Source organism: Solanum dulcamara, chromosome 1 (genome assembly GCF_947179165.1).
Source record: "Solanum dulcamara chromosome 1, daSolDulc1.2, whole genome shotgun sequence".
In the NCBI taxonomy this organism is placed as follows: Eukaryota; Viridiplantae; Streptophyta; class Magnoliopsida; order Solanales; family Solanaceae; genus Solanum; species Solanum dulcamara.
This window is the reverse complement of record NC_077237.1, coordinates 7802244-7874332: the sequence shown is the minus strand read 5'-3', so window position 1 is coordinate 7874332 and position 72089 is coordinate 7802244. Positions and strand designations below refer to the sequence as shown.

Here is a 72089-nt window from a genome sequence, read left to right as displayed (position 1 = left end):
GCATCTTGGAGGTGTTTTTTTGAACAATTCAGAGATGTATTTGGTCAAAGATCAGAGATGTGTATCGTTTTGGATAGGCATGCAAGCATTATTAAGGCAACTTCAATAGTCTATGATGAAATACCTCATTTTGCGTGCATATGACACTTCTTGTTGCAAAACATAATGAAAAACTTCAGAAAGAGTCAGCAAAAAGTAACAAAATTATTCTACTCTACGACAAAAACATACACCATGGTAGAGTTTAATCAACATATGACAATTGTTGAGAAGATAGGCAGGAGGATTAAAGATTACTTGCTGAACATTGGATACAACAAATGGTCACGTGTTCATACTCAAGTAAATAGGACTTAGATGATGACATCCAACATTGCAGAATCAGTCAATTCAAGAACAAGACTTGTCAAAGTTCTTACAGTCTTGCACCTCCGAGAATTAATGAGACAACTTGTTCAAAAATGGAATAACAATAACAGGTCAAAGGCAATATTTTCAGGATTTTACCTTGGGAAAAGTTTGAAAAAATTCTACAACATAACAAAACTGCATCGGAGAAATTAAGAGTATGATATTTGTAAATTTCTTTTTGCTAATATTTTTTCTTCTCATTCACAACTAACATCTCTCTTGCTTATATTTCTTCTTATTTATCATAGGTTAGGGAGGTAAATGAATATGTGTTGTAACAACCCCTAAAATGTTGTATGTCGGTATTTCAATTCTCGACAAACATAATACAGCCTCTGTATTTTGGGCATAACTTTTCATAGGTTGGTCCAAATTAGGTGATTCAAATTTTTGGGTAATCACAACATCCTTACCTACAACTTTTGTGAAGAACATAACTTCAAATTCGGAGTATAAGTAGGTCAAATAAATTAATCTTTGCAAGATATAGTGCTGTGACGGAATTGAGTGTTGATAGAAGAAAATTCATATCTCACTGTAGGTTGCTCCAAATTGGTTGATTCTTGAACGATATAAAACTAGACTTCCATATCTACAATTCTTATGAAGAAACCAAATCCTAATAAGGAATTTATCTTATTCAAACGTAGCTTCGAAAATGAGTATTCTGTTAAAAAGAACTCATCTTACCTACCATGGAAACATCTAGATGCATTTGACATCATGCATGACATAAATTGTCCTCCATTTAACATCATCCATGACATCAATATATTCCATTAAATTTTCAGATTTTTCTTTATAATTATTTTATTTATTGTTAGGTCCCTCTTTCCCACCTATAAATACCCACCTTATTTCCTCATTTTATTCATCAAGCTTTCCTAAGCATTTCTTCTCTCTATATACTTCTTCTCAAATATAGTTTTAGTTTTAGTAGTATAAAAATACTACTCCGGTTATTCTTATACTCCGGGTAGTACACAAAACGCTCCGGCGAGGAGAAAAGGCTAGGGATCCAAGAGTATTCCAATTCGGAGTAAACCTTCGGATTTAAGGTATGTAAGGCTTTCATAGCATTGGATTGAGTTCGTCCATGCGCCCAATATTTAAATTTATTATAATTGAGTTATAGTTGAGTTTTATTCAAATCTTGAATTCTAGATGAATTAATTCTTCTTCTATTGAGTTTGATATATTTATGCATTAATATTATTATTATTGTTATCTCTCATATTATTGGAATTATTGTTCATGGCTACTTTCCCATGAATTCTAATTGATTTGATGTTCATGAATATTTTTACATATGTTTTGAGTAAAGATGTTGGCTTTTTATTATTTTTATTGATAAAAAGAGAGTTATATGAATTAATACTATATATGTATTTTATTGAGTTTTGAAAGAGTAAAAGAGTTGAATTTGAATGAATTTGAGAAAAATGATATTTTGAGCAAGATGTTTTGATGAGATGTAAATGATGTTTTTGGAAGTATAATGATTGATGAACATGAAATGAGATGAGTTTGATGATTTAAATTAAAGTCCAATGAGACTAGATGATGAGTTTAATATGAGCACATATTTTGGGAGTAGTATTGAGCACCGAGTTGGGTAAGAGTTTAATTGACTCAAACCCCAGAACTACGTAGCCAGCGTAGGATGGAGGCTATGCCTCTTAAGTCCCAAAAAGAGGACTTTGATGAATGGATCCAAGATGGTGATGTCCTTTACCCTGGCAAGGTATTGGATGGATGTGGCAACGACATCGCTTCGTTGTATCATCGCTAGCTCATAAGTGATGGTTGTCGGTTAGAGAAACTCCCAACTGAGTAAGCATTGCTTATTACTATTATTTTTATTATTATATTTTAAACTTGCATTACATATTCATGTTGAGATGATGTTGAGTTCTGAGCTGAGTTTTATTGAGAGGAGTATCTTGATATCTATTCTTACCTTCCTGCCATTTTACATACTCGTATATTCCACGTACTGACGTCATTCGACCTGCATCGTTTTATGATGCAGATACAGGTGTTAGAGATCCTCAACAGGCGCATCGTTGAAGATCATTTTTTTTCAGCTATTTGGTGAGTCCTTCTTGTATTCGAAGGAACTCCTTATCCTTTTATTATTGTTGAGTGTGATGTTTCTTTTGAGGTAGCCATGGACATGTCATTGGCACCATCTAAGAGTATTAGAGGCTTCATAGACAGAGTCTGATGATGTAATCGGAGTAGTTCTCCTTAGAAACTACTTCTTCTAATAATTATCTATTTTTCCTTTGATTATGACAAGCCCACATTAGTATTCTTAAGTCTTCCGCTCATGAATAAATAATAAATGAGACCAAGTGGTTCTCTCAGAAGTCAGAAATGGTTTCTGAGTGCCGGCCACGCCTAGGGTACCCTCTCGGGGCGTGACAAACTTGGTATCAGAGCCCAGAGTTCAAGAGTCCTAGGGTGTCTATGAAGCCGTGTCTAGTAGAGTCTTGTTTATAGGTGTGTCGTGCACCACACTTATAATCAGGAAGCTATAGGACATTAGGAATTATTTCACTTCTTTCATAATCTGAGTTCGTGCGATAGAGTTTAACTCTATAAAAGCTTTCTTTCTAATTCGTGCGTTTACACATTTCAGACATGCCTCCTAAACGTTCAGCTAGTCAGAGGAACGCTCCCAGCACTGAGGTTCCACAGTCAGTGATGCCTCCACGGAGAACTAGGGGCCGACCTACAAGGTCTACTGAGGTACCCCAAGTACCTACTGTTCAGACCACTCCTACTTCTGAGGATGATTTTCGAGGAGCGATTGCTATGCTCACCCAGTTGGTGGCTGCTCGAAATAGTAGCCAGAGTTCACCAACTCCTAGCTCTAGTTATCAAGAGTCGTCTGCTGCCACGAGGATCAGAGATTTTCTGAGAATGAATCCACCGGTCTTCACGGGTTCTAACGTTGATGAAGACCCCCAAAATTTCATTAATGAGATGTGGAAGATACTAAAAGCGATGCATGCTACAGAGATTGAGGGTGTTGAGTTGGTGTCTTATCAACTCAAGGATGTTGCAAATATCTGGTATAACCAGTGGGAAGAAAGTAGAGGTGAAGATGTAGAGCCTGCTCTTTGGGATGAGTTTGAAAGAGCATTTCTTGATAACTTTTTTCCCCAAGAGCTACGTGAAGCAAAAATTGAGGAGTTTGTGAACCTCAAGCAAGAGAGTATGACTGTGAAAGAATATAGTTTGAAGTTTATTCAATTGTCCAAATATGCCCCAGAAATAATTCCCCATATGAGGTCTAAGATGAGGAAGTTTGTCTCTGGCCTAGGCAAACATGTAAAGAAAGAATGTAAGGCAATGCTAATGATTTCTGACATGGATTTTTCTAGATTGATGATGTATGCTCAGCAGGTTGAGGATGATAAGAAAAAGGACCGAGAAGAACACCTAAGCAAGAAGGCTAAGTCTGCTGGGCATGAGAATGAGCAGAAGCAAGGGAAGGGTAACAAGTCTTTCTTTCAGAAAAGGTCTTCCAATTATGCACCTTCCCCAACAAATACTTTTACACCTAATACCAGGTATGATCAAAGATCTCTAAGTCACCAAAACTTCCGATCTCAAGGTTCTCAGTCCCAATTAAGTATGGCTCAAGGTTCTAGAGGGAAACCACCATGTGCTAGATGTGGAAGGCTCCATTTGGGAGAGTGTCGTGTGGGCACCAATGCTTGCTACGGATGTGGAAAGATAGGTCACTTCCAGAATGAGTGTCCTTCAAAAAGGCAGGGAGATGGAAGTAGTAGAGCTCCGTTTTCTTCTGCAGCTCCACAGAATAGAGGTAATCATAGAGGTGCAGCTTCAAGTGCAGGTGGGGGAACCAACCGTCTGTATGCTATGGGTAGTAGCCAAGACCAAGAAAACGCACCCGATGTTGTTACTGGTATGCTTCGAGTCCTTTCTTTTGATGTGTATGCATTACTTGATCCGGGTGCTACATTATCTTTTGTGACTCCTTACTTGGCTAGTAAATTTGAGATCCTTCCTGAGTGTCTTCTTGAGCCTTTCAGTGTGTCTACTCCTGTTGGTGATTCTATCTTAGCTGACATGGTCTATAGAAATTGTACTGTGTCAATCTATCATAAGGATACCATGGCTGACTTAGTTGAGTTGGACATGGTTGATTTTGATGTGATTCTTGGTATGGACTGGCTTTATTCTTGTTATGCTTCGGTTGATTGTAGGACCCGAATTGTCAAGTTTCAATTTCCAAACGAGCCTATCTTAGAGTGGAAGGGGAATTCTGTAGTGCCTAGGGGTAAATTTAATTCCTACCTTAAGGCCAGAAAATTAATCTCTAAGGGATGTATATATCATATAGTTCGAGTCAAAAATATTAATGATCAGACTCCATCTCTTGAGTCAGTTCCCATTGTGAATGAGTTTCCTGAAGTCTTTCCTGAGGATCTACCCAGAATTCCTCCTGATAGAGAGATAAACTTTGGTATTGATATCCTTCCTGATACACAACCTATCTCTATTCCTCCTTATAGGATGGCTCCTGCTGAGTTGAAAGAGTTGAAAGAACAACTGAAAGACCTCCTAGATAAGGGGTTTATTAGGCCAAGTGTCTCACCCTGGGGCGCTCCTGTCCTATTCGTGCGAAAGAAAGATGGGTCCCTTAGAATGTGCATTGATTACCGACAACTAAACAAGGTCACCATTAAAAACAAGTACCCTCTCCCCAGAATAGATGATTTATTTGACCAACTTCAGGGTGCCACATGTTTCTCTAAGATAGACCTCAGATCAGGCTATCACCAGTTGAAAGTGAGAGAATGTGACATCCCGAAGACGGCTTTTCGAACCCGCTATGGTCATTTTGAGTTTCTTGTTATGTCCTTTGGATTGACAAATGCTCCAGCAGCTTTTATGGACCTCATGAACCGAGTATTCAAGCCATACCTAGATACGTTTGTAATTGTCTTCATCAATGATATTTTGGTCTACTCTAGAAGTAAGAGTGAGCATGCTAATCACCTTAGGAGTGTCCTTCAAACTCTTAAGGAGAAGGAGTTGTATGCTAAGTTTTCAAAGTGTGAGTTTTGGCTTAAGTCTGTAGCATTCCTAGGTCATATTATATCTGGGGATGGAATCCAAGTTGATACTCAAAAGATTGAGGCAGTTAAGAACTGGCCCCGACCCACCTCTCCAACCGACATAAGGAGTTTCTTAGGTTTGGCTGGTTACTACAGGAGGTTTGTTGAGGGATTTTCATCCATATCCTCACCATTGACTAAGCTGACTCAGAAGAAGGCTAAGTTTCAATGGTCTGATGCTTGTGAGAAAAGTTTTCAAGAGTTGAAAGCTAGATTGACTACTGCTCCAGTACTATCCCTACCCGAAGGAATGGATGGTTTTGTAATCTATTGTGATGCTTCAAGAGTTGGGTTGGGATGTGTATTGATGCAGAAAGGTAAGGTCATTGCCTATGCCTCCAGGCAGCTTAAGACTCATGAGAGGAACTACCCCACTCATGACCTTGAGTTGGCAGCTGTGGTATTTGCTCTTAAGATTTGGCGTCACTATCTTTATGGTGTACATGTGGATGTGTTCACAGACCATAAGAGCTTACAGTATGTATTCAGCCAGAAGGAGCTGAATTTGAGGCAAAGGAGATGGCTAGAGTTGCTCAAGGATTATGACATGAGCATTCTCTACCACCCAGGTAAAGCAAATGTAGTTGCTGATGCTCTTAGCAGGTTATCTATGGGGAGTACAACTCATGTGGAAGAGGAAAAGAAGGAGTTGGCAAAGGAAGTGCATAGACTTGCGCGTTTGGGAGTTCAACTTATTGACTCTAGTGAGGGTGGTACAATACTACGAAATGGAGCCGAATCATCTCTAGTTGCAGAGGTGAAAGAAAAGCAAGATCAGGACCCTATTCTTCTTCAACTGAAGGATGAGGTTCACAAGCAGAAGGTAATGGCTTTTACCAAAGGGGGAGATGGAGTGTTGAGATATCAAGAAAGATTATGTGTTCCAAGTGTTGATAGTATTAGGGAGAGAATCATGAAAGAAGCCCATAATTCTAAGTATTCCATCCATCCAGGTTCAACAAAGATGTATCATGACTTGAGAGAAGTATACTGGTGGAGTGGAATGAAGAGAGATATAGCAGAGTTTGTGTCCAAGTGCCCAAATTGCCAACAAGTTAAAGTTGAGCACCAAAGGCCTTGTGGAGTGGCTCAGAATATAGAGATACCGGAATGGAAGTGGGAAATGATCAATATGGACTTCATTACCGGTTTACCACGAACCCGCAAACAACATGACTCTATTTGGGTGATTGTGGATAGGATGACCAAATCGGCCCATTTCTTGCCGGTTAAGACTACGAACACTGCAGAGGATTATGCCAAACTATATCTTAGAGAGATTGTTAGACTGCATGGAGTTCCTTTGTCTATCATCTCTGATAGGGGAGCTCAATTTACTGCTCAGTTTTGGAAGTCATTTCAGAAGGGTTTGGGTTCAAGAGTGAACCTTAGTACTGCTTTTCATCCGCAAACAGATGGCCAGGCAGAGCGTACGATACAGACTTTGGAGGATATGTTAAGAGCCTGTGTCATTGACTTCAAAGGTAATTGGGATGATCATTTACCTCTTATTGAGTTTGCATACAATAATAGTTTCCATTCGAGTATTCAAATGGCTCCTTATGAAGCTCTATATGGGAGGAGATGTAGATCACCAATTGGTTGGTTTGAAGTTGGTGAAGCTGAGTTGATTGGACCAGACTTGGTTCACCAAGCTATGGAGAAGGTGAAAACCATACAAGAGAGGTTGAGGACTGCTCAAAGTCGCCAAAAATCCTACACTGATGTTAGAAGAAGAGATTTAGAGTTCGAAGTGTACGATTGGGTATACTTGAAAGTTTCACCCATGAAGGGTGTGATGAGATTTGGAAAGAAAGGGAAGCTTAGTCCCCGCTACATTGGTCCTTATCAGATTATGAGGAGGGTAGGTAACGTAGCCTATGAATTAGAGTTGCCTCCAGAATTAGCTGTTATTCATCCCGTGTTTCACATCTCTATGCTTAAGAAATGTTTGGGAGATCCTTCACTTGTTGTCCCAGCTGAGAGCATTGGGGTGAAAGAGAGTTTGAGTTATGAAGAGATTCCAGTTCAAATTCTTGATCGTCAGGTTCGCAAATTAAGAACTAAGGAAGTGGCATCTGTCAAAGTCCTATGGCGAAATCAATTTGTTGAAGAGGCTACATGGGAAGCTGAAGAAGATATGAAGGCTAACTTGTTACATTCCGTATTTTTGCATTTTGGATTATTCGTACGCTAACGATTATAAATTCAAGGACTTTTAATTTTGAATTTTAAAAGGACATAATTTGTTGTATATGCCAAGTTATATGAATAATTTATGTGTAGTAAAATACATCTCAAGAAGGACCCTTAAGCCAAATCAAAATAGAAGCCATCAAATATGTTTTTCTTAAAGTTACGTTTCGGGTAAGCTGACTTCGGGAGGCCATAACCTCTTTATAATTTGAGAATTTGGGAAAACTCTCAACATGAAAGTTGTAGATAATTGAAATATCTTTCCAACCATAGGTCGTGGGACGAAATGTGATATCGGAGTAATAAGATATAGACGTTTTAAGTCTGACAGGCCAAACTAAATAGTGAATTCGGCCCAACCCAATTTTAATTCGGGTCAGGCCCAATACCCACGAAATTAATCAAAATTCTATGTCTTCCTTCATAGTTTAGACCAAGAAATATCTGGAAATTTCCAGAGAGAGTAAGATAAGGGAAAGCTAGAGAGAAACACCAACATCCACCACAATTAAAGCCCCGAATCTCAAAGCTCTTGAAGAGAAAATTGTTGTACGTCTCGTTGGCTTCAATTTGAGCTAGAAATCAGCCAATAAGGAGAAGATTTTATGTGGTGCTGCAAATTTAAGGTAATATTAAAGTCTCCTTTTCATTGTTAATAAGTTTAGTTAGAGTTTTAACGGATTAGAACGGAGAAAATAGTGTTATAAACTAGTTTGGTGATTTGTTGAGAGTTATGGGTTAAAGGGTTGATTTAGGTAGATTAAATAGATGGAATTATCTTAGTGATGATTTATAATAATGTTTGATATTGTTTTGATGTTGTTGATGAGTTGTTGTTCTTGAATTTGGAGGAAAAAGGTGTATGAAGATTGTGAATGTTCAAACCCGTTTTTGGAATTGAGTAGCTGGTAGTAATTTTGGAATATCTCATTGTGTAGACCTTCGATTTTAGATATTAAACATGTTTTGGAAAGCTAATACACGTACCTACAACTCTTATGTTTATGTCTTAGTCTATATCTGCTGTTATTATGTCAAAAACTGAGCATGAATCATAAGACAAATTCTGTCCAGATTCTGGATTGAAAATTCCTTCATGTATAGCTGTTCGTATTTTGATGATATCTCTTTGTAGAAAATGAATTTTGAGTTGATTTCTTTTGCATTGGAAACTTAAGACATAGATCTAAATGTTTCATGAAGGTTATAAAGTCCAGTTTTGCCGTTTTCATTTTCAAATTTTAGATACAACGTGAGGTACTTGACTTTCCGAATTTACTGCTTTGGTAACATGAATAATAAATCTTATTTTGTGTCAATATTTTGGATTGTTGATGTTGGTTGATGATTATATGGCTGGTTTGAAAGTGGGAAAAGTGAGTGGTATAGGGGAGGTGCTGTCCAATTTTTTTAGAAATAACCTACTAACGATAGACTACGTTTTATTCTTGTCCATAGCTTAATCATAGTGCTTAACGTTTTAATATAGGTTGAGACAATATTGGACAACATATACGTATAAACGCTAAAGGTATGTAAAGTTAACATCTTCTTCTTTTGGCATGATCCATATGAAACGAACGAATGACGTATGCTTAAATTCCAAAGAAACTCGTATTCGTAGATATACTCGGATGGCTACCGTTCTTGATTTTCAAAATTTATATTGTTATGTCTTGACTCATGTGTATGATTCCAGCCATCCTAGTTGGTATAACTCATGTTGTGGTATAATTCATATTTTAGTATAATCCATAATTGATGTGATTCATAATGACTATTGTCTTGGTTTTCAAATGATGAACTATTTTGCTTATTCTATTAAGTCTCCGATAATGATCAAATTTCGCAAGGTTGCTAATGATACCTTATTCGTGCATATTGTTATGGTATTATTCACCGAGTCCTACGATAGGCCGGGTATGTTATCATGTATGGATTCCACTACATTATTCACCGAGTCCCTTACTAGAGGGCCGGGTACGTGATATGATAATATGATATTATGATGATATGACGATATGATTATGGCACCGAGTCCCATAATGGGCCGGGTACGGTATCAGTGTACACTACTCTATTCACCGAGTCCCTTGCTAGAGGGCCGGGTATGGTATATATATACATATGACGATATATTGATATAATTGTGACACCGAGTCCCATAACGGGCTAGGTACGATATATGATGATATGCATGTCTTCATTTTATAAGACACAGGTACAGTGATTTATTGATTATGATACTTAACTCCTGAATCTTTATTTCAGATGTGATCTCCTTTACGGTATTTTATGCTTTATATACTCAGTACATAGTTCGTACTGACCCCCTTTTGTTCGGGGGGCTGCATTTCATGCCTGCAGGTACAAATACTCATTTTGGAGAGCCGCCAACTTAGGATTCTACTCAATGAGTTTGAAGTGCTCCATTGTCTCGGAGCCCAAACTTTGGGTACTAATCCTTATAATGTATATATTTGTGTATTTAGGGGTACGACGGGGCCCTGTCCCGTCATATGCTATTGTTAATTCTCTTAGAGGTCTGTAGACATATGAGTGGGTTGTATATAGATGTTGTCCGGTGTACTAGTATGACTTATGTTTTTGGACGTTTACATTCAGAATGGAAGCCTTGTCGGCTTACATATTATGTTATCTTATTTTTGACAATTTAGACTCCCCAAGAAATAGGTGATTTTAGTATATATATAAGTAACAGTTTGAGACAACGTGCTATCCATATAATCCTTTATCATGCTTAATTGCCGATTGACTATAGATAATATGTGTGTATACGAGGGTCCAATTTGGACACTAGTCACGGGGCTAGGTCGTGACAAAAGTGGTATCAGAGCAGTTCATCCTCGGAGTGTCTACAGATCGTGTCTAGTAGAGTCTTGTTTATCGGTGTGTTGTGCACCACATCTATAAACAGGAGGCTACAGGACATTTAGGACGTTGCCTTTCTTTCATATCTAAGATCGTGCGATAGAGCCCAGCCATAGGACATGAAATTCTTTTTTTCTATCTTTTGATTTCAGCTGAAGAACGACATCGATAGAAGAAAACGATTGATGATATTGGAAGCTACACAATAAACGGGTAAGTAATGATGCGAAAGAGGTATGGTGGATAAGGTAAGCATATTGAAGTATGATTGAAATGTAAAGTTGAAAATTGAAAGAAAAAGTAGACATGAAAGTGTAACAGGTGCAGTTCGAGTCGGACATAAGAGGTAAGTCCATCATTTTCATACTGTTATTGATATTGGGTGCCCTGTGTGGCTGCGATATGATATGAATATATATATGTTGAACCTGTGAGGCATTATTGGTATTTCTACGTGCAGATTTTGGGATAGTAAGAAATACAGAGGAAACTCTGCCCAATTTTTTATTTTTTTCAGAAAAAAAAAATAGAAAAAAAAAAAAAGTGGGACATAAGTTCATAATATATTTTGAAGGTTGATACCCATGAGGTAAATTTATTGTGTTGTAGTAAAGAGTTAAGAAATACCCCCATGTCATCATTAAGGGACACCATTTTTATTTGGGAAATTTTATTTCGGAAAAAACCTATTTAGAATTGATTTAAACGAACCAAGATAACTTCCAATCGCATGTTTTCCTTAAAAGAAGCTTTTGTTGAAGGAAAAAAAAATACGTCTCATAATTAAGTTTTACTTCCATTGAGAAGTACAAGGCACTCAACAATTAGTTTGTGAATTAAATAATTCATTCAAAATTTAAGAATAACCTTGGAGGTAAACCAGGTGCATCAAGCATTAAGAGGTCCGGTGGTGCTCGTTGGATTCTAGCTTCCTTTTGGTGGTGGTTGAAGAATGCCTTATGATAACATTTTATTAGTCCTTAACCAATTAATTGGAGATGGAACTGGTGAATGGAAAACATAAACTTGTGGAATATTCAGGATCATGTATTTCATGTGTTGTTCATGAAATGCTAGGATGATTCGAAAGGGATTTTGATACTAAGGGATAATTTACAAAAAGGTTAAGTACGCTTAGTCCACCGAGTATAATTGACCCTTAGTAAGAATCGTGAATAAGGTTAAAAAGTGTTACACTATGGGATTGAGTAAGAACAGAATATAATGTGAGTATGATGAGAATCGTTATGAAAATAAGTAAAGTCTAGCGGAAAAGTGGCTAATGGATATGATTTTGAGTAAGATTAAAAGTTAGTATTGGGTACACGACAAGGGTGAAAGCGTATAAGGCATAAAGGAGTATTGTGTATATGTGACTTCACCTCGAAAAATAGTGAAATCCTTAGATGATAGGAAATGTAGATTTGCAAAAATAACGGATGTATTGTGAGTTTACTAGAGGAACATGTGATATCTATTGAGATAAAGATAGCGTTATAAGAAAGCTTGGAACACTGATCACTAGAATATAAGTGCTACCGAATAGAGAATTTAAAACGATTATAAACACTAGCTAATTACTGATTAGAATGAATGGAATATGGCTTTGAATGAATGGCTACATTAATTATATCATTTGAGTACCATTTATCAGACGAGATTTTGTACTATATATCGGGAATTCTCATCACCTTCTGATTGTGTTGAGGTTTCGTACATGGGTAATCTAAGTTATTGATGATATAAAGAAAGACAGAGATAATGTATTGGAAAAGAATCGCATGAATTTGAAAATTTGAAATGGGGACATAGAGTAGAATATAAATAGATAATGTTATGGGTACACCCTAAAGGGGGGAAGTGGATGAGAAAAATATAACTGTAAAATGAAATTAACTGACACTGCAACACGTTAAGGTGAACACCTAAACTTCATATGAGATCCCATGCTGGAACAAGTTAGAAAAATTTGAAAGTCAGCAATAAATGGAAAAATAAAACCAAGATGATATTTGAGATGGTGCTCAGAATTATTGGTAAAGATCTTGGATAGTGTGACATCAAAAGATGGATGCTTATAAAAAGGACGAATACAACATGAGAATAGTAACAAGTAGCTCGAAGATATTATAAATGATAGCAAGGTTATACTGGATTAGAGGTTGAGATGTTGGCAACGTAATTATCGGCTAATAAGATTGGGATATACAAGTAGCAAAGGAGAGAAATCTCTCATATGGTAGAATATGAGAAAACTTAATAGTAAGTAAAGGAAGGAATGCAAGTATGACAAAATAGACAGCAAGTGAGTGTTAGTACAATAAGAAATTTATAGCAGAATAAGCCAAGAGAAGGAAAGACTATGATTAGAAGTGAATACACGTTGTACAAATTCTACAAGATTGGTTATGCAGCCTATGAATATTGGTATGCTAAGGGTGATATCAAGTGATTACTTGATAAGTAGAATAAGAATTTAGTAACCACAATGCGATTGCAATATTCCGGATACATCAAAGAAAAGTATAAGATGGTTTGAGGAAAAAAACTATAGAGATATAATTAGTATTGGGGGCAAAAGCCATAGGTGAGTCCTGATATCAACTGAAAGAGGTAAGAGAAAATATAGGGACTGCATAAAGACTAACGTGGAGACATTTAGGTATTTTCTGGGCTGATTTAAGCACCTACACATATTCGTATAAAGATTGCAATAGTATGTGTGGTAAGAGAAGTAAGAGAAAATTAGAGTAAAGGGGCAATAGAAAAGTTTGAGTCAAAAATAGAGAAATGACTCAAGATATTATGCCTAAAATATTGCCAGTTAGGGTAAAGGAAATTATGAAATGACTTAACCGAGACAATCAGAATAGGCGGGTTACTGGTTACTGGATGACGGTAAGGTTATAAGATGAAGGAACCTTAACACTAATTGATAACCAACCCAAAAGATCAAGATCAAGAGGTAAAAACAAATGATAGTTAAAGACCTTCAAGTCAAAGTCAGAAAGTTACACATGATGCCGAGGATTCCAGAATACGGATTGTCATAGTAGGGTAAAGAAAGAATATTGGAGTACCAAAATATTACCCTGGTGAAATTTCGATTTACTAGTAGAACTTGGAGTGCGTTATAATGAACTAAAGCGAGTCGACAAACGGAGGAGGTCTATGAACGGCATAATTAACTAAGAGAACACTTGAGAAAATATTGGGAAGCAATTAATATGAATTTTTTTTTACAGGCTTACCTAGCACTCCACAGAAGTATGATTCCATATGGGTGATTGTAGATAGGCTGACAAAATCAACCCACTTTCTTTCAGTTAGAACTACATATTCAATAGAGGACTATGCGAGGTTATTTATCAAAGAGATAGTAAGACTTCATGGGATTCCCATATCTATTATCTTAGACAGAGGGGCTTAATTTATAGCTAGCTTCTGGAGATCATTTCAGAAGGGATTGGGAACACAAATAAATCTTAGTACAACATTTCACCCTCAGACTAATGGGCAAGCTGAACGCATTATTCAGACGCTAGAAAATATGTTACGGGCCTGTATTATTGACTTTAGAGGTACTTGGGATGACCATTTGCCACTTATTGAGTTTGCCTATAATAACAGCTACCATTCTAGCATTCAGATGGCACCGTATGAGGCTTTATATGGCAGGAAGTGCAGGTCACCTATTGGTTGGTTTGATGTTGGTAAGGCTAAGTTAATCGGACCTGATATGATTCAACAAGCTGTTGATAAAGTCAAGCTTATTCGGGAAAGGTTATTAGCAGCCCAGAGTTGACAGAAATCATATGCAGATAATCGACGTCGACCCTTAGAGTTTCAGGTTAGTGATTGGGTATTTTTGAAGGTGTCACCCATGAAGGGGGTAATGAGATTCGGTAAGAAAGGAAAGCTTAGCCCGCGCTACATTGGCCCTTATCAGGTTACTCGTAGAATAGGCAAGGTTGCATATGAGTTGGACCTACCATCTGATTTGGAAGCAGTGCACCCTTTTTTTTCATGTGTCGATGCTTCGCAAATGCATTGGTGATCCTTCTAAAGTATTCTCCATGGATGATATCCAGGTGACGGAGGAGCTTTCTTACGAGGAAAACCCTATAGCTATACTTGATCGCCAAGTCAGAAGGTTACGTACTAAGGATGTGGCTTCCGTCAAAGTATTGTGGCGAAATAACAATAGAGAAGAGATGACCTGGGAAGCCGAGGAAGAGATGAAGGATAAGTATCCTCACTTGTTTTCTACGCCTACAGGTAATCTAAACCTCTCGATTAATTATATTGATTGACATATGAAACTATTTGTTGTTGCAAAAAAAAAGACTATTCCCCCAAATTTCTTATAAGACTTTATGAGGCGGGTTTAACATTCGAGGACGAATGTTCTAAAGGGGGGAAGAATGTTACATTCCGTATTTTTGCATTTTGGATTATTCGTACGCTAACGATTATAAATTCAAGGACTTTTAATTTTGAATTTTAAAAGGACATAATTTGTTGTAGATGCCAAGTTATATGAATAATTTATGTGTAGTAAAATACATCTCAAGAAGGACCCTTAAGCCAAATCAAAATAGAAGCCATCAAATATGTTTTTCTTAAAGTTACGTTTCGGGTAAGCTGACTTCGGGAGGCCATAACCTCTTTATAATTTGAGAATTTGGGAAAACTCTCAACATGAAAGTTGTAGATAATTGAAATATCTTTCCAACCATAGGTCGTGGGACGAAATGTGATATCGGAGTAATAAGATATAGACGTTTTAAGTCTGACAGGCCAAACTAAATAGTGAATTCGGCCCAACCCAATTTTAATTCGGGTCAGGCCCAATACCCACGAAATTAATCAAAATTCTATGTCTTCCTTCATAGTTTAGACCAAGAAATATCTGGAAATTTCCAGAGAGAGTAAGATAAGGGAAAGCTAGAGAGAAACACCAACATCCACCACAATTAAAGCCCCGAATCTCAAAGCTCTTGAAGAGAAAATTGTTGTACGTCTCGTTGGCTTCAATTTGAGCTAGAAATCAGCCAATAAGGAGAAGATTTTATGTGGTGCTGCAAATTTAAGGTAATATTAAAGTCTCCTTTTCATTGTTAATAAGTTTAGTTAGAGTTTTAACGGATTAGAACGGAGAAAATAGTGTTATAAACTAGTTTGGTGATTTGTTGAGAGTTATGGGTTAAAGGGTTGATTTAGGTAGATTAAATAGATGGAATTATCTTAGTGATGATGTATAATAATGTTTGATATTGTTTTGATGTTGTTGATGAGTTGTTGTTCTTGAATTTGGAGGAAAAAGGTGTATGAAGATTGTGAATGTTCAAACCCGTTTTTGGAATTGAGTAGCTGGTAGTAATTTTGGAATATCTCATTGTGTAGACCTTCGATTTTAGATATTAAACATGTTTTGGAAAGCTAATACACGTACCTACAACTCTTATGTTTATGTCTTAGTCTATATCTGCTGTTATTATGTCAAAAACTGAGCATGAATCATAAGACAAATTCTGTCCAGATTCTGGATTGAAAATTCCTTCATGTATAGCTGTTCGTATTTTGATGATATCTCTTTGTAGAAAATGAATTTTGAGTTGATTTCTTTTGCATTGGAAACTTAAGACATAGATCTAAATGTTTCATGAAGGTTATAAAGTCCAGTTTTGCCGTTTTCATTTTCAAATTTTAGATACAACGTGAGGTACTTGACTTTCCGAATTTACTGCTTTGGTAACATGAATAATAAATCTTATTTTGTGTCAATATTTTGGATTGTTGATGTTGGTTGATGATTATATGGCTGGTTTGAAAGTGGGAAAAGTGAGTGGTATAGGGGAGGTGCTGTCCAATTTTTTTAGAAATAACCTACTAACGATAGACTACGTTTTATTCTTGTCCATAGCTTAATCATAGTGCTTAACGTTTTAATATAGGTTGAGACAATATTGGACAACATATACGTATAAACGCTAAAGGTATGTAAAGTTAACATCTTCTTCTTTTGGCATGATCCATATGAAACGAACGAATGACGTATGCTTAAATTCCAAAGAAACTCGTATTCGTAGATATACTCGGATGGCTACCGTTCTTGATTTTCAAAATTTATATTGTTATGTCTTGACTCATGTGTATGATTCCAGCCATCCTAGTTGGTATAACTCATGTTGTGGTATAATTCATATTTTAGTATAATCCATAATTGATGTGATTCATAATGACTATTGTCTTGGTTTTCAAATGATGAACTATTTTGCTTATTCTATTAAGTCTCCGATAATGATCAAATTTCGCAAGGTTGCTAATGATACCTTATTCGTGCATATTGTTATGGTATTATTCACCGAGTCCTACGATAGGCCGGGTATGTTATCATGTATGGATTCCACTACATTATTCACCGAGTCCCTTACTAGAGGGCCGGGTACGTGATATGATAATATGATATTATGATGATATGACGATATGATTATGGCACCGAGTCCCATAATGGGCCGGGTACGGTATCAGTGTACACTACTCTATTCACCGAGTCCCTTGCTAGAGGGCCGGGTATGGTATATATATACATATGACGATATATTGATATAATTGTGACACCGAGTCCCATAACGGGCTAGGTACGATATATGATGATATGCATGTCTTCATTTTATAAGACACAGGTACAGTGATTTATTGATTATGATACTTAACTCCTGAATCTTTATTTCAGATGTGATCTCCTTTACGGTATTTTATGCTTTATATACTCAGTACATAGTTCGTACTGACCCCCTTTTGTTCGGGGGGCTGCATTTCATGCCTGCAGGTACAAATACTCATTTTGGAGAGCCGCCAACTTAGGATTCTACTCAATGAGTTTGAAGTGCTCCATTGTCTCGGAGCCCAAACTTTGGGTACTAATCCTTATAATGTATATATTTGTGTATTTAGGGGTACGACGGGGCCCTGTCCCGTCATATGCTATTGTTAATTCTCTTAGAGGTCTGTAGACATATGAGTGGGTTGTATATAGATGTTGTCCGGTGTACTAGTATGACTTATGTTTTTGGACGTTTACATTCAGAATGGAAGCCTTGTCGGCTTACATATTATGTTATCTTATTTTTGACAATTTAGACTCCCCAAGAAATAGGTGATTTTAGTATATATATAAGTAACAGTTTGAGACAACGTGCTACCCATATAATCCTTTATCATGCTTAATTGCCGATTGCTTAATTACCCATATCATGCTTAATTGACTATCCTCATCTATTTATGCCTTCTGATGACGATATTCAAGGTAATATTCCTTACTTCTACCTTTGAGTCGATGTTTATTCTTGAGTTTGAGTCATTAACCATTTGAGTATCGGAGTTGATGTATTGATGATATTCATTCTTTATGTCTCCTATTTTCATATTCATTCGAGGACGAATGATCCCAAGGGGGAGATATTGTAACAACCCCTAAAATATTGTATGTCGGTATTTCAATTCTCGACAAACATAATACAGCCTCTGTATTTTGGGCATAACTTTTCATAGGTTGGTCCAAATTACGTGATTCAAATTTTTGGGTAATCACAACATCCTTACCTACAACTTTTGTGAAGAACATAACTTCAAATTCGGAGTATAAGTAGGTCAAATAAATTAATCTTTGCAAGATATAGTGCTGTGACGGAATTGAGTGTTGATAGAAGAAAATTCATATCTCACTGTAGGTTGCTCCAAATTGGTTGATTATTGAACGATATGAAACTAGACTTCCATATCTACAATTCTTATGAAGAAACCAAATCCTAATAAGGAATTTATCTTATTCAAACGTAGCTTCGAAAATGAGTATTCTGTTAAAAAGAACTCATCTTACCTACCATGGAAACATCTAGATGCATTTGACATCATGCATGACATAAATTGTCCTCCATTTAACATCATCCATGACATCAATATATTCCATTAAATTTTCAGATTTTTCTTTATAATTATTTTATTTATTGTTAGGTCCCTCTTTCCCACCTATAAATACCCACCTTATTTCCTCATTTTATTCATCAAGCTTTCCTAAGCATTTCTTCTCTCTATATACTTCTTCTCAAATATAGTTTTAGTTTTAGTAGTATAAAAATACTACTCCGGTTATTCTTATACTCCGGGTAGTACACAAAACGCTCCGGCGAGGAGAAAAGGCTAGGGATCCAAGAGTATTCCAATTCGGAGTAAACCTTCGGATTTAAGGTATGTAAGGCTTTCATAGCATTGGATTGAGTTCGTCCATGCGCCCAATATTTAAATTTATTATAATTGAGTTATAGTTGAGTTTTATTCAAATCTTGAATTCTAGATGAATTAATTCTTCTTCTATTGAGTTTGATATATTTATGCATTAATATTATTATTATTGTTATCTCTCATATTATTGGAATTATTGTTCATGGCTACTTTCCCATGAATTCTAATTGATTTGATGTTCATGAATATTTTTACATATGTTTTGAGTAAAGATGTTGGCTTTTTATTATTTTTATTGATAAAAAGAGAGTTATATGAATTAATACTATATATGTATTTTATTGAGTTTTGAAAGAGTAAAAGAGTTGAATTTGAATGAATTTGAGAAAAATGATATTTTGAGCAAGATGTTTTGATGAGATGTAAATGATGTTTTTGGAAGTATAATGATTGATGAACATGAAATGAGATGAGTTTGATGATTTAAATTAAAGTCCAATGAGACTAGATGATGAGTTTAATATGAGCACATATTTTGGGAGTAGTATTGAGCACCGAGTTGGGTAAGAGTTTAATTGACTCAAACCCCAGAACTACGTAGCCAGCGTAGGATGGAGGCTATGCCTCTTAAGTCCCAAAAAGAGGACTTTGATGAATGGATCCAAGATGGTGATGTCCTTTACCCTGGCAAGGTATTGGATGGATGTGGCAACGACATCGCTTCGTTGTATCATCGCTAGCTCATAAGTGATGGTTGTCGGTTAGAGAAACTCCCAACTGAGTAAGCATTGCTTATTACTATTATTTTTATTATTATATTTTAAACTTGCATTACATATTCATGTTGAGATGATGTTGAGTTCTGAGCTGAGTTTTATTGAGAGGAGTATCTTGATATCTATTCTTACCTTCCTGCCATTTTACATACTCGTATATTCCACGTACTGACGTCATTCGACCTGCATCGTTTTATGATGCAGATACAGGTGTTAGAGATCCTCAACAGGCGCATCGTTGAAGATCATTTTTTTCAGCTATTTGGTGAGTCCTTCTTGTATTCGAAGGAACTTCTTATCCTTTTATTATTGTTGAGTGTGATGTTTCTTTTGAGGTAGACATGGACATGTCATTGGCACCATCTAAGAGTATTAGAGGCTTCATAGACAGAGTCTGATGATGTAATCGGAGTAGTTCTCCTTAGAAACTACTTCTTCTAATAATTATCTATTTTTCCTTTGATTATGACAAGCCCACATTAGTATTCTTAAGTCTTCCGCTCATGAATAAATAAGAAATGAGACCAAGTGGTTCTCTCAGAAGTCAGAAATGGTTTCTGAGTGCCGGCCACGCCTAGGGTACCCTCTCGGGGCGTGACAGATTGTCCATGTTCATATAAGTAAACTATTAGTCCATTCTTCAATCAATGTGAGATTGTAATCTACTTTTACACTCCATTCACTTCTAGACCTGATTGAAACATGGATCGGGAACTCAAACGAGAAAGAATCTAGCTCTGATACTATGTAACTTAGGTCTTGTGCCTAATTCACCTTCCAAAAGCTAGTTCAAATGAGAAGACTCATTACACTGACAACTGATATTGAACTTTTTTTTTATTCCTTAACAAGATGTTGCCTTTTTCTCTTTTTAAAAATAAGGTTTATTAATTACTAATTATAATGAAATGTATTGATTTTGTGAATCTTTTTTTTTTTAATAAAACTATATATCAAACTTTTCTCGCTATTTTTCTTTGATGTTTTCTAATTGCCATTTTTACAAGTACCTAGCTACTAAAATGACATATATATATATATAATGAAGGAAATTAGTCTAGCTTCAATATTCACGATTGAAATTATTATTGTTCCATGCTCCACGAGGGAAAAAAGTATATATATTAATGGAAATACACTGCAAATATCACATGGACAAAGTTTCAATCTTTGACCATTATATATGATACAGGAATTCCTTTCTAGGCAATAACGTGGCTTGAAACCAACAATTTTCATACACACAAACTTATACAGTATATATTCGACCAACTAATTTACCAACATAATTAACAGTAGTGTATATGTTATATTATATATATAAATATATATGTATATTTAGTATAAAAGTATACATATACTACATATCTTGTAAATTAAATAACAAAATGGTTCAAACCCATAATTATTCATTAGTATTTTTTTTTTTGCAAAAGCAAATTCCCAGAAATAGCCTTCCTTTTTGGCTTGGTCTTAAGTCTTAGACTTATTCAACCTTTCCATGTCAATATAGTACAATAAGCAAAAACAGACGACCTATTCCTCTTCCTTATAATATTTGTATGATTATTAGACTTTTCAAATTTATAATATTAAACATGTCATAATTTTTATGTGACTATAATAGTTTCAAACTTTTTTTAAAAAAAATAATATAAAAATATATTAATCTCATCATAAATATAATATAACTCTTGCATAACTAATTTTTATCTTACTTATAATATGATAATTATTTATATAATTAACTTGTCTCCAAATCAAACGATTCCTTAGACTTTCAAATATTTTGATCGAAGAAATTTAAAAAAAAAATCAAGGGCTCGTGTAGTATGCAGGATGAGATAAACAAGAACATTAGTAAAGGTCAAACTGAGATATGAAAATGGTTTGGAGTATTGAAGTCAAATACTAAAGAAGTCAAGAACATGACAAACACAATAACCTTTGACCATAAAAAACAACACTAAAGAGTTGTATTTTTTATTTTCAATTCAAGTTGTTAACCTAAAAAGGCCATATTCACACAGTTGATTCAAATTGTGATAGGTGTATCCTTTTTATTTAATTTTTAATTTATTTTAAAAAGATTTTTTTTTTAACTTTTTAATTGTAATTTTTCACATGATATGTTTAAGATCATAAAATTAAAAAATATTTTACATATTTTTAATTTAAGACTGCAAGATTTAAGAGTCTTTTTTTGCTTTCTTAAATTTAATGTCAAATTAAAACCAGACAAATAAATTAGTATGATTCGAACTAAAAATCAACTTGAACCAAAATCTTTTATAGTCAACGACCATGTATATACACATATATCACCTCATTTGGTTACTGTTATACCTTGGACTTATTATTTATGATGATATTATACACATATTCATTCGTCAATTTTTATTTTTATTTTTACGAAAATTAACAGACATATGTCGATCTATAAAATGCAAAATTGTGAAGAGCATAAATAAAAATATAAAAAAAAATGATAAAATTAGTATTTTTTATTTAGATGATACATAGAAAAGGGATTGAAGGATTAAAATGAAACAAGGTTAACATAGAATACCGAAATGAAAAAAATGAAGAAAAGTTAAAGAGGTTATATATGTGTTTGACCTTTTCTTTTTCAACCCTTTTTATGCTTTGACGGTATACAATTAGGTCATAAATGAGGTAAGTGAAATTTAATTAAAAATCTAATCGAAGGTGCAACTTAGTGATCAAGAGTCATAATTCAAGAATAGTCATTAATTTGAATCTTCTTTAAAACTTCTTTGGATGGTTATAGTATTATATTGTGTTGTTAGTTTAAATATAATACTTGTTTTAATTGTTATTTAAATTTTATCGTATTATATCATTAAAATCTTCATTATATAATGATCAAAAGTCTTATTTTATGTAACAATTGTACATTGTGGCTTATGTTTGACATCAATTAGTGGTGGTGTTGCTCCTCACCTTTAAAATTATCAATGTGACAATAAGCTTGCTTGGCATGATGGAGCTTATATTTTCAATAAGAAGTGAGAAAAGTGAAAATCAATTTTCAATCATTTTCATTTATATTGTCCTAATAATATTGGTGATGAGCCGTTTTTCAACACATTTCAGCTCAAGTAATTTTTGAACGAGTTATTTACTAATTCGGATTATTTTGATTCTTCCAAATTCAACCAAACCGACCCATTTAATATCTCTAGCGGGATATTCCACATTTAAGATTATAGAAAATTTTGCATGACATTGCAAAGAAGAAGAAAAACAATGGTTAAATTATAAATAATATTAAAAGGAGGATTATATTTTAAACAGTGTAGTATCATAAGCAATTATTTGGTGGCCTTCCTACCTTTGTAAAGTTACAAAGCCCAAATAGTAAAACGAGGCTTACATTTCATATACGGCCCAGCCAATTGAATGAGCCCTTTCCTCCGTTCCTCGGCCCAAAGGATTCCATTTTCCTGAAAGAAGTTTCTAGCAGGATTGGTGTTCCAATCGAAAACAAATCAGCGGGGCATATCGATACGACTGATTATGCTTTAGAAAGGTTAATTCTTCTGTACGACAAAAAAAAAATTGGCCGAACTTCTAAACTGTCCGCTTCTATAGAACAATCGTGGCAACGTGGATCTCAATTATTATATTGGATAGAATTATCATAAATACGGCTGATCTATATATTTTAACGAAAATATCGCATCGTACTTGCAACTGATGATGAGAAAAGTTTAAATTAGTCTTTTAACTTTGGATCTAGACTCAAAATCATCCTAATGTTTTTACATGCAGCGTTAATAGTCCTTCGTGTTTATGATATTTATGCATTTTTGATCCACTCTAAAAGTCCAGTCATTTTTTTGACATTGAAAAGTTCATCATGTCATATTTGGGATGTAATATTATAAATTTTTCCTTTTCTTGCAATGTTAATTATATACAATAAATTGATATAGTTTGAAAAATAAAGACTGATTTTTGATTTTGATGTAAAGATATTTGAATTGAACAAAACAAAAACACTATTCTTCTCATCTTCTCCCACATAGAGTTATTGTTTCTATTGCGGATAAAAAATTAAAAGTGAAGTAGACAACTGACATATCTTGAATCTATCCTGCAATCCTTTCGCGGCGATTGAATATTTCATACATCAAATTATGAACAAAATCAATATTAAAAAATAGTCAAAACATTACACCAATACTATAAACATGGAGATTATCAGTATTCTATAATGAAAAAAGAGAGGATAAATTTGAGTACTAGCTTGAAGATAAAAGGTTCATTTTGAGCGTTTTTTCGCTGATACTTTCTCCGTTTCATATTATTTAGTCATATTATATAAAATAGTTATCCTAAATTACTTGTCAATTTACAAATTAAAATAAACTCAATTTTTTTTATCTTTTCAATTGGTTCCTTCTTATAATATAAACAAGTTTATAAAATTTCAAAAATATTTTAAAGGACCTAATAATACACGTAGGGGTGAACAAAATTGGACAAAAAATTGATCCAAACCGCTAATCAAGTCAAATCGAAAAAAGAATCGGACTAGTGATTTGATTTGATTTGGTTTGATATTGAAAAAAATTCGACTATACTTGGGTAGATTTGGTTTTAACTAAAAGTTAATCCGAGGCCAAACCAACCTGACATTATGTATATATAATTTTTAAAATTTTGGTTGTTTGATATAATTTATAAATATTTTTTTTTATACTTTTCATAGTTTTTATCTCTAAACATATTATTTAAAATTTGAGACCTATAATATTTAATAGTCCAATAAAAATTATAGTCCATAAATATTAGTAACTCTAATACAGCTCAAATCAAAATCAAATCGATACTAATACTAACAAAAAAACAAATCAATTCTACATTAATAATGATGATAATGCTTAATATTTGTTCTTTATTTTACATTGGTTTAGACAACTAAAATACATAACCTAATTTTAGATTTTTTTTAAAAATATTTAGTCATGTAATTAATATTTAGTAGACTTATTTTAACATGATTTAGTACTTTTTAAATTATGATCATTTTTATCATAATTTATTAATTTACAATATTTACTTTGTGTGATTTCATTATTATTTTTTTTGTTGAATATTTAAGTGTTCTTACTCATTTCATATTTTGTGTTTTTTTCTTAAAAAAATCTTAGATAGTTATATTTTAGTAGGACTAAATTAATATTTATAGCATAAATTAATTATGTATTTCTATGAATACTTTACGGAAAAACACGAAAAAACTCAAAAATTTGAAAAACCAAAAAAAGTCCGGAAAAACTTGAAATTAAAAAAATCAAGTTTTATTAATTTAATTTGACTTATAATTTAAAAATCCAACATGATAAATTAGTTTGATATTTGAAAAATACTAACCAACTGTTTACACCCTAAATACACAGGCAAAAAAAAACACAGCTAAATCATACCAACAGGCAACAGTGCTCAAAATTTCTGGGGGAGCACAGTCATCGTCTCCGGCGAAATCAAGCATTTTAGGTACAGGAATCCTAACCCCTTTTTTTCCGATGATATTTTGTGGAATTATTTGAATTTAGTAAACTGGGGTTGTAATCTTTTTGCCTTTTTATCATCAAGAAACTCTCAATTTCGATTTTTTTTTCTTTCTAAAAGAATGATGAAATGTGTCAAAGTAAGCGTCTTTATACATGCTATTCGTTCTTATAAAAGATTTTATCACTTTGAATCCAAATCCCATTTGGGTTTTGGTTCTTTAGACTCACCAGTTAGAGCTAGTGTTGGAATTTTCTGGGATTTGGATAACAAACCACCTAAGTCAATTCCACCATTTGATGCTGCCACCAAGTTAAAGAAGGCAGCTGGGGAATTTGGGGTTGTGAGATTTACAGTAGCTTATGCTAATCGTCATGCCTTTAGTTATGTTCCTCCTTTAGTTAGACAGCAAAGGAAAGAGCGAAAAACATTGAATTCGTTGGAGAAAAGTGGAGTTGTTAAGGTTGAGGATCCTTATATATGTAGGGTGTGTGGGAGGAGATTTTATACTAATGAGAAGCTGGTAAATCATTTTAAGCAAATTCACGAACGTGAGCATACGAAAAGGTTGAATCAGATAGAGTCTGCTAGAGGGAAAATGAGGGTGAAATTGGTGGCTAAGTATGCAATGAAGATGGATAAGTATAAGGGTGCTGTTAAGGATGTTTTGACCCCGAAAGTTGGGTATGGTTTGGCGGATGATTTAAAACGAGCAGGTTTTTGGGTTAGGACTGTCTCGGATAAGCCACAGGCTGCTGATATCGCGTTGAGGAATCATTTGGTTGATGTAATGGATAAGAGGATAGTAGATTATGTGGTTCTTGTGTCTGATGATTCAGATTTTGTGGAGGTCTTGAAGGAGGCAAGGTTGAGGTGTTTGAAGACAGTGGTTGTTGGTGACAGCAATGATGGTGCTCTTAAGAGGACAGCGGATGCTGCTTTCTCGTGGCAAGAGATCATGATGGGAAAGGCCAAGAAAGAAGCTGTCTCTGTTGTTCGCCGTTGGAAGGATCGAGATGTTCTGAAAAGATTGGAGTGGACATATGATGCAGAGGTAGAGAAAAAACTGTATTATTCTGAAGTTGAGAGTGATGATTCCGATGGAATCTTTTCTGGGCAAGATGATAAAGAGGATGTTAGTGCTTCCATCTTGAAGGAAGATGCTGGTGCGTGGTGGAAGCTGGACTCTCGTTCAGGTACTTTTGAATTTTTGTTACTTTATGATGCAAAGTTAATTCTCTGACGATGAAGTTCTCCACTTTGGACTTCAGAGAAATCATTTTACGTTGTACTTTATTCAGGACATGATTGATGCAGCAACTGATCATTGGCTTCAGCTTCATTCTTATACGAAGGAGATATGAACTGGTGATTCCACCATTGTCAGAATGCTTTCCTAACGTTGAGGTTAACACTGCTGAAAGTTGTTAGCTTAGAATTCTCAGATCAAAATGAGTGCAAAGGAATTGATGCAGACTGAGCCCCAGCAGCTATGCAACGTACTAAATGAAAAAATAGAAAATTAACCTTGTGCCTAATAGCCTCCAGAACTTTCATGAATTAGGTCCGACGAGGAAGAATCTGGAAACTCACTGTCATGTCTATGTCTTCTTATCTTCGTATTTTTCAGCTTTTAACTCTTTGGCTAAAACTTTTATATGCTCTTTTCCTTTAATTTCTTTTGTAAGTGTATAATGTTATAACAGACTAAGAAGTATAATTGCTGGCTCAGATTTCAAAAGTGAGAAAGCTGTCATCTAAGTAATGTTCTTAATATGAAAACATGAGATTGACCTAGTATTGCTGATAAATTTATCTAGTGACTGTTGTCTGATGTAGGATCCTGGTCTTCACTAGTATTATCAGTAGTGCTTCATTGACGGTTCAAAGTAGAAGATGAACTGCAGCATTAGGATTCATAACTGTTACTTCTTGTTCAGTTGAATAAAGTGGTGATTGTCAACTTACTTATTCTTCGTTAAAAAGAATGTTGGTCTGAACTCACACATCAGAAGAAGCTCAAGTCCACCTTAGTCGCAGATAGAAGCTTCAGTCTTTCCAATTATTGGCTCGGTGTAAGGAAAAAATGTGAGAAATGGATTACTTGAACCTGACATCAAAACGTGAAGTAATTCCCATCGGTGTTAATAATTTCAACACTTTTAACATCTTGAGAACCTTCTCAGATAGGCCTTTCATAGATTTCTTGAAATCGGTAAACATTCAAACAAGACAATCTTGCATTTGTGTTTGCATGCTTTCTGTTTGTAACAGTCATGAACTTTTAGCATATAATATATTTTGATATCTTGTGAATTATGTGACTGAATATAACAAGGATACTGCTGGTCAAGGCATGTAATATTATGAAGCTGGTGCATAGTTTCTCCTAAGAGTAGTTCCCCTACCCCAAGTAAAGAATCCAATTGACAGTGCCTATGCCTTGCGGTTCACTGGTTTTCGTCATCATTTAGTGTGTTTTCTCTTGGATGTTGGATTTCATGAGTTGATACACATCTAAGGATAGATCCTCAGCAATTGAACAAGCTAAATTAAGTGGACAGGCTTCTCAAATAGTAGCCATTTCTTTGTTATGGTGTGTTTCTTCAGCAAGTTATATATTAGTAACCGATCTTCTTTTTCTTGTTAGTGTTATCAACACCTAATTTGTTGTCTATTTTCTTTCCTTGTCACAGATTTTGAATCATGAGTGAAGAGGAACCTTTGAAACGGAACAGAGAACTGAGAAGCTCGTCATACATCAAAACTGGAAATTTGTAGCTATAACAAGGAAAAAGCCCGGGGTACAAGAATACAAAATGATGTTCAAGCACCACAAAAACCATGAATAGAAACAGAAGCATGCCCATTTTGTACAACAGTGCAACTGGATTCGACCACTCCTGCAAAAAATGAACAAGATGAATAACAAAGCAAGTACAGATATATTGTGATGAATAATGTTTATGTTGAAAAACTTTTTTATAGTTATTTTAATTGAGATCTATTTTTCTTCCCATGTAGAAACTACAACATTTTCATGTCAATAATTCTGATGTTATTGCTTAAACAATTTATGCTCCAGGTTGGTCTGAGCACCTATTCCTTCTCATACTTATTTTTGATATGTTTCACTTGAGTCGAGGTCTATCAGAAATAATGTCTCTACCTTCACAAGGTAGGGGCGAGGCTATGTACACACTATTCTCTCCAGACCCTACTTGTGCGATTATACTGGGTATGCTGTTGATCTGATCACCCAACAGTCTTGTAATTAGAGAGTTGTGGAATTAAACCAACATCATTTATCATTTTCATTAGTTATTTCATTGAAAACCTTTTCCTTTTGATGGATCACTGAGTTAGCAAAGTTGTATAATTTGCAAGTACTTGGTAGAGATCTTGGGTTTAGTTTTTTCTAGTTCTAGTTTCTTCTGTTACATCAGAACAGTTTTTTGAGTTAATATACAATAGTTATCAGGTAACTCTATCTAAGCTTTGGAGAACAGAGTTACCTAGTACTTGTTGCTGGTGGGAGATGACAAGTATCTCGTGGAATTCATCAAGGTGCGCGCAAGCTGGTCAGGACACCACGGATATAATTTTTTTTTAATAACAACTGAGTTCATTGTCAAATTTTTAAAAATATTGTGAATTTTTAAAATACATATATAAGGTCTAGGTTAAAGCTATTGGACTCTCATGAACTGAGAAGTTGCATATAGATCCGCCTCTTTTTGCAAGTCAATAGATAAAGCAATTATTGTTGAGCATTCATATAAAGATCGTTTTTTGTTTAACCCTTTGACATTCAAAACGACAAAACCCATTGATCTGATTAATCTATATTTGCATTGCATAGTACCCATATGTCCAATTAAGGGGGAATTTCTCCTGTCACGATCCAAACCGGGCCATGAGTGGCACCCACACTTAATCTCCTAGGTGGAAGAATCAATGATACAAACCCCCAACTAATAAATATGACAATAACGCGAAAGCTCAATTAAATACGTTTTCTCAAAACCTGAAAGTCATCACATAAGGACATCTAAATTCTAAAACTAAGTATGAAAATGTCAAACACCAGAATAAATAAATAACAAAATGTGTCCAAAAATTAAGGACACCATGCCATGACCGAGAGAATCCATCACGAGCTAGAAGGATAGCTCACCCTAAAATCTTATGAGCTGGAGACTGACTAGAGCTGAGGTCGAGTCGAAGTCGGCGGAACACTCGCTGCACTCCACAAAATAAAACAAAAAAAGATACAAGTAGGGGTCAGTATAGGACAACATGTACTGAGTAGGTATCATCGGCCGACTCAAAATAGAAATCAATATGCATAAAGTAATAGCGAGAAATCAACAATAACACTTAACAAGTGACAACCAATGAACAATTACATAACCAGACAACAATAGCAAGATCACACATGAGGACTCAAGCCTCCACATCACACTCTTTTGGAAAATGAGTTATTGGAGATTGAGTAGTATTAAGTGATTTTAATTTATTTTTCTTTAATATTACTGTGCCGGAACGTGACACTCAATCCAAATATACCGTGTCGGAACGTGACACCCGATCAAAATATACCGTGTCGAAATGTGACACCCGATCCAAATATACCGTGTCGGAACGTGACACCCGATCCAAATATACCGTGTCGGAACGTGACACCCGATCCAAGTATAATTAATTTATCATTCTTTATGATTACATTCCACTTCATTAATAATATTTCATCAAGCCTTCTTTATTCAAGACACTATTTTTGATAGGGCAAGTTCAAGATTATGGATTTCACAGTCTTGGGTTTTCAGACAAATCACAAGAACATACCAACCATCCAAACCACAACAATTAAATGCATAGTAAACTTCACGCATTACTCAATGACTATCAATCACTATTAAGAGTCTATCTATGATATAGAATAAACCATAACCTACCTCAACCGAAGAATCGAAGTAAAACAAGCTAATCTATCAATGTCCTTTCTTTCTTCAATGCCTCAGACCGTTTTCAATCTATCAAATATATAATATTTATAAGTAAACTAGTCCGTAGACACCAATATTATTTATATGTTTAACCTAAACCCAACAACTCACCCAATTTTATAATCAATTTCTTAAAATCTCAAGCCTAAGGTTAAGTCTTAATTCCTCCAAATAACATAACTTTAATGATATTCATATAATACAATACACCTACTATTTAATGATCTACCTCAATATATTTAAACTTGAATTAAATTGTGATAATTATGAGAATAATTACTGCCGAAACTAACAAATTTGAAAGCAGTGGTGCCTTTTTTTTTTTACTAATTTTACTTGTTTCATCCAAATAATCTCTAATTTTTCTCCATATATCATAATGTTAACGCAGCCATTTCAGTTGATCGTGTCAAATGTTATGTATCTTTATTCCTCTATACAATGCATGTATAAACAGCAAAAAAACAAAATAACAAACTATTTGCTGAACTAATTTTTCCTTCTTTCTAATGTTCCAATCAATACTCAATCATAAGCCATTCATTATGCCATCATAATGGCTATTGGCTACCATCATTACTTTATTACTTAATCTTCAAATGTATGGCACTGTAGTACTATTTACACTAAAGTGATCTCTACCATATACATATAATGTAGATTTAAGGCATAGTTACCTTATGTAGTCGGCGCTATCTCTTCTCTTTTTCACGTTTCTGTCTCTTTCTTCGTTTCTTTTCTTTTATAAATTAGGATAATTAATTATGAATCAATAAATAAATAATAGTTAAATTTCACAACTTATTTTAATAAATATGGATAAGTGGTATAACATATTAATTAAATTATCAATTTAGTCTACTAATTAAATTAATTATCTAAACTTACCCCTCAACTAAATAACTGTAGTTATCGACTAATCCAAATACCCATTAAAAATTTACGGGATAAGTCTTTTATGAAATAAAAAGCTCTAGTTCTCAAAATGACCTAATGAGTCGTTACATCTCCCTACTTGGAAGTTTTTTATTTTCTAGATTTAAACTTGAGATTTTTGTCAAAGACAGAAATTGCATTCATCCAACCGTATAATATATGTACAAGGATCTACTAAATCATTTAGCAAGTAGATTATACAAGGAGAATATATTTTCTTTAAGAAAAAAAAATAGGTTCAAAGACTAGTCAAAGTGGGATTGATAACCCAGTTAGGAGTTGGTGTTAGTATATATTAATATCAACAAATGTCAATCATGATCTTAAATCATTCGTAAACATATTTAATATTTAGTTGGCGTGTGTTAATTTCTGGTGGTGGTGTAGGTTGTACTGTATATCTATATTTGGTCCTCGTTGACTTGTCACAATTGTGTTCGAATACGTCTTCCGTCTCAAATTATTTATCATAATTTTTAAAAATAATTGTTTCAAAGTATTTCTTCTATGTATTTTTATTTGTCTACTATTTTAAAAATAATTTTTCACTTTTACTTGTCGTTTTTAACATATTAAGAAAAAAGAATTATTTTTTCTCATATTTTATCCTTAGCATTAATTACACGTTTTTCAAAAGCTAATACTAAAAATCAATTAATAAGGACATTATCGTAAAAATTTCATATTAATCATTGTTTTTTAAGGGGCGTGCAAAGTCCAAAGTGGCAAACAAAAGTAAATAGAGGGAGTATTTGTCATTTCAGAAATTCAAAATGAAATTAGTTATCTTTTTTTCATTTTATCTTAGTAGTAATTACTTTTGAAGACTGGTAACATCTTAAAGTAAATACACTAGTATAACAAAAATAACTTTTAGCGGCAATAGATATGCATATTAACAAAAAGTGCTAAAGCCTTATCATTATTAGTTAATTGAGATAAGATCCACTAACGTCATTTACAAAAAAGCAAAAATATAATTATCACTAGTAATTGTCTCTAAAACAATATATTTAGCCATAGTTAAGCTATTGTCGTTAATTAATTACTGCTGAAGATCATTTTTGATGTAGTAATATTTAATGAGGAGAGGCTATATCTTAATTTAGATATAAATGACGTTATAATAGTAAAAACTTCCTCCTAATTAATGTTTTCTTATAAAAATATAATACAGAAACACAACAAATAATTTAAAATGGAGGCGGTAGTTTTGTGAAGATTTACTTATGGTTACTTCATAAATATATTTAATAATTTTATTTGATCATCACTCAACTAATTGGAGGATTAACATTAGCTTTGGAAAAAAATGACTTTATTTTTCTTTTAAACTATTAAATATTTTGAAAATAAAATAAATTCAATTTATCAAATCGATTAATATGTTCTTCTATAATTAATGTAATTCGTAGTAATCCTTGCTTTACTCGTGAACATGACATACTTTATGGAGAGGACAAATGTAGTTTTCTTTTTTCTTTAATTTTTTTTTAAAATAATTTCTCAATTAAAATAATTATTGTTTCTGTTTAACGGTATATGTCAAAAAAGAAAAAAAAAGAAATTAATCCAGCTTTCATAATAAATAATAAATTGTTTTTTTAATAGTGAAATTAAAGTTAATTCATTATTTTTTGGGCTTATTTTGTATTAATTAGATGGTTGTGACGTAAAATTAACTTGTCTTTTGCTTTTTAATGAGAGGGAAAAACAGGTTGGGGGTTGTTCGAGATATGTGGGAGAGTTGTTTTTATTTTTATTTTTAAAATATAATTTATTTTATCCGTCTCAAAATAAGTGTTTTTTAAAAAATAAATCAATAAAAATAACGTATAGTTTATTTAACTATTTATATTTAATAATATTTCTTGAAAATTGATCACTATTAAAATATAATACTAATTTTTGTCTTGAATTTCAAAAATAACATTTATTTTGGGATAGTTATTTTTTTTGTTGTTGCTACAATAACACTTATTTTGGATGGGAGAAGTAGGGAGATCATTTAAAAGAATCACGTCTACCACATTAAGTGCTGAACTCGTACAATGGAAGTGATATAATTGGTTGAAATCAATTGCCTGAAAATATTGGTATCAACATAATGCCATTAATTTTTCCAAATGATATTTATTTTTGAAGGTGGATTCAGAATTCAAAGGTTATGAATTTCTACCATGATCTAAAGTTAATTCTACAATAAATAGAGTCATCAAAGTCAAATATTTCTTAATATAAATATACAAATCTAAACAAAAACTATTGAATTTAGGTGAATTTGTAACTGAAGTTCTAATAGTAAACTCGTAACTGAAGTTTTAATTGTGCCCCGTTTCTTAAAATGTAGAAATTAAGTTTTAATTTACTACATTTTTAAAACTTATTTTGTAGTTTTATTAAAATGTGTTAGTTTGATTACATTTTGAAATATGTTTTGTGATTATATCTCTAACATTTTAAATAGATAAAATTAAAAGAATACTTGATTAAACTTTTTTTTTTTATCATTTAGTAGGATATCTATAAAATTTTATATGCTTTCGTAATTTGATACTTTAATGATCTTGCCAAAATTCTTCCTAAAAAAATAAGCGATTACTATAGATATCTCTGATTAAAATTAGAATTCAAAATCAAATCAATTAGCTCATATTAAATTATACCTAAAATGGCAACGGGGAGGAGCAGGTTTCACCTAATGTGGGGCAGGTTGTCCTTTCAAGGACGGCTACGAGACGGATTGAAGTAATTTTTTAATTTTTTTTTGCGGGGCAGAGCGGGTTGTAGGTTTCATAAATCAATTCCTTAATGTATTACTACTAATTTTAAGTTTTCAGTCCTACTACTACATTACTTCTGTTCCAGTAGTGTACTACTATGTTGTACGAAAGGCCCTCTTTTTTTGACGAGTATTGTCACGTAGTTTAATATTGAATCACTTCTTAGAAATAGAACGATAATATAATATATATCAAAAAAGAGAATACCCCTTTTATTATAACAGCGTCACTCGAGAGCTCAAAGCTAATCGATACTATCCACGTGCTTGCCCACTAGCATCCCATTTCAATTTTTTAAAAAAAGACCAAGTAAGCAAAAGACAAAATAAAATAAAATAATAATCTTGTACTCCTTTGTGAAAACTGAAAAGTTTTAGTCCAATGTTTTATGTTAGACCAAGCAACAAAATTCAGACAATTTATGATTTTTTTTATAATAAGAATAGTTTTTTTGTTTGAACTAATAAAATAACTAACAAATAATAAATCCATAAAAACAAGCAAATAAGTAGATAAAGGTGTGTTTTAATGACAAAAAAAAAAACTAGGATGGTGATTAGTTTCCTCCACTATTGGCAGGAATTAATTAATGACGTGCTTCCTATAATTTCGTTGAATTAATTTATAATGATTATAAATTTTTCATTTATCGTTAATATTTCTTGAGTAATAACAATAATTAATCATAATTGATTTTAGGTAGCAATTCAAGTGATTCAAAAAGAGATCGTGTTAAAGTTGCGTTATTCATAACTTTCTACTTTTAAATTCTTGCAATTAATCTCTTAATTACTTGAAAGTGATGTTCAACAAAAAGATAAACCTAATTATATAATTTTTCCCAAGCAAAACAAGATGTAACAACCCATTTAATTGAGAGCTCTTTAATTGATACAATCGACACATAATTAAATAAGTAAAATCTAAAAAACGGCTCAATTATAGAAAATATTGTCAAAATAATTTACCCAATAACTAGTTCTATCAAAATCCTAAATGATAAATCTAACACTCATGTTAAAACTTAAAAAAAATTGTTGTCAAAATAATATCCATATCAACAAAAAGTAGAAAAGTAGAGAAAACTTTTTTAATTTGTCTTGTAGGATGGACTTGAGGATATTTCCGGTTCAAATTGTCTTGAATAATGGTGTACATAGAGACAGATGTAAGTGAACATGAGTTGTGGTGGAACGGTGAAATTATTTTATTCTTAATCAGAAATTTTAGGTTCGAGATTTGGGTATGAAGAAAATCATATTGGGAGCGTCATCCCCTAAATGACTCCTACAATATGCAATTTAAATTTAATCAGAGCTCTAATGCAGATACCGAACATCGACCGAAAAATTTAAAAAACGGATGTAGTCCTTCGAAATTGGGACATTTGAATCCACCACTTTAGCGTAATGCATAAATTTATATGTATAAATTCACTACAATTGAAATAAATAATAGCTATGGGCTTATAATTTGAAAGACAATGAATTTGGCGGTACGAAATATTGATCTCTTGATCTGCCTCTGGGTATGCATCACCTTCCTATGTCGAGTATGGACTAAAATCAGGGTTAAAAGCCTTTATATTACACTTTTTTTAGTAAGTCCTAAAATGAAAGACATGTTGTTATATTTATAATAATTTAATTTTAATATGTGTATTTTATCTTTGATGAGAGGATTTATAGTCACACAAAATGGCATGTTTTAGAGCATAAATATCAAAAATCTTTTTTTTTTATTGCTTAAACTTCATGTCAACTCAAACAATATCACATAAATTAGACGAAAAGAGTACGTCCTAAGCCAATTACCCGTAAGTGAAGCTATATTGAGGAGTTCATGTAACGATCTGTCCCCGTCGTTATAGATAAGTCAATGGGAAAAGAAATCGGGCCAAAAAACTTCCGGATAGTGACTTGAAAATATTAAGCCTAGGTCAGACTTAGACGAAATCTGAGTCAGGTGAGGTGTTGGGTAATCCGATAATGGATGGGGGACTGAGTTTTCAGCCCGATGGATTGAGTTGATAGCGATATGGAGCCTGTACGGCTTTACAGAATCGTATTCGGGAGCGTAAAACTCCCAAAATTGAACTTGACGTGAAAAATATATGTTAGAACTTCATGGGAAGAGAGTGTATTGTAAAATGGGAGGCTTGGGACTCAAACATGGAGATTCTGTTTCCGTGCATCCCGCCAAAGAGGGATTAATCGTGCCAGGGCGGGGCCGCTGTAGCGGGATGGTCCCGCTGTGGCGGGACAGTCACGTCTTTAATCAGAAAAAAGTCCCAAAATAGTTTTTAATTATCCCACTTCGTTCTTAAGAGACCAGTAGCGATGTAGGGCGATTTCTTGCAGATTTCCACCATATTTTGTGCTAAAGGTAAGTTAATAGTCACTCTCCTAACTTGTATTTTGATTGTTAGTACCTAGAATCCATGAAGGATAACTTATGGGAGGGTTCTTGACTTGAAATTAATGGTGGGAAGTAGCCTTAGATGAGGTTATGATCATAGGTTTGACCAAAGTTGGAAATTTTGCTATAAGCCGAACGAATTCAGAAAGGGAAAGTTCCAACAATTAGAGTTTCAAAAGCTTGATTTCGAGGTAGGTGATGATTTTATCTTTCCGTATGTGTTATCTATTCTTGATAGTTGCTTCATTGGTATACATATATGTATGTGAATAGGGGAAGATGAAATGAACTATGCGAAATGACTATTTATTTTCTATGGCTTGCAATCAACCTATTATTGGTAATTATGACTGTTGAAACCCTTCACTGTATTTGTGGTTGTGCTGTGTTTGTTTGATCGGGTGTCATGTTCCAACACATATCTAAATCGGGTGTCACTTTTCTACACATTTGGATCTGGTATCACATTCCTATACAAGATTGGATGGGTGTCACATTCCGACACACCAATAGTTGAAGTGTGAGTTCCATAAGAGGACTATTCCTGACTGTGTTATGAAACTAAGACTGTTAACTTATGTATTCTATATATGTGTGTGCTTACTAGAGTTGTAAGTTCTTATTCATAGCTCACTTACTAGCTAGCCGCGTGATCCTACCAGTACACCATTGTTTTATGTACTGATACTGCACTTGCTCTTTTTTTGTTGTGTATAAGGCATCTTCAGGCGGCTGCTGAGAGACCTCGAGTAGACGATCGTTGAGCTATAGAATTCAAGGGTGAGCCATGTCTTTCAAGCTACCATGAGTTCTTCTTATATCTTGGTCTATCCTTTCTGGGCTTAGATTTTCAGACGTTGTTGTTTTATGACTTTCGGGGTTGCACCCCTTTTTTTTTTAGACTTGTTATTTTATTAGAGTTTTAGTATAATGACCTTCAGGTCCTAGGTGTTAATTTTCGCATATTCTAGTTGAACTGGTTGAGTTTATGGGAACCCAACACTCTATATATATTTAAACCTATTTTCGTATCTTTAAATGCTTTTATTCCTTTGAGAATGTTGACTTTAGGGTGTGGTATCGATTCTCCCACCGGAGGTTAGTGTGGGTGTCAATCACAGCGGGTCATGATCGAAACAGTTCAGAGCTAAAAGGGTCACATTTTAAAGCAAAAATGTCAAAAGGGACAATACCTTTTGAGAAAGACCGAAAGGGACAAGGCACTTGAAATCCATCGACAAACACTGAGTCTGGTCTCAAAACGGATATTTTTTGGGCATAATATATCAAAAAGGACTCTCCCTTAAAACATAGATCAAAACGGATACTTAGTCCACAAATGGGCAAACTGTCTCTTACCACCATTAACGTCCAACTACTACCACCGTAATATAAAACACAAATATTCTAAGGGATTCACTCATAAATAGACAAACTATAATTTTTTTATTAGCATTTTCAGGTGAAGGAATCTCTATTCTAAATTTTAAGTGTATTGTCACTTCTAGTTTAATACATAGAATAATGAGCTTCTTCAATAATAACTATGTGTCCTTATTCACTTCATGACATTCTCTCATCCATCTTTTATGTTCTTCTACTAATATAGTATTTTGATCTTGAATATAATTACAAACACTCAATATATGAAATCTCTTGAGCCAATTGTACTAGGCGTCGTAGAAATGAAATGGACATTACTCCAGGTCTCATGACACAAAGATGTAATTGTTTAGGGAAACCAATTATCCACATCGACCTCAATAATTTTTTTACTATTGATTATAAGCAAGTAAATAATAAAATTCATTTCATGAAAAAAAAGTACTCAATTTTTTTTGTGTATTTATTGTTGAAGAAGTTCACGATTCTATGTATCAAACTAGACGTGACAATGCACCTAAAATTTAGAACAAAGATTCCTTCACGTAAAAAAGTTAATAAAAAAATATAAAAAATTATAGTTTGTCTATTTAGTTATGGGCGAACCCCTTAAAATATTTTTATTTTATTTTTATAGTGAATGTAGACAACCATTTGCGAGCGAAATGCCCGTTTTAATATATATTTTTAGAGAGGTTTTCTTTCGATATATTATGCCAAAAAATATCCATTTTAGGGCCAAACTCTATAAATAATTTTCTTATTGTCTAGTGTCAAACGACCGCTTGACCATTAATCTTTTTTTGTTTGTTAGTTTATCGCTCAACTATATACAACTTAAATTATTATTTTTTAACTTCATTGTAAAAAAAAGTGTTGTCCCTTTTTATATCTTTGCTTTAAAAAGTGTCCCTTTGAGTTCTGGATTCCTACGTTGAGTTATACATTACAAGGACTAAAATTAAAATTTATTAAGACCTTGCAAAATATATTCTAATGTAAAAAAAAATTCTTATCCTAACTTTTTTGTTTCTTTTGTGGGGGTGGGGTATGTGTTTAAGGATAGTCTATTAATGCAGTAGTCAAAGTAGCTGCAACCCTCAATTTGACTAATTTGTTTAATAATTTGTACAACACAATTACACTATTTGATTTACTTACTATTTCCATGTATAAACTTAAATAAGTAGTTGATATATTCGTTGGCATTATTTATTTTGATCACATGGAAGCTGTCTTCTCCGCTAGGCCTTAAGTACATCTGAACTACCCCTTCCCCCTACCTACATTAATAAAAATAATACATATATACTGTCACTAGATATTTTGTTGTTGCTAAAAGTGTTCAAACAACAAAATCAATGAGCTATTTTTTTTGTTGTAAATATTTAATTGTTTTGACAAATTGATTTTTTATTAAAATATATAAAGTTTCTCTTTTAAAGAAAAATGTCATTTATTATCCAAAGATACTTTTTAATATATTGTGAAATTGTTCACTTTGAATCATACCGTACGATTTTTCCATAAAGCTTCATGCTATTAAGAGTATCAACTTATGCTACACTTTATGAGTGTGTTGTTTGATATGAAAGGAAATTATTTTTTAATTTTCTCATGTTTGATTGGTTAAAAAAAATTAAAAAAAAATTTTCAAAAAAAAATAAATTCTTAAAAATAAGAAAAATGACTTCCTGAGTAAGAAAAAAAGTTACACAACTGACATTCCATTCCTCCCTCCCCCTGCACTCTTAACTCCCGCTTTCATAGTATTTTTCTAAATTTTATATTAATGTTTTTGAGACAATATTTTCTGTTTACTTACCAAACATTAAAACATAATTAAGAAAATATTTTCCTTCATATCAAACACGCCATATATGTGGCTTCCTTTTCTTTTCAGCTTCTAATGTGAGAGCACACCTAAAAATCTTCCCCTTGCACTAAGTCTTACGCTACCCATCACCTCATAAGCTTATTTGTAGATTAACTGTATGCCACCTACATCAACAAAGTACTTATGGTCGCTAAAGTCCACTACTTCTTTTGTGTATGAGTCTCAAAGCTATGTATAAAGGTTGTAAATCAGCTCATAGACAGGCAAAGGCAATAAACTAGGCCCCATTCCATCACTCCATCATATTCATTTATAGTCGTTCCACCAAACAATTGTCTCTAAAATCAGTTGTTGATTTAAAACAATTTAAAAATACTCTTAATGTGATGTAATATTATCCACTTTGCACTAACCCGTACATTTTTTCCTAAAAGACCTCATAACATTAAGGATATCAATTACACCATATATGATCTTTCTCTTTTCAAATATCACTATGAAATTTTATTCGCATACCTAACGAGAATTACCCTTATTAGAAGAGTATTAGTCGAGTCATCTATCTATAGAGAGATAAGGAATAATTTTAGACAAATACTTTAACGATTGATGTTATTAAATATCTTTCTTAAGGAGTGTATACGAATAGTATTAATACGGATATCATAGAGTATAAAATGTAAAAGGTTTTTGTTAGGCTTGAAAAATAATAGTTTTTTTTTTGTCTTATGATTAGAAATAAATACAATACAATACTACCCAAAGAGTCTTCAACTGTCCAAATTGAATACTTCAAACTACCACTATACTCTTTGCTCTTTCATATTTGGTTAATTTGTGGTCCAATTTTTCCTTCTTTCCAACTGTGCCAACTTGGTCCATTTAATTCACTCACCCCTCAAAGTTATAACTCTCTTTGCAAGGTTATATATATACACATGTCTAATTGCTTATTAGCAAGTGTCTCAACAAAAAACATCTTAGATTTTGTAACAACACTTTTGCCAAAATGGCCACACCTAGCTCTACTATTTCCATTAGTTTGAGCCTTTTGTTGATTTTGGGAGTGGCTATTTCCCAAAGTGAAGCTAGGGCATTTTTTGTATTTGGAGATTCACTTGTTGATAGTGGGAATAATGATTATTTGGCTACAACTGCAAGGGCTGATTCACCTCCTTATGGCATTGATTATCCAACTAGAAGACCAACTGGTCGTTTCTCCAATGGCTACAACATTCCTGACATTATCAGCTGAGTCCATTTGCTCTTTTTTTTTATATATATATTTTAAATAACGTTTTCTTCATATGACTTATAAGTCACAGGCATTGATGCTTCCATTAGTGTAGAGCGCCTATCATAGAGTGGTGATAGTCGTTCACTAGACTCTGCGTGAATGCGGTACATATATAATTAGCATTAGGCAAGGGCGGAATCACAATTACGATATCGGATTTATTTGAATCTAGTACTTTCGACGCAGAGTATATATTTGTGTGTAGAAATTCACTAAAATTATAACAAATTGTAGATATGAACCCTTTTCCCTTAAAAAAAAATATAAGTTAATAACTTTAAAGTTTGAACTTATAGAAATTAAATCTTGGTTACGCTTCCGACATGGGGAGAATTATGGAGCAATTGTAAGGTTATCTTTATATGACCTATATGTCATAGGTCGAGCCATGAAATTGATCACTAATACTTGCGTCAGGATAGATGACCAACATCTCACCCTTTTAAAGTGCGACCCTTTCTTCGACACTACATTAATGAGAGATTCTTCGTGCATCAAATATTTTTTTACAATAGCGCCTAATTGCGCGCATTTTGGCTCTTTCATGAAAGGATCTAACTTATATAGACACTAACATTATAACGTTTACTTGTTATAGAAGACAGCCTATCTTATTTTATAGATTATTTATCCTACTTTTTAAGACGGCTACCTATAGTTTTCTTTATATATTGATAATGCAAAGAATTTTCTCACTATAAGATAATCTAAAAGTACTAGCTACAAACGGTCCACAAAAAAGTAGGACTTAATTAACCTGAAAATAAGACAAGTTACTTGTTACTGTATGTTTTAAGCTTAATTAACCGGAAAATAAAACAAATTACTTGTTACTACATGTTTTAACTATATTGTTAGCCTACCAATGATCTAGTAAGTTAAAAGACTTTTTTTACTATGTCAGTATTTGTAAATTAAATTCGTAAAATGATTTAACTTATATACACGGATATTGTAATTTTTTTTAATTTATAATTTTACCCTATTGTAGAAAAAGCAAACATATGTAACATTACAGATTTAACTTATATACACTGTCGGTGGAGACATTTGGGAAAGTCAAGTCGATCCGGTGACTTTATTCAAGCACGATACAAAATAAGAACGAAATGAAGTGAGAGGTTGGTACCGGAGAAAATTCGGGAGAAGCAAAACGAAATCAGGATTTGGCCAATAGTGTAACATTTACGTGTTAGACATACAGTTGATCAACTTTGATTATTTCACTTTTTTCAGGTCAAAGAATTGGTTCTTCCGAATCACCACTCCCTTACTTAAGTCCAGAACTTACTGGACAAAGGCTTCTTGTTGGTGCCAACTTTGCATCTGCTGGAATTGGAATTCTAAATGACACTGGAATCCAATTTGTACATACAAAACATTAGTCCAATTAAACAGAATTATTTTTTCTACATTTAACAAGCCAAATTCTCTTGTTTAAACATTTTAAATATATCATGTGCAGGTGAATATAATTCGAATGCCACAACAATTAGATTACTTCAGGCAATATCAGAGCAGAGTGAGTAGACTTATTGGTGAAGCAAGTACTCAAAGACTTGTAAATCAAGCTCTTGTTCTTATGACTCTTGGAGGCAATGACTTTGTCAACAATTACTATCTCGTGCCCAATTCTGCACGATCGCGCCAATATGCAATTCAAGATTATGTCCCTTATGTGATAGCAGAATACCGTAAAATCTTGTTGGTAAATGTCCCTCTTGAATTTCCCCCAACACCACGTGTAATACGATTTGTTAGTACACGTTTAGGTAAAATTAGGGATAATTTCAAAGATTTTTCATTCAATATAACATTTATAACAAAGTAAGTTTTCACCAACATAATTGGTTGTCAACTAAAATTGCTAGCTGTTTTTAAAAAGGACATGCCAGTAGAAAGATTCAGATAATATTGAATGCACATTAAAGTTATGTAGTCTTTTAAAGGTAGATAATACCTACACCAAAAAAAATAAATCCCTTTCTTTTTTATTCGTACGTAGAAAATATAGAGAACTTTTAGTATTACATAAACTAATCCTCTTTTTCTTCATAATGTTATTGCAGAATGTGTATAATCTAGGAGCTCGTCATATCATTGTGACTGGTACTGGACCGTTAGGTTGCGTCCCAGCAGAACTAGCTCAACGTAGCAGGAACGGGGAATGTTCACCCGAGTTGCAACGAGCTGCAGCCCTGTTCAACCCACAGCTTGCACAAATGCTGCAGGGCCTAAACAGTGAAGTAGGCAGCAATATTTTCATTGCTGCAAATACACAACAAATGCAATCTAATTTCATTACTAATCCAGGAGCATATGGTAAGCAATTTAATTTTCCTAAAATCAATGCAAGATTTTGAATTTACATGTCCTGTCATTTTGACAGAACCAGGACTTTGACCTCCTTACCGTCAGTACCCTGGCTCCACCCCTGGTTGTGTTATAATATTGACAATTCATTCTGTTGTTTGGCAGGATTTATAACATCAAAGGTAGCATGTTGTGGGCAAGGACCATACAATGGTCTTGGCCTATGTACACCGCTCTCTAACTTGTGCCCGAATAGAGATCTCTACGCGTTTTGGGATCCGTTCCACCCATCTGAGAAGGCAAATAAGATAATTGTGCAACAAATCCTAACTGGTTCATCAGAGTACATGTCACCGATGAATCTCAGTACAATTCTGGCCATGGATTCAGAGGCATAATAATATGTATACATATCTGGAATCTGTTCACTTGTACCACTTTTTGTTTGTTGTTAAAAATTTTGGCTATAGATTAATAAGCTGGTTGCAGCACCTCATGATGTGCTTCTTTTAAATTTTCAAAAGTTTGTCAGTGTGCTATGTTTATTCACATAATTAAGTAATCTAATGTGTAGGTGGAGTGTGATAATGTTGAAATGTAAACCAAGTGTTTTTAATATATCAAAGTGTAACAGTTTCATGGCATGTAATTCTAGCACTTTCATTTGATCAAATTTGGTGAATGTCACTATATGTTAAAATTAAAAAATATCCCTCTACTTCTGATTATCAGTTAAGTTTGTCCCTAGTTATTATAAGACAAAATATACCATTACAAAATATGCAAAAATGTCCCTATTTTGGATGAATTACCCAAATCAAACAAAAATACCCAATTCCCCCTAAATAACTCACTCCCATCTTTTAACTCGATCCGACCCACTAAACTAAATAACTCATATCAAATTAAACCTAATTATAGATATGTAGTATAACTAGGGATTAACTTAGCTTATAATCGAAAGTAAAAAGACATTTCTGATCCTTGTTCTTCTTTGCTTTTTAGGAATAGTGGTAGAGAGACTTCTGAGATTTGGGATCACTTCTTCAAATTTAAAGCTAAAGGAGGTAAAATTAGGGCAAAATGCAATTACTGTCCAAAAACGTTTGCCGCCGAAAGCAAGAATGGGACTACTACATTATGGTCACATCTAACAGTTAAATGTAACAAATCTCCCTTTAGAATCGTTGATAAGAGACAAACAACGTTAAAATCTATTAAAGAAGGGTGGACATAAGACGAAGTATGTAAACTTCACTCTTTCCAAAGCATATGATCCTTTGTTAGGAAGATTAAAGTCGGAAGATGGGGCAAGTGTTTTAACGTGTTTGTATGATTCTTACAGTAACTCTGTCGTTGATGCTTCTTCTAATGAAAATATTGGAGGTGATACTAGCATGCTTGAAACCGATGATTTGTTGGAATCTGAGTGGGAGAAACATTTGGCAGACGAGGGAAATATTTCCAAAAAATCTGATCTTCAGATATACTTGATGGATGGTGTGGTGAAGAATAAAGATTTTGATATCTTGTCTTGGTGAAAAGTTTCGTCTAGTAAATATCGAATTGTTTCAAAAATTGCGAGAGATGTTCTTTCTATTCCTATTTCTACTGTTGGATCTGAGTCGGCATTTAGCACAAGTGGTTGAATTCTTGATTCTTACCGGAGTTCTTTATTGCCAAAAACAGTAGAAGCTCTAATTTCTACTCAACAATGACTACGATCACCTTCTAAAGAATACAATTTTCACGACAGTTTAGAAGAAGTCCAGAACATCGAGCAAGTTGATGAAGGTATTGTTAATTGGTTTATTGTTTATTCTATAACTTTGGCATTGCTTAGTATAAAATACTGACATAGTGAAGGCTTTGGCATTACAGTAACAAATTTTTTTTTCTTGTTTTTGTGATTAAAGTGCTACTTACAGGGGACTTGTATTAAAGTGCTACTGCAGACACTGTGTTATAAGCACTACTTTAGGCCTTAGTGTGTTATTAAAGTGCTGGAACACTACTTTAGGCCTTAGTGTGTTATTAAAGTACTACTGTAGACACTGCTTTTGGTCCTTTATTTAAAAGTATATTCTCTGTTCAATCTATTATCCACTGACAGGGGACTTGTATTAAAGCATAAGTCCTTTAAATGTTCTACTCATTCTTGAAAAACTACATCTTTATGTTCAATAAACCAAATGTACTTGAACATATATTCAGTTTTTTAGAATCTAGATATATTTTATATTATTTATCCAATATATTAATTTATTTATTTTTCTTGCAGAGTATCGAGACTCACCTTTGAGCATTAATTAGCCAGTTTCATTCACGATTCACTATCTGTGTGAGAATTGGTATGTTAATTGATTACACTATTCTTTTACAAAAGTTACAAACTTCTTCTACCAAAAGTTGTTTTGTAAAGCTATTTTTTTTATAGTTATGAATTGGGTTTATTCTCCAATATTATTTCAGTTAGTAAATGCTAAATTAAATTTCTGCATATTTACATTAATTTAGTTTCTGCAAGAGAGGCTGTTCATTCAAGTATAATCATAAGAATGAGTAAATAAACCAAGATCGTTATAAGCTCCTTTGGAAATCTTTATATCTCCTCTAGAGCTACATTTGACTTAGCTTTTTATTTTGCAGATAAGGAAATAGAGCCAGATATGCAGATTGCTTCCAACATTATGTTTCTTGAGTTTAATTGAGAGATGAAGCAACTTCAGTTGTAATAGTCCAGATGATTTGGAGTATACTCAAACTCTAAGGTGGATTTTTGTTTTTGTGACATCTGACATACCATTTTGTCTAAAGCTGTAGCTTAATTTATGGAAGAAACTATATTAGGTTTTATTTATGTGTGATTAAGTTAATTGGCAGAAGTGCAGAACATTTGATTTCATTATGACTATTTGACATTTTAGTTATATTATTAGTGTTCTGCCTCTGTTTATGAAAAACCCGAGAAATCCTAAAAACTCGAAAAAATCCGAAAAACCCGAGAAAAATTGATATCGAAAAATCTGACTTTTATTGATTTGGTTTGGTTTAGTTTATAGATTTAATAACCCAACACAAATGGTTTGGTTTGGTTTGTAACAAATCCGAACCAACCCAGTCTATGTACACCCCTAACTAATAGTATCATTTCTTTCTGCTTTGTAGACTTCATCTTGAACTTGAGAAACCAAGGATCAATGCTCAGCGGCGAAATCAAAATTTGAAGTTTATTCGTTCGAGATTCTAGTCTTTTAGTGCAATTGGGTTCTAAATTCCTAATTCGTACATATATATTTAGTGATTTTCTTAAAATAAATATAAAATTTGGACTAAAATTACAAATTTTTGGCTAAATTATTTTTGATTACTCTTTAGAGTTGAAAATAGTTGTCAATATCATACAAAAAGTTACAATGACATACAACGATTCTTCAATATGAACATGAAACTCCGATCCTTATTACAATTCAAAATATTTATGACTTTTTATTATCGTAGAAGTTGCGAGAAAATAAAATGTACCATCCTATCATAATCACGAGTTTAACAAGCATTTTCAAATATCACTATGTTAATAAAAATTACATCTTCAAAACCTTCAATGTAACGATAAATTTCTTAATAAACAATAATCCGATAAAAACAAAAATTCATACTATTATGGATTAAAAGTTCACTAATTAATAGTGTAAACTATTGTCAGTTTATATATAACACAATGCACGCCTTGTACTAGATAATTTTGTTTAATCTCCACTTTTTCTGATGAAATTATCATGTTTATAAGTATGGGTCTCACGTGATCTTTTTTCCAACCAAAAGTAAAGATTCCCTAGCTGAGATATCAATTTTAATTTCTTTAGAGACATGTTAATTTTTTTTAATTAATCTAATTTAGAGTATTTTCAAATTCAAATTCTAGCAGATAAAATAGTAAGTGATATTTATTAAAGGGGTTCAAAAAAGTTTTCAAAATATAAATGTAGTAGCTAGGGTTTGGAATTAGAGCAAGGAAAATTTTGAACCCCATGAACCACCAAATCAATCTTTAATCTTGTGTTATATATACACTAATTTTAAAAAATATCAGTGTATTTTTTGTCGAGATGGATCGGGTGAGCACTCCGACCCCTCCAAAAATTTGTCCCTGGTTGCACTTATTCTGTGCAATTAATTAAGGTACGTGTAAGTTGACTCGAATACCACGCTTATAAAATAATAATAATCCCACCCCCTCCCCCTATATCTATATATACCAGTGTTTCTTAACTCACTTCCCACCTTGAACTAATTAAAGCCTTCTAAAAACATTCTCAGCTGAAATCAAGTAAGATATGGAGAAGAAAACTTTTGGGTTTTTCTTTGTGGTTCTCTTGATTTTTGCCTCACGTAAGTCTCCTTTATGAGTAGCCTTTTTTCTTTATTATTTCCTAAATCTACTTGTTCACTCATTCTTTATCTCATAAGTCAGTCAATCAATCTTAATTGATCAGTTGGAATATAATATATGAATTATTAACCGTCTAGTTAGGTCGTTAGTATTCATCATACTAGATTTATTCTACAACAGTACTATTTCTCTGAAAGTTTCATGACTGCTACAGTGATGTGTTGTTATATATATTATATGTATGTTGATATTTGACGTTTAAATCTTATTTAACTGTTATAAATTAAACAAAAGCATGCAATTTTTTTAAAACTTCTTATGTTATAAATGAAAAGAAAATATTTGTTAATCAATTTAACTAAAATAATAGAATAAAGAATGAATGTAAAAATAACAAACACGGATAGCTTTTCCTCGTGAAGTTATGACCATAGAGAAATGTTATTATAATAAATGACCATTATAACGAGGTTTAACGGTAATCTTAACTGTCACTAAAAAAATTAGTGATTAATAACTTTTGTCCTTAAATAATAAAACTTTGTCACTAGTCCTATTTAACAACATATTAGATTAGATGGATTATCAAAAAAATCATGTTAGCTATGAATTATTTAACGATAAATTTTGTATCTAATTAATTCCTATTTTTCTTTAGTAAGTCAATTTATCTCAACTAATTAATAAAGTTTTTTAACTGTTTGTTTGTTGGTAAATATGGATTATGCAGAAATGGGAATAATGATGCCACAAGTAGAAGCAAGAGTTTGTATGTCACCTAGCCATAGCTATCATGGTCCTTGTTGGCATGATCACAATTGTGCTCTTGTTTGTAGAAATGAAGGCTTCTCTGGTGGTGATTGTGTTGGTATCCAACGCAAGTGCTATTGTACTAAACTCTGTTAGTTTTTTTTTACCCAATGTGGTGTCAATCTGTCAGGGATCTGTTTTGGAGTTTGACTAATTTCGAATTCATGCAAGGAAGATATGCTGATTTTTGTTTTCTTTCCTTTTTTCCTTTTGGAAGTCCTCAAAACTTTTTCCCTTGAAAGTCAAATATAAGTAGATGAATGTAATGCATGCATCTATGTTTCAATTTGTGTTTAGTAATATGGTCAAGTAGTTTAGGAAGAAGAAATCGCGAATTCACGTTCAAAATTAAACTATTTTGACGCTCATACTTCAAATTGTGCCACATAAATTGCGACACAAGGAATATTATTTTAGGAGGATAATATATCGTGTAAAAATTATCAGACCCCTGAAAATCTTTTAAAATAATGAGCAGAGTGGTTCAAATTTTATAGAAAATAATCCTATGGATGCCCTTTTTATACCAAACATGGACACTATATATGACTCAAACACCCTTCCTCATACAGTCACATTAACATAACTTAGGAGTTTCAAGTATATTTTAAACAAAAAGGGACTTGCCAAAGGATGATTTTTGATACAAAAGGATCTTTATTTTCAACATCTTCATACACCCTTTTCACATGTGATGTTAGAAAATACACTCAGACACTTCTGTATAACATTCATTCTCTATAATAACATTTCATATAATGGTCAAAATTTCTTAAAAATCTATTTTTTTTTATATTACACTATATTATGTGTTCTCTACAACATCAGGTGACACATTGTGCTGCTACCAACTTCTTACATTGTAGAAGTGTTATTATAGGATGGAACTTTGATACAAAGTAGTACATCATTCTTTCTTTTCTTTTTTTCTAGAAAACAAATGGAATTAGAGCCTTTACATCCTTAGGAAAATTTTCAAATTTGGAAAGGTACCATTTCCTAGTAGCACAACTCCTTCCCATCAGATATAAAGATGAACCTACAGCACAACAAAACGAAAACAACGTCTGGGAGATGAACGAAATCCCTATAAAGCTAAGAATTTCGAAAAGATGATGAGGGCATACGACCATACTAAAAAGTCCATCTCGCGGGATTTTGTATCCCTTCTCTGTATTGTCTCTGAGGTTGGAAAGGAGGTAATGATGATAGAAGTTGCCACTGATTCCAAATAAGAATATCAGTAAACCGATATACTTCAGATCTATTTCTGGCTCCGTATTTCAGAGAGTTAAGTGTTGGATATAGGTCATGACTACAGCAAACATAGAATAGGAAGATGCAAGAAGGATCACTGAACCAAGAATCATACCACCACTGTATTTGTGAACAAATAGGACCTGCAAAGTAGAATGTTGGACTAGTATAAGCAGCAGGGAAGTCTGTAAATAAGTTTGATATGTTTCTCAGGGGAGCCTTGACGTAACAAGTAAAGTTGATGATATGTGATCACTGATCAGGAGGTCACATGTTCGAGTTGTGAAAACAGTCCCTTGCAGAAATGCAAGATCTATAAGGGTGTGTACAACCGATTCTTGTGGTTTGGACACTGGGATACAAAAATTATATCTCGCAATTTCATAATCCAGTTTCTCAATGTTTAAGTGACATTTGGATACAAATCAAGAGAATGTGTATTTGTTCTGTCTTTTTAAAAAAAAGTTTGATATGTTTCTCCTTGTTGACAGAAGAAGCAGAGGAAAAGGTGCTATCTAATGCATAATAAAATAAATTCCACAGTATTGAAATCTATGTTGCTCGGTCTCTCCAAATGTCGTTGTACTTGTGTCAGATCCTTTATAAATGCACCATATTTGGAGGATACAACACCCACACATCGACATTTTCAAAGTCCGAGCACATAGATTGAAAAATTAAGAATCTTGAGAGTTACATAAAACCACCAGGTAAGCAAGATTCAATTCTTGATACATAGAGTTACCGAATATCTCGTGAAATTAGTCTAAAATATGCACAAGCTAACTCGAACTCCACGGTCATTAAAAAAATCATCAAAAGTAACAAAGAAGAAGTTTACCTCAAGTACCCTCTTCAAGAAATGGATGGTAATAGCATATTTAAGCATCAAAAGATAGCTCATGAGGGGAAAGTTATTTAATTCCAACAAACTATCGGTGCATTTCTCAATCAATGCAGGACTCTAACCTATTCTGAACACTCACTTCACGTCCAAGTTCAACTGAAGCTAAGACCGACAATTCAAACGAAAATGAACCTGACTCTGGTATCATGTAAAGATATGACACTTAAGATTAACGCAAATACTAAAATTGACCAAATTCATATAAACAAACTACATATTTGCTCCCCAGCCAATATAAAACTCTAAGGGATTGTTTAGTAGCTGATTTAGAAATGAGTTATGCAGGTATTAAATTTTGTATAATTAATATTTGCCCAATTTAGTAGCTTGTTAGAAGGTAAGTTACTCATGTATCAAATTAATACAATGTTTGATTTGAAATTTAAAAAATTATATAATTAATATATGTATAAGTTATGAGGAAATCTATGTATTATTTTATGTAGGATAAAAGTTCAAATAAGTAATACATGAATAAATAGATGATGCATAACTAATCTTTGCATAAAATAATACATAACGCTAATCAATTATCAAATGACTTTTAAGGGATTGTTTGGTTGGATGTATTAGAGAATTTAGGAACGTTCCGTAGCTAATGAAAGTTATGCAGCTATTAATTACGAGATAATTTATATGTTATTTTATTATTCAAATTTTTATTAATTAACGTGAAACACACGTAAAACTTATTGCTTATCAAACTATCACATCCTTGGCTAGGGATAAATCTATTCCTCTATCTAAAATTTGGTTTGATCGGTTAGTACTTCCTTTTTGTCATCATTTGATTTTGGTAGGATTGGCCAAAGGATGACTATATCACATATGTTCATGATTTGAGTAAAAATGATTTTAATTGTAAAATTAAATTAAATTAATTAAATAAATTAATTTTATTTTAGTATGATTTTATATTTTTAAAAATCAATTATATTGATTTAATATTGATTTTGTTTAAAATTTTTGAATCGAATCGACAAAGTATATATTTATATAATTAGATATACGTAATATATTATTTTCTATGAACAATTCTAAATATTTTATATATGTTTTCATCAAAAATTTATAATTTATTTATGAAAGTAAAAATGTCAAATAAAGAAGTATTCCGAACATGTATGCTTTTCTATTTCTTCAACTTGTCTTATTTTCGTGTATGATTAATAACTAAACAATTAAACCAAAATCAATAACAATCAAAAAGATAAATGTATGGTATATTTGTTTTTTTTTTTTTATAATTTAAAATCGATTAAATTGATTTGATTTTGATTTTGACCAATAATCGATCCGTGAACACCTAAATTCACAATTATGATCCTTTTTCTACCACCACTATTATTTCATTAGGTGTTTGGACGGGAACTCGAAATTATGATTTAAAATTATTAATTCAAACAAATGTTGATTTGACATTCAAAATTTACATGAATATTTCAAATTACATAGACAAACGGATCCTTAATATAAGCATATTTTTTTCTCGATAAAAAAGATAAATTATTCCAAAATAACAAGCAAACAACGGTAATTAAATTTCGGTTTTGATTTGAAATCAATGTTTGCTTATGATATTTGAATAAATCTTCAACTTTAATTTGATTATATTTTAAAATCTCAAATCCTACTGAGAGGAAGGATTTTAATTTGAACAAATTTCGTAAAGCAAACTAATATATGGGTTAATTACTCAACTAACCAATAGATTCGAAAATTACCTATTTTGTTCGAATTTCGACCGGGATCCACGGTATTCGAAGCATGATTTGCATGTATCTAGGATACAATGCCTATCTCACTCGTCTATCTCCTTCTTTCATTCATCTCCTTCTCTATATTTGTGTTTCATGATGTATTCAATTTCACAATTTCATATATTTATATATTCAATATCAATTTCTATGAGTGTATCCAGAAGAATATGAAAGCATGTATTTGACTGTATATGCATAAGTTGATATCAATTTTTACGAGTGTATCTAGTATCAATTTTAAAAGCATGTATCTGACTCCCCCCCCCCCCCAATTATATTTAATGAGCAACTTTCTTACTCGACACAAAATATAAAAAAAAAAAGACTTTTGAAATTTAGTATAAAAAATAAGTAATAAATATTTATACGGTTATAAATCATCTCATTAAGTATGAAATAAATTTTTTACAAATAATCTATTTGTACGTATAAAAAATGCAACATTTTTGGGACAAAACTAATGAGTGAATATGGTCCAAAACCTTTATAAACCTCTTTGAATTATATATATGTAGGGGGAGCTAGTAGCCTCCATGTGGATTGGCCGAATCTAGTAGATTTTACTCAAATAGTGTATTTGTGTAAAGTGTAAACTTTATGCCAAGTGGTAAACCAAATAAATAAATTGAAACAGAGGAGTATTTATTTATATATAGAATGAGAGTTTATTTATAGAGTGAGAGTTGAATACAAAGTACAACATTTTTCAAACATATAAGCAGATTCTTACAAAAGAGCACTTTCAAACAGTATTTTCTAGAAAACAAAAGGAATCAGAGCCTTTACATTCTTAGGAAAATTTTCAAATTTAGAAAGGTACCATTTCCTAGTAACATAACTCCTTCCAGACAGATATAAAGCTACACCCACAGCACAGCAAAACGAAAACGATGTCTGGGATATGAATGAGATCCCTATAAAGCAAATAATTTCGAAAAGATAATGAGGGCATATGACCATACTGAAAAGGCCGCCTTGCGGAATTTTATAGCCCTTCTCTTTACTGCCTCTGAGCTTGGAAAGGAGGTAATGATGATAAAAGTTGCCACTGATTCCGACTAAGAATATCAGTAAACCGATAAACTTCAGATCAACTTCTGGCTCCATATATCCTAGAGTTAAGTGTTGGATATAGATCATGACTGCAGCCAACATAAAATAGGAAGATGAAATAAGGAGTGCCGAACCAAGAATCATCCCACCACTGTATTTGTGAATAAACAGAACCTGCAAAGCAGAATGGGCAAATCTCGTTACTCCTCAAAGTAATTTGGTAGTGTTGGCGCGTCTTGAAGAATAATACAGGTGTCGTACATGAACATATGATAACAGAATCGGATTAATATAAGTATTGGTCAAATCTATCAAAGCAACCAGTTTGGAACAAATTACGTAGTTCCTTGACTGAGATGAATACTTCGAATCACTAGATCGTGCTGAAGACAGCATTGATTGGTATGAATGTTGTATCATACCAATAGTTCATACCGTTGTGAATGTTGTAATTGGTATGAACAAAAATTACAATGCTAATTTGGTATGTAGATGCATCAGTTTACAGCAGTGTTAACGGCTCAGGTAACATTAAGATGGGGAAAAAACACCAAAATATTACTTACTGGATGATAGAAAAATCTGTATCTCCGGTAGAGGCAATATCAAGCAGCACGAATATTATTCGAAACAGAGGGAAGAACAAGTGCTAGTACCAAGAAATATGGTAGTCAAGGTGCAACAAACGGAAGGCCTACACAGCATGAGCCTCCTATACAAATGGCTATGTGGGTACAATAGCAAAAGAAGATTCTCTAAATGATGAAGATTGTTAACGCATGATTTGGCCATGGCCAAAATATCTGGTGTACACCCTTGAAAATATATCAAGAACTTTTTTTCCGGTGTCGTGCACCTCGACTAATTCCGCGAGATACATGTTACCTCCCACTAACAACAGATACCAGGTAACTCTGTCCACCAAGGCTAGAACGGCTGGGAAGAAATCACCTAGTGTTTTTGTTGTCTCCGCAGGGATTGAACTTGATACTTCATGGTTCTCAACCCACTTCATTCAAGAACTTATAGGAACAGTTTCATGAAAACATTTACTATAAAGTGAGAGACGGATGGAAGACTAAATTCTAGTGGGTTCATTGGCTTAGGCATACTCCTTGAGATTCATTGTCAAAAACATTCCATAATTGTTTTAGATTAACCTCATGCCCCTGAAGCTTACTATAGTCAAATGCAAAGGAAACAGTAGTGGGAAGTTTAGCTTCAAACAGAAGTCTAGACCTTGGCCTTGGCAACAACTACCGAGATGTAGAGCTTCCTCCAAAGTTTTCAGTTTGATTGGATAACTCGACCTGAAGCATGCCTTACTCAAGACAATTTGAGAAAAACAGAATACAATCAGTGCAATAGGTGCTATATGCCTAGACCAGTAATTGCAACATTCTTCAATTGGTTTGGAAGGAAGCAACGGAAATGTACCAGGAAATTTGGAAGACCACTCAAATTTCTATCTTGTAGACTATATGGAGGGAGAGGAAACTGAGATGCGGCCATGGAATCGAGTCCAAATGTTTCACTACTCCTGCTATTTGATGTAGCTTCAAGTATGCAAATAATGTAAATAGTTTGATCATCTGTTTAGTTACATATACAATTTTACAGAGGACTTCCTTTTAGTATGCATATTTCCACATCTTCCTTGGTGCTGTTCTCTTAATTATACACTAATTTTACTTACCAAAACAGCAACAACATATCCAGTGAAGTCTCACAAAGTGGGGTTTGAAAAGAGTACAATATACGCAGATCTTACCCTACCGTAGAGACCGTTTCCTAGTTTTTTTTTATTATTCCTAGCCAGAGAAATTAAACTAATCTCGAGATCCAGAAACCTATCTATACGCCTAGCCATCTATCGGCTCAAGGAAACACAGTCCAGGAAAACAAATAACGGAAGTATAAGAAACAATTACACATAATAACGAAACAGTATATAATAACAGAACAGAAACTACAACAAAATAATACCATAATCGAAGTGTAAGGATTTAACAAATAGTAAAAGAAATCATTAGACAAAAAACTCTACGAGCAATACTATGAGTACTACTAATATAAACGAACAACAAGACAATACACTGCTACTGTCTACCTCTACCTCTCCTGAAACCATCCATCACCAACCTTTCATACCTCCACACCAGCACAACCATTCATTCATCTCCTCTTCACATATCCAAACCATTTCAGTTATTTATTTTACCAAAAACAAAAACAATTACAAGCATAAGTAAAGGTGAAGAAAAAGAAGTTTACCTCAAGGACCCTTTTCAAGAAGTGTATAGTAACAGCAGATTTAAGCAACATAAATCTAGTTCCACCATCTGGGTACATCAAAAATGAAGCAAACCCCATAAGACAAGCTGGTGCATACAACATAAACATCCCAATTTTACTAGACAATTTGCCCTGCATAAAATTACTACTATGAGAGGAACCAGAATTTGTATTAACATTCCAAAATTTAGAGTATTGGAGATGTTTCCCGGCAATTTCAGAGATACCCAAATAAGCTAAATACAAAAAAATTATCACACTTATTGCGGTGATTATTGAAGATGGCTCTTCAAACACAAAACTTTGAAACATTTTTACAGTTTTTTTTTCTTTTCTTCAGATCTTCTTGTTTTCAATTTACATGGAGACCGCCCTAGACTATTTATAATGTTAATTTGGGGTGTGTTGAATCTCCTTTTACTGTCATCTTGATTTTTTAATTTATTTTTGGATCTTTCACCCAGTATTTGATATCTGAATTAAAAATAGACTAATTTAAATTCACGTTGAATATAGCTCTGTTCAAGAGATATAATTTTTTTTATACACCCAAAATCTCTAATTAAGAAAAAAGCAACCTTATTCACTTACATTATTTGGTGGTACACACATCTTGTTGTTGAATTAGTCTACATAGACATATTATGATGAAAATAAATATTTGATATATTTTTACAATGAGAATAATAATTTAATAGATAAATAAAAATTGAGATATAAGTGTTTTGATTCTTGTATTCTGAACATCTTTATATAAATTGAAACTCTCGAAATAAATATGAAGGTCAAATTTGTTGTTGGACTTAAAAAAGCTTAAATTTATTACTAAATTTTGTGAAATAATCCAAATTTAATGATATAATTAGTCATTATTTAAGTTTTATTTTAGACGGTTTGAAGTTTGAGAATGATTAATTTTGAGTTTGGATGATAAAAATATGATTATTAAAGGTATTAAGCGTCGAATAAAATGATAGTGTTTTCGTTGGAAAAATGATCTTATTATTCGAAGTTTAGGAATAAATCTATATTAAAGGACAATTTGACTTTAGACGTAGGGACAAAATTAATGGATTTATTGAATTTTATAGGAACAAAGGCTATATCATTCTTGTTGGACCATGCAATTAATGTTAATTGTCCCAAATCTAAATCGAATCAACCTTGACGCAATAATTGGATTGAATTTACACCTAATAATATTAATTTAATTGTATAAATATTTCATTTAACAGAATAATGTCATATTTTAAATATTTTTAGTAGGCCTATTCAAGTATTACATTAACTGAAAATTAATTAATAATTTGAATGTAGGATGACTAAATCCAAGAAAAAAAGGAGGAAAAAAAGATAATTATGTTTAAAGTCAATCAAAATCTCTTCTGGCAATTCTAGTACTCATCATTGTGTTAATGCTAATTAAGTACGATTTTCATTTCAATTTATGTGATATTTTTCATTTTTTTAAAGTCAAAATATATATATATATTTTAATTAATATTTTTTATAATATTTACTCATCATATCGACGTGAAAAGAATTACATCTTCTAATAACTTTTTTTTGGGTAGCTTTTGAATGTTTTAATATTAAAAACATAAATATAGTATTAATTTTCAAACCTTAAAGTTCAAGGCTTCAAAAGAAAACACGTGATTAGGTACTGAAGCTTTAAATAAATGAGCTGTACTTGGAAATTGGAATCATCAAATTTTATAATTTTAATAAATTCTGAAAGACAAATGATTAAATTCAAATAAAAAAAAAACAAGATAATTGTTCAAAAAGTCTCTATCATGAATCAAATATAGAAATCAAATTCTGAGTTTCGTGAGTATGACAGGAAATAATTTTTAGGAATAAAATCTTCTCTTGATTTCCTTTTTTGTTTTCAATTTCTCACGAATATAATTCCATCACTCGAAATTATTTCGAAAATATAATTTTGGTTTACCAATAATAATCGTTTAGCTTTAAAAAGAAAAGGTTTTTTTTCGGTTAAATTTTGGTATTTTATTAATGATGAGTATAAAACATCACCTTACACCACCTCGGGCAAAGCCCATTTCCTACATGGCTCAATCGACTAGGAAAGAAATAAACAATCAACCAAAAGCAAAACACCTAACACTTTGAATCTCTTTGTCCCCTCTATCCCTTTGCTGGAGTTACTCTCAAATAGAGACATTTTAGTTTATCACTGTTAATGATATTTCTTTCTGCTACTTCCAAACTGCTGAAATCTTGGTAGTTGCATCCTCCTTTATCAATTGCAATATTTGCCTAGTAGTCTGCTAGTTAATTTCCTTCCCTGAGAATGTGCTGGAATGTATGTTGTTTGTCCTGTAAGCATGTTTTGATTTCTGTCACCATCTCTGTGATTATCCAGGGGCATGACCATTTTCCTTCTAGAATCTTGTACAATAGCATAGAATCTGTTTGAATGATTATATTATTGTGTTGCTCCTGCCTGCTATGTTTACATGCTTCTAGAATCGTTTTCGCCTCTGCTACAGAGTTAGTGGTGTTTTCAATAGTAGCTCTCTCTACATACAGTAAATCCCCGCTTTCATTCCTCAAACAAAAGGCGTAGGAGCTTATACTTGGATTTCCTCTCGAAGCCCCATCTATATTGTATTTTAGCCAACCTACTGGTGGGAAATCCCACAATACTCTTATTGCCTTCATCTTGGGACTGTAACTTTTCAATTCTTTAATCATATCTGGCCAATTACAAGGACATTTCATATTAGGCTTCCTCATTTGTAGCATCATGAAAATGTTCTTGGTAATATTATGAATGACTCTCTGAATTGATAACTTCTTTCCCTCATCCTTCATTCTATTCCTCCTTCTCCAAAGTTTCCATATTATAAAGTTAGGGATAGCTCGATAGTATGATCTTATCGCTTTTTTAACATCTCTCTCCCGCCACAGCATTATCACTTTCCTCAGGTGCAGTCCTTCAATGTTAAAACCTGCAAAAGAACAAAAATAACACCAAGTCCTGTTAGCTAAAAAATAACACAAAGTCCTGTGCAGCCCTATTTTTAACCGAGGTTAGATAAAACACAACATATGAATTCTGAAAAAAATTAATTATTGTATGGAGTCGCCACCTAATTTATTTAGGAAAATAAGGAAAATCTATTTGATGCATGACCTGTATGACTCACATTTCAATCTGCGAAAAATCAGTTTAGATTCTAGGTAAGGGTTTACATTATTCCAAAGGGAAGGTGTTAGGCATCCTTCGAAATCCACAAAATGTGGTACCCAGCTAGACTTAATTCATCAAAAAGGGAGGAGATAAAATTATTATTTGCAAGTATAACAAACATATATATAAAAATTATACACTAAAATTGTATAAGAATATATGTATAAAAAAAGTATGTTCTAAGTAAGTAAAGTATATTATCACTAATTATGTGTAGAAAAATACGAGAAAGGTATATGTATATAAAAAAGGTAGTTTTTATGCAATATTAAAAGAATAGTCCTTTATTCATATGAACAAAAAACTCTTTTATCATATGAAAAGAAAAATAATTTTGAATATCATTTGCAGAAAATATCTCCGATTACATGTACAGACACTTGGTAAAATATTAATAATTAATAAATTATTATCAAAATAATTTTAGAATATGTGTGTATATATACTACAAAAATAGAATTCTATTTTATAGTAAACTCAGAGGCGTAACTGCAATAAGTGTTACATTCCTATTAGAACGTCATGGTGATTCATAAAAAAAATCAATTCAATTGTAAAAGAGATTTTAAAAGAAAATAGTTTAATTTAAGGAGTCACCATAATTTTAGAATTATTACAAAACAATTAATTATTAAAAAATATTTATAAAACCAATAAATCTTAATTAAGGGGGTTCAAGTTATTCCGAAGGAAATGTATTAGACATCCCTCAAAGCCTATCTGAAGATAGTCCTTAAACTTAGTTTTAGAAAAATGATTAGGGATTTTTATTCATTTGTTCACTTTAGAAAATATTAAACAGAAGAGTTTTATTTAATTTTGAGAAAATCGTGCAAATAGAAGGTATGTTATATATATGTCTATAATATGAAAGGAGAAAATTTAATAATAATATATATTTATTTATATGGTAAAAATAATATACTTGAACGTATGAAAATTTTATGTATTGAAATATAGATGTATGTTTAAAATCATATGAATGAATAAGCTTACCTGAATTTGTGGTAACTAATATGAATGTCGAGTATTAGAACTGGTTACTTTATTTGTAGACACGATAAGAAGATAATAAATAAAAAATAAATAAAATAATAAATAAGTGTAGATGTATGAATAAGTAATGTGTCATAAATATAATTTGGGTGAAAACTTCTAATAAGATTAGTGATGCCTAAAAAATTATTAAAATTTTAAAAATATTAAACTACCCCCAAATATATACAAACAAAAATATTTAAAAGTCGAAAGGACATAAAAATATCTACATTCTTATCATCTTCGGATCAGCGCCGACTTATTAATCGAAAGACAAAACATATAAAGTTTGTCATTTTTTTCTGCTCGGATCGATTTCCATCATTTCCGAAGGGCCTATCTACCCCTACCCTTCCTAAATTTATTTATTATTATAATTCTAAAGCTATCTAAAAGAAATAATAAAAAACTAACGTCCTAAAAGGTGTCTAACGTCCCAACTTAATATCCAAGAGTCATTGGACATGCTATTAGGGTAGGTTTTAGACTAAAGAAAATATAGTCATCCTAATTAAATACATCGCCAACAATGTTAATTACAAACGCGATTGTAATAAAAGAAGACATGCTTGATAATTTAATGATTAACTAATAATGTTTATAAATCCTATTAATATGATTTTAGTTAATAACTTGCTAAAGATTTATTAATATACTATATATATGGTTTCTAAATAAAAATTTATTAAAATGTAGACATGATTTCAAAATGGAATAATACAATAAATATTTGTTAGAATCTTATCGGCATGGTTTCTATATAATAAATATTTATTAAAATTCTATTATGTCTCGATATAAAAAAAATATGATATCTAATCATTAGAATTATGTTGGTGTAAATTTTTAAATAAAATATCAAAGAGAGATCTTTTAACCCTATAGACATGATTTCTATATGACATACCAAAATATTTATTAAAACTACCTAATAATATTTTGCCAATATTTATCATATCTACATAATGAGTTTTTAAAATATTCAATAAGGCCCATAACACTACAAATACTTAAATGTTCATTAAGTCCTACATACATGATTTGCCATATGATGTTTGACATAAAATCCTATGCACATGATTTCTAAATGAAGCATGTTAAAATATTAATTAAAATATATATAGACATGATATAGTTAAAATTGTAAATCCTATGAACATGATGTCTACACAAAATGGCATTTAAATCTAATTATGATTATCACCACATTCAAAATTATTTAGTAGATCCTACATATATAATGTCTAAATAGTTAATATTATACAGCTATCATTTGAAACTATATTCATGGTTTTAGGCTTAAAATACAAGTTATAATGTAGAAATATCATCAAAAGTAATTATTTAATGAGATTTGTCATAAACAAAGATAAACACATAAAATAAACAAATTATTTTTTTAAACGTATATGATGATAAACGATATTTAACGAACTATTCTTAGATCATTTTTTTATTATTATTTTTTAATATATAAAGTAAATATCTTGTAAAAAATATAAAATTTTTATATATTGAGTAAATGGACCTAAGCATGTGGAAATGAGCAGTATAACTAGATCACATGCATTCAAGCACACATAAATTTATGATAAACTAAAAAATAAATAAATAAAGCAAGTAGCAAGTATATCCCCTCCCCATATATTTTCCCTTTTTATTATATACAGAGTTTATTATTACTTGCCAAAATAATTAAGAGAAATAATTTTCAAATAGAAATAATAAAACAGGGAACTAAAACTATTTGAATCCTGTTCCAAATGAACTCTTCATGTATTGAACTTTGAAATTCAAATCCTGCTAAACCATAAAGAAAATACAAGCAATATACAAATAATATAGAGGTATAACATGATCATATGATTTTACTCCGATAAAGTAAACAAACAAAGCAAGATCATTTTTAAAATAATAAACTAACATATAAAGAAAGATTGGAACTAACCTGAATACTTTAGTTAGGAAGAATAGACAAATAGAATCTAACTTGTGATGTTGAGAACAAGCAAAACAATAATAAAGTATGTAAGAAATTTTCTTATTATCTTTTGTTTTCGTTTTAGGTGTGTAAGAAATATAAAGTAGAATATATTTTTTGTTCTTTTCCTTTCTCTACTCTTTGTGTTTTTTGTTTTGTGTTGTTCTCTTTCTCTCTATTTGTGTCCCTTTTTGTCTTCCTTCTTAGATAAATATGAAGTCTCTTTTTATAGTGATCAGAAGACAATCAAGAAAGAAATCTCAGCCCAATTTAGTCCAACTTTTTTCCAATAAGTCATAGGAAGAAATGCATATTTCAAAACAAAATGACCAACTTTTCAACAACAAAATCAACCAAGATTCTTGACAGCACTATCAATTAAATTTTTCAAACACCAAATCAATTCAAATCACTGATGAAAAAAGTCAAGCTTAAAAGATCCTAAAAGTCCAAAACTCATACTTAGAGGGGGCCACTATCAATAAATTGTAGAAAAATTACATAATTCAATTTAGAGAAAATAATAGGAAGAACTTAAAGTAAGTCAAGGTGTTCTAGATATTGATGTTCAAATGCATGAAAAGTATTCAAGTAATAAAAATGTAAGTTTTTATTTTCCTAGTGTTTAGGGCCTATAGAGTGTAAAAATTATTCAAAAAGTGAGAAAAATGTATCCATGTAATACAGGAATCTGGACTAAATCTTAATATCACATGGTAGACCAATATTCAAACCCATAAATCAAGGAAGAAAGTCAGAATAAATCAAGAGACATTTCTTTAAGAGTATGAACCTCCTTGATTACAAAATCATATTAACAGATATAAAAAATAAAAAATAAAAAATTGTTTGTACTAAATAAGGTAGGAAAATCAATTAGGAATGACAACTAAATCAATTCAGTAAAGCTTACAATGACAAGATAATATAAAGATCTATTTTAATAAGGGAGGAAAGCAAAAAGGAATTATACCTTACTGTATATATAGTAACAAGTAACAAACGTTAGCCAAAATGAAAGAGTTCATATTTAGATATCAAAAGTGCAAGATTACACTTTACCATAATTAATTCTAGAATCAATAATTAATTAACAAATTAGACTAAGCAAGATGCACAAATTATTCTGATTTCAATGAGCTGCAAAAATCAGTTAAAAAAATGACATGTGCTAGAAATGATGAATTGCCTACCAAAATTAATAAAACGATCAAATACTAACATGTTGATTTAAAGCTAATTTAGACAGACATGAAGATTTTACAATAACATGATTAACACATTAAATTGGAGAACAATATTCTATCCGATCTAATTTAAAGTGGAAAGAGATCATATGTCAAAATCAACATATATATGGTCAAATAAAATATATACAAAAGTAGCAGCCCAGACATATAATAAAATATGAAATGTTAAGCTATGAGTGATTGAACAAACCTGGAAATCCTAAATCTAGCAATTGATAATAAAGTTATTGCCAGACCCCATATTATACATGTATGTAAGTCGAGCACGTAAACATGAATACAAACAGAGACAACGACATAAACAAGCTTAATAATCTGTAATTTTAAATGAACTAGACATTCATGAATCTCAAATTTAACAAATCACAAAGAACTAAAGAAAAAAATGAAATCGGAACATACCTGAGACGGATCTTGCAAATCCGCCTCTTAAATCACCGAAATCTCGAGTTTGGAAGGGTCTTTTGACTGCTGGCCAGCGAGGGAGACGGCGGCGTTGGTTGTTGCTCACCGACGTGGCTGCTGTCTCCTTCAAGTTGCTGTTGCAGCGATGGAGAGGCTGTTGCAGCTGTTGCTGCTGGTTTCGTCGGAAGATCGAGGAGCTGATGCAGCCATTGGAGCCCCCGCTGGAGGTGCTGGTTGTTCGTGTTGTTTCAGGTGGTGCAGTTGGTTGCTACTGCTGCTGTTGTCCGTCGTTGTTGCTGCCGGAGGCTGCTGCGGCTGCTGGAGAAGCTGTTGCGGGCTGCTGCAGCTGTTGGTGTTGAAGAGCCTCCGTGCGTGGAGGTGAAGACAGCAGCTCGTCGAAGATGTAGGAGGAAAAATAGCGACGTCATGGCTGCTGCGTTGAGCAGCTGGCGGCGTTAATGGTGAGGTGCGATGGTGGCGACGTGAGGGAGAGAAGAAGAGAGTGGCGGAGGGAGAGAGTAGAAGAGGCGGTTGAGATTAAAATTGAGTATAAAAATAGACTATATTAAAATTGATTAGGACATAATTATAAATAGTTATAAAAAATGTCATCTAATTAATTGTCAAATACATGTTGAATAAGTAAAATTTTAAATTTATCAAGTATTAATATTATATATATAAAATAAATATGCATGTACATACAATATAAATATATGCGTATATATACATATATACATATAAACGCCCATATATAATACATACCAAAAATAGATGTGTAATATTTATATATATACATACATATATAAACAAGTAGAAATATATAATAAACTTAAGTAATAACCCCTTTTATATACATATGCACATAAAATATATTAAAATAGATATGTAATACGTATATACCAATGTGAATAAGTAAAATTATAAAAAGGACTCGGTTAAGTGACATATATATATATATATATATATATACACGTGATGCAACATATATATATAATGCATACTAAAATAGATGTATGACATATATATTAATTAAAATACATAATAAACTTAATTAAGTAACAACTTTATATGGATGTGCATATAAGTCGTATTAAAATAGGTATGCAATATGCACAAATTAATATGAATAAGTAAATTGGTAAAATATACTTAGTTAAGTAATATATTACAAAGAAAACACACACACGTATAATATATACTAAATAATGTGAAAAAATATTTGAATGTACAAAGCTTGTTATTTTCACAAACGATAAGAAATGATGTTAATAATATTAACAAATAAAAAAATATTATAAGCTATGAAAATCCAAAATATATGATTTATTATTATTATTATTATTATTTTGGTAAAAACTAAAAAAATTAACTTTATATATATATATATATATATATATATATATATATATATGTAATACAAGAACATAATTTTAAAAAATGTCTATCTATTAAGATAGTGATTCAAAAAAATAAATCATAGGTCGGACAAAATTGGGTGTCAACAATAGTCTTCTCCTGTAATGGTGTACAAGTTCCATATTCCCACCCACTTATCATGCCACACTGATGTTGATTCCTTTCTTAGTAGCCAAAAAATTTCATGCTCAATAAGATCTCTGGCCTATAACATTTTCTTCCACACCTATGATCCTCCATTTCTTATTATCTACACCACTTCATTTGCATGCTCCTTTTGACAATACTTATTCCTCATATACTCACTCCATAGTGATGACTTTGTTCGAAAATTCCATCATAATTTACAAAATAGGACTATTGATACATCTTTCATTAATCTGAATCCCAACCCCCCTTCCTTTTCTGGCAAGCATAAATTGCTCCACTTTGTCCAATGTCTTCCTCTCCCTCCAACATAACTGCTCCAAAAAAATTGTGCCATCATTTTTTGAGCTTGATTCAGTACATTCATTGGAGGATTCATAACTGACAGACAATGAATGGTAGTGTTTTGGAGCACATGTTTTATTAAAATAGCTCTTCCTTCATAGGATAGTAATTTTTCTTTCCATGCCTGAATTTTTGAACCAATCCTTTGTAAAATCTGCTGATAATATGCTTTTTGCTTCCTTTTGTAGAATATAAGGCATTCCAAGTAAGTGAAAGGGAATTCCTTTCTTAGGATTCTTGTTGCTACCTCAGCTATCACTGCTTCTTCCCCTGCTATAGAATGATGCATATAAATAGCACTCTTCTCCATGCTTATTTTCTGTCCAGAAGTATCTTCATATATCTTCAAAGTATTTGTAATCATCTGCATTGTTCTCACTTCTGCCTTGCGCATTATAATCATATCATCTGCAAATGCTAAATGATTCACTTTGAGACTACCTCTTGACATTCCAAACCTCTTAAAGTCTTTCTTCTCCATAAGAGCATTTAGGGATCTAGCCATAACTTCAGCTGCCAATATAAATAGGGTAGGTGAGAGAGGATCACCCTGTTTAAGTCCTCTAGAGGATTTAAAGAATTCCTTTGGTTGTCTATTTAGTAGAATCGAGTACTAGTTGTTACTGATTAGTCTGAACACCATATTTAGTAGATTTTGGTCAAATTTTTTTCAGTTTTCGTATGTGTTAACCTATAATTTTTTTGGTGATATGACCTTGTATCAATTTTTTTATAAAATTTTTACAAGACTCTCCGTAGTGCCTAGGGGAACAATACGTATAGTTTTAGCATGATCCACGAAAGTTCTTAGTCTTTGAGGGCAACTCAACTGGAATTAAATGATTTTCTCCGTCAACAAAAATTAGGCGGTTTTTTCAATTTTTCATGTTTATTAGTCCATGAATATTTTGTTGATACAATTTTCGATCAATTTTTTTTGCAAAATCATTAGAGGACCCTCCGTAATAACTTAGGAGAACATTACGTGTTGCCTTGGCATAATTCATGATGTTTTCTTAATATTTAAGGACCACTCAATAAAAATTAGACGATTTTTTCAATTTTTCGTGTGTATTGGATTATGAATTTTTTTAGTGATATGCCTTTCTGTCAAATTTTTTGTAAAACCTTTAAAGGACCCTCATAATGACCTGGGTGAACAATATGTGTAGCCTTGTCATGATCCACGATAGTGATTTAGCATTTAGGGCTCACTGAATAGGAATTAGGCAATTTTTTAAATTTTTCATGTGTGTTAGCCAATAATTTTTTTGGTGATATGGTTTTCGGTCAATTTTTTTGAAAACCTTTACAAGACCCAACGAAATTACAATGTAGAACAATGCGTGTAGCCTCATCATGATCCACGATATTTTCTTAATATTTAGGGGTCACTCAACAAGAATTAGGCGATTTTCATATTTTTTTAATGTTTGTTAGTGCATGATTTTTTTGTGATGAATTTTGTTCAATTTTCTTGAAAAACCTTTACAGGACCCATCGCAATGACCTAGGGGAACTGTACATGTAGTCTTGGCATGAGCCACAATATTTTTTTAGCATATAGGGGTCACTCAACAGGAAATTGATAATTTTTTTAGATTTTTCGTGTCTGTTAGCCATAATTTTTTTGGTGATATGACTTTAGGTTAATTATTTTACAAACCTTTACAGTATCCTCCGTAATGACCTAGGAGAGCCTCGGTATGATCTATAATATTTTCTCAATATTTATGGTCCACTCAATAGAAATTAAAAGTTTTTCTTAGTTTTTCGTATGTATTAACTCTTGAATTTTTTGTTAATATGATTTTCGGTCAATTTTTTTATAAAACCTTTACAGTATCCTCCGTAATGACATGGACGAACAATACGTTTAGCCTCGGTTAGATCCACGATATTTTCTCATCATTTAAGGGTCACTCAATAGAAATTAAACGGTTTTATCAGTTTTTGTGTGTGTTAGCCCATTAATTTTTTGGTGATATGTCTTTGATAATTTTTTTGCAATATCTTTACAGGACCATCCATAATGACCTGGGGAATAGTACGTGTAGCCTTGACATGATCCACAATATTTTCTTAGCATTTTGAGGTCACTCAACAAAAATTAGGCAAGTTTCTCAGTTTTTTACGTGTTAATACATGAATATTTTGGTGATATGACTTTAGGTCACTATTTTTGAAAAACCTTAAAAAAACCCTTCGCAATGACATAAGGGAACAATAAGTGTAGGCTCGGCATGATCCAGGACATTTTCTTAGCATTTAAGGGTCATTCAACATGAATTAGATGATTTTTCTCAGTTTTTCTTGTGTGTTAGCCATGAATTTTTTGGTGATATCAGTTTTGATAAAAAAATTGCAAAACTTTTATAACACCCTCTGTAATAACCTGGAGAAATAGTATGTGTAGTCTCGTCATGATCCACAATATTTTCTTAGCGTTTAAGGGTCACTCAACAAGAATTCAACGACTTTCTCAATTTTTTTGTGTGTGCTAGCCCATGCATATTTTGGTTGTATAACTTTATATCAATTTTCTTGCAAAATCTTTAAAAGATCCTCTGTAATGAACTGGAAAAATAGTACGTGTAACTTCGACATGATCCACGATATTTTCTTAGTGTTTAGGGGGCATTTACAATGAATTAGACAATTTTCTCATTTTTAGTATATGCTAGCTCATGAATTTTTTAGTGATATGACTTTCAGTTAATTTCAGAAACATTTACAAGACTCTTTGTAATGACTTGAGGGAACAATACGTCTAGGCTCGACATGATTCACAACATTTTCTTGGCATTTTCTTTGTATTTAGGGCCATTCAACAAGAAATAAGTAATTTTCTCTGTTTTTCGTATGTGTTAACTAATGAATTTTTTGGTAATATGGATTTTGGTCAACTTTTTGCAAAACCTTTTCAGGACCCACCGTAATGACCTAAGGGAACAGTACGTGTAGCTTTGGCATGATACATAATATTTTCTTAGCATTAAAGGGTCACTCAACAGGAATTGGGCAATTTTCTCAATTTTTCGTGTCTGTTAGCCCATTAATTTTTTAATGACATGACTTTCGATCAATTTTTTTATAAAATCTTTACAGGATCCTCCATAATGACCTAGATGAACAGTATGTATAGCCTCGGCATGATCTACGATATTTTCTTCGCATTTAGAAGCTACTCTACTTAAATTAAGCGATTTTCTCAATTTTTCTTGTGTGTTAGCATAAGAATTTTTTGGTGATATGACTTACGGTCCATTTTTTGTAAAACCTTTACAACAACCTCCGTAATGATCTGGGGGAATAGTACGTGTTGCTTCAGTAAGATCCACAATATTTTCTTAGCATTTATGGGTCACTCAATAGGAATTAGGTGATTTCTTAGTTATTCGTATGTGTTAGCCAATGAATTTTTTGGTGATATGACATTCGGTCAATATTTTTTGCAAAACTTTTATAGGACTATCCGTGTGGAATAGTATGTGTAGGTTCAGCTTGATCCACGATATTTTCTTAGCTTTTAAAGTCATTTAATAAGAATTAAACGATTTTATCAGTTTTTCATGTGTTTTAGCCCATACATTTTTTTGGTGGTATAGATTTTGGTCAATTTTTTTGTAGAAACTTTACAGGATCCTCCGTAATGATCTGAGGGAAAAATACGTGTAGCCTCGGCATGATCCACAGTATCTTCTTAGCATTTATGGGCCTCTCAATAGGCATTAGACAATTTTCTAGTTTTTCGTGTTTGTTAGCTAATGAGTTCTCGGTGATATAGCTTTCAGTTAATTTTTTTGCATAACCTTTACATGACTCTCCATAATGATTTGGGGAGCAATATGTGTAGCCTCAGCATGATCTACGATATTTTCTTAGTATTTAGGGACCACCCAACAAGAATTATATGGTTTTCTCAGTTTTTTGTGTGTGAACAACTTCATTAAACCAAGGATCTTTCGTAAACTAGGTAAATATAGGATCTACGTACGCTCTACCTTCTCTAAATTGAGTTTTTGGCCAAAAACATCCTTAAACTATACCTCAAATTTAAACTACATCCTTAAAATATCTTTTTTGGCACACAATATCCTCAAAATATTTGAAAGTTAACAATTTTCATCCTTATGTTAGATATTGTCAAAAAAACTAAGGGATCCTACAAAAACATGTACAACTAGTGTGACTATCGACAAAAGTTATCTTGCATAATGTCATTACCTGCTATAAAAAGCTCATGAAAAAAAGAATATTAAAAATTTCGGACACTAGTGCTTGCTGAAACAAAAAATGCTAAGGTGTGATGATACATGATATGCTCTTCTTCTCATTTACCAACGAAAAGAAGTCAAAGCTTAATTATCTTTACCTTTTTAAAATCCAAATTATAGTTAGATCAATAACTTTTTGGGTCAATGTGATATAGAGGTGATCAAAATTTTGATTATGTCTCGTATTCAAATTTTATTCTCTATTATTTGACGTGAAAGTCTCCAACAAACACTGCTTTTAGCAGATTCAATTGAGAAAAATCATATTTCAACTGACAAGTTTTCTAATATTAAATAACACAAAAAATAAATGAAAAAAATTGTTAATTAAAAGATTTTGCATAATACTAAACTCAATTGCCGAAAAAATTCATGATAATGTTTTTGGCATATATCATAATACTAAATACGAATGGATGACTTAATTTTTGTGAGATTTGTTAGTTTCATGACAAATTCTAGTAGAAGGATGAAAGTTGTTAACTTTTAAATATTTAGAGGTTGTTTTCTGCTAAGAATAATATTTTAAGGATGTAATCTAAATTTGGAGTATAGTTTAAGGATGATTTTGGCCAAAAACTCTCTCTAAATTTTACTATATGAAATTTTACTGAATATGTTGTTGTTATTATAGAACAAATAATCTTAGTAAATGTGACAATAAAATGAGAACCGAGGGGTGGATATTGAGCAAATTTCCATGGGAAAAATTATTTGAATGAAGATTCTGTTTAGAGGGAAGATAAAATAAAAGAGTAATACCACTTTCTTTTTAAAAACTACACATTATAAATTTAAGATCTCATTTTTTTTTTAATTCTATACTCAGTCAAACTAAGACACTTAAACTGAGATAGAAGAATTATAATTTTTCAGAAAATCCCATGAACAAAGGAAATTAACTGTATCACACTTCACAATGAATTAATTGTCTAAAATACATTTTGCTTATTTGTGTATCTAAACTGGGCATTATGCACAAATGATTAATTAAAAAAATAATCAGTGAATCTAAGTTGAAAGGAGAGAAATTGAATTCTCAATTTTCTCCTTTAATTCAATGCCTCTCACGATCTTGATGTTTCTTCTTCTTCACCATTACTAAATTCTTTTTTTCTGCCATCAACATCATCATCACTTGCAGTTCTTGAGGAATCATTAGTCGAATTCGATCTTTCTTCTTCTTCTTCATGAGATTGGGCTGTCGAAATTTCATGATTCTCATTACTCTGTTTTCCCACTTGTTCCCCTGTTTCATCAGCATTGTTATCCTCTGTTGATCTCTTCAACATTTTACGACTCATTTGTTACGATCGAAAATAATCAGGTGTCATACGAAAGCTAGCAAAACAAATCTCGAAAGACCATGAATAAGAAGACAAGCGAGAAATATATCAAAAGAGACACAAACATTTAACGTGGTTCGGTCAATTGACTTGCATCCACAAGAGTAGATGAGCAATCCACTATAAATATGAGAGTACACAATATCGAGAAAAATAATTTCACATAATTCATTCGGAATACAAAGAAATTCACACAAGTGTTAACGTAACACTTGTGTCTTATCGTTTCCCCCCTACTCAAAACTCTCAAACCCACTAGGACTATATTGTGAATGCTATTATATTTAGAAAGAATGAGCCTCTATTTATTGAGTCATAAACCTTTTCCGACAAAAAAAAATGCTAGCCAAATATGAAAACCTTGTGTTTTCCTTTTAAGAAAAGAAAAATCCAATCATACTAGAAAAATCAGGGCAAACTCCCAACATTATCATCATCTTGTTGTTGAGAGGTATAATCTGAAAGAAAGTCAAAACTGTATAAGTCAAAAAAGGATAAAGCAAAAGGAAGGAAAAATTATACACATTTGTCAAAAAGTAAAAGCAAAAGGAGGAAAAAGAAAGATACGCGTTTCCTTTGAAAAGATGCAATTTACGCTGCAACTTTTGAGAGAAGAAAAGGAAACGCGTACCATACACGTTTTCTTCTCTTATAAATAGAGGGCATTCTGCCCTCATTTATATCATTCCAAAAAGAGAGAGTAAGAATACAAAGAGAGTTATACACCAAGATAAATTTTGTAGTCTTGAGTGTCCTCTTTAGTAGTTGTTCCTTTTACAAGAGAGAAGTGTTAATTATTGTTTTCTCCTTGTATTTGAGAGCAATGTACTCCATATTTTAATAGTGAGATCCTTCTACCCCGTGGTCTTTCCCCTCTATCAGTTAGAGGGGTTTCCACGTAAAATTCTCGTATCCAATTTACTTTCATATTAATTGTCATATCAAACTTTAGTTGTGGTGCTTTCTACCCCAAACATAATCATCATAT

The 72089-nt window shown here is 32.4% G+C and overlaps 4 protein-coding genes and 1 long non-coding RNA gene across 9 annotated transcripts; 3 read left to right on the top strand and 2 right to left on the bottom strand.

Moving 5' to 3' along the window:
* Nucleotides 1-25090: 25090 nt before the first annotated feature.
* LOC129900488 (uncharacterized) lies at nucleotides 25091-28292 on the top strand. Of its 5 annotated transcripts, none has more exons than XR_008769634.1 (3): nucleotides 25211-26415; nucleotides 26521-26626; nucleotides 27916-28292. XR_008769634.1 is itself a non-coding variant. In XM_055975478.1 (2 exons), the coding sequence occupies exons 1-2, from the start codon at nucleotides 25341-25343 to the stop codon at nucleotides 27927-27929; spliced, it is 1089 nt and encodes a 362-aa protein (XP_055831453.1). In that variant the 5' UTR covers nucleotides 25211-25340; the 3' UTR covers nucleotides 27930-28292. The 5 variants fall into 5 exon arrangements, 1 of the variants encoding a protein (XP_055831453.1); XR_008769633.1 differs by having other exon boundaries at nucleotides 26521-26783; XR_008769636.1 differs by lacking the exons at nucleotides 25211-26415; nucleotides 26521-26626 and adding an exon at nucleotides 25091-25204.
* A 12240-nt stretch (nucleotides 28293-40532) lies between these two features.
* On the top strand, nucleotides 40533-43839 carry LOC129900479 (GDSL esterase/lipase At5g33370-like). Its single transcript, XM_055975467.1, has 5 exons — nucleotides 40533-40835; nucleotides 42119-42249; nucleotides 42348-42590; nucleotides 42952-43204; nucleotides 43361-43839. Exons 1-5 carry the CDS (start codon nucleotides 40595-40597, stop codon nucleotides 43591-43593), a joined length of 1101 nt encoding a protein of 366 aa, XP_055831442.1. The 5' UTR covers nucleotides 40533-40594; the 3' UTR covers nucleotides 43594-43839.
* Nucleotides 43840-47493: 3654 nt separating this feature from the next.
* LOC129886710 (uncharacterized) lies at nucleotides 47494-48596 on the top strand. Its single transcript, XR_008766246.1, has 2 exons — nucleotides 47494-47587; nucleotides 48319-48596. It is a non-coding gene; the product is annotated as an uncharacterized LOC129886710 (long non-coding RNA).
* Nucleotides 48597-52961: 4365 nt separating this feature from the next.
* On the bottom strand, nucleotides 52962-56050 carry LOC129900469 (uncharacterized). The gene is made up of 2 exons (XM_055975455.1): nucleotides 55650-56050; nucleotides 52962-53549 (listed from the first exon to the last, which is right to left on the bottom strand). Exons 1-2 carry the CDS (start codon nucleotides 55980-55982, stop codon nucleotides 53079-53081), a joined length of 804 nt encoding a protein of 267 aa, XP_055831430.1. The 5' UTR covers nucleotides 55983-56050; the 3' UTR covers nucleotides 52962-53078.
* Nucleotides 56051-57672: 1622 nt separating this feature from the next.
* Nucleotides 57673-71059, bottom strand: LOC129885490 (uncharacterized). Its single transcript, XM_055959783.1, has 4 exons — nucleotides 70894-71059; nucleotides 65726-65991; nucleotides 63565-63835; nucleotides 57673-58651 (listed from the first exon to the last, which is right to left on the bottom strand). Exons 1-4 carry the CDS (start codon nucleotides 71057-71059, stop codon nucleotides 57972-57974), a joined length of 1383 nt encoding a protein of 460 aa, XP_055815758.1. The 3' UTR covers nucleotides 57673-57971.
* Between the last annotated feature and the right edge of the window lie 1030 nt (nucleotides 71060-72089).

What these genes read in the sequence shown, in the direction of transcription:
- LOC129900488 (XM_055975478.1), top strand. Translation starts at nt 25,341, where the DNA reads ATGATGAAATGTGTCAAAGTAAGCGTCTTTATACATGCTATTCGTTCT.
- LOC129900479 (XM_055975467.1), top strand. Translation starts at nt 40,595, where the DNA reads ATGGCCACACCTAGCTCTACTATTTCCATTAGTTTGAGCCTTTTGTTG. An exon ending in ATGACACTGGAATCCAATTT is followed by an intron (nt 42,250 to 42,347) that starts GTACATACAAAA and finishes TATCATGTGCAG; the next exon opens with GTGAATATAATTCGAATGCC. An exon ending in AATACCGTAAAATCTTGTTG is followed by an intron (nt 42,591 to 42,951) that starts GTAAATGTCCCT and finishes ATGTTATTGCAG; the next exon opens with AATGTGTATAATCTAGGAGC.
- LOC129900469 (XM_055975455.1), bottom strand. Translation starts at nt 55,982, where the DNA reads ATGTTTCAAAGTTTTGTGTTTGAAGAGCCATCTTCAATAATCACCGCA. An exon ending in TCTTGAAAAGGGTCCTTGAG is followed by an intron (nt 53,550 to 55,649) that starts GTAAACTTCTTT and finishes TCTGCTTTGCAG; the next exon opens with GTTCTGTTTATTCACAAATA.
- LOC129885490 (XM_055959783.1), bottom strand. Translation starts at nt 71,059, where the DNA reads ATGAGTCGTAAAATGTTGAAGAGATCAACAGAGGATAACAATGCTGAT. An exon ending in TGATTCCTCAAGAACTGCAA is followed by an intron (nt 65,992 to 70,893) that starts GTGATGATGATG and finishes TTATATTGGCAG; the next exon opens with CTGAAGTTATGGCTAGATCC. An exon ending in AAGAAGCAGTGATAGCTGAG is followed by an intron (nt 63,836 to 65,725) that starts GTAGCAACAAGA and finishes CAGCAGCAGTAG; the next exon opens with CAACCAACTGCACCACCTGA.